Raw genomic sequence first — 72,089 nt, forward strand, 5'->3', positions numbered from 1 at the left:
ACAAGTGTTATGGTTTATTGGCAGACTAGAAAGGCATTAATGCTTGTACTTGAAATATCTGTATGTATGTATGTGTGTATGTGTGCATGTGTATGTGTATGTATGTATGTATGACATCCTGCTCTGACAAAATGCAAGACACACACAGAGTGAGATTGTGCTGGATTGTGGTGAATTGCTGTATCTCTGGACACTATGGCTACTTCTTTACAGAGGGTTTTATCTGGAACCCCATCCCCACTCCTGTTTATGTACGACATCACTTGTGATGTCATCGGTAATCACTTGCAGTGGTCCTGGGAACCGCAAATCATTGAGAGAGTTGAGTGCATTTAGAACTGCCAATATTTTATTAATGTTTGTGTGTTTTGGCCTGCTTTTTTTATTCCTAAGACCATGAGCTTTTACCCACAAAGTTACAGACCCCTAGCACAGTCCGCGTCATCTGTTGTTACAGACTGTACTGGAGCTGCAAGAGAGAAAAGGAGACCAGTATTCAGATAAAAATGGCCTTGCACCAAAGCAGTTCCCTTCTAACAAATCCCAAAGCTGACATTTGAAATTCGGTGGGTGTTGATATTGGCACTATACAGATTTTAGGCACCACTAAATCTTTTGTACGTGTTGTCGGAAAAGAAGAATCATAGACTCCATGAAGTCCTGGAATAAGTGACAAATCTAGAAAATAGCTCAATAAAGATCTATATTTTTCCTATTGAAGAAAAGCTCTTTGAACAGAAGTATCTATAAGACACCCAGGAATACAATCCTGTTGGAAGATTTCAGGCAAGACTTTTGACTGTTTTCCTGGAAACACAGTCTGTAAAGGAGATCTGTTATCCAAGTGAGATTTTCCTGACACAAAAAAAAAAACTCTGCAAAGATTAGCAAGTCATTGAAATAAGTAAACTTTTGAATACCTTGCAATCTGTAACAAGCTGTCATTGGAGCTAGGTGTGAACACTCTTACAACAGTTACCAAAAACTGAAAGGAGGAATAAGCTGTCACATACTGTTATTGGACTTCGGGACTTTCCCAAAGTGAATAAGAAGGGAATGATCTTAGATGGACCTCCGTGAAGATTTTTTTCTTTTTTATGAGAAACATTCTTGAATAAAAGTGTTTCCCTATCAAAGAAACAGGATCGGGTTCTATTAATCTTGGAATCAACACATGCTGAATTACAGGAAGGAGAAAAAAGTAGTTTGATCAGGTGGATGAGGAGAAATCCTCTGAAAAGGTGATAGGGACTTGCAAAGTCATCTGTATCTCTGATGGATCACTATCAGAACCCATTTAGGTTCGTAGGTAGGTACTAGGCTATCTGCCTAAAGGCATTTATAAGCCTAGTCAGAATGTGTTGGCTTTCGCCACCCCCCTTAGATTAGTTCCCTGTGCCTCTGTCCAGCAGAGCCACTGAAGTGATCCCCAGGGCAAACTTTATGTTTCCCATCCACTCGTCAAGGTTTCTCTTGAAGAGTGTTAGCGAGGAGCTCTGCCTAATGTAGACTGGAATCTTGTTCCAAAGCATGGGAAGTCTCTGGGGCAGGAATCTATCCCTCCAGCACGTCCTATTTATTGTTGTGGTGATGTTTAGATCCATAGAGCATGTGGCTCGAGGGGATAAGGTTTTCTTTAGGTGGAGCATGTCCACTAATTCCTGGGTTGGGCATGGCCTTGTATGTCAGGCAAAGATCACCTCTGAGTAGGCGGTATGCAGCTGAGTGCAGCTGGAGTTTCTTCAGTTGAGCTGCATAGGGCATCTGTTTGAGGCCAGTAATCCTCTTGATGAGGTACTTCTGTGGTCCTTCCAGCTGTTGCAGATGTCTTGTAAGGTACATTCCAAATGGAGGGTTGTACTCTATGATGGGTCTGATGAGTGGTGAGTAGAGGGGCACAATGACCTCTTTTGATCTGGATGCGAACCTTTTTGTGATTAGGTGGGCCATGTAGAAGGATTTTCTAACCACTTTGGCAATGTGATTATCAAAGGAGAGATTACTATCTACTTGGGTCCTCAGATCCCTTATTACATCTTCCATATTTAGGGGACTACCACCTATGTGGTAGTTTGTGGATACTTTGTTTTTTCCAAAGGGGATGACTATGCACTTTTTGGCATTTAGCTTGAGGCCATGATTTTGACACCAGGTATCCGTCCCAGTGAGACCCTTTTGGAGGATGTTTGTGTCAGCTGGAGAGTCAATTATAGCCCCTAGTTTGCAGTTGTCTGTGAACTTGGTCAGCCATAGTCCTCCTGTGCTTGCCTGTACCTCTGAGAAGTATATGCCGAACAGGAGGGGTCCTAGGACTGAGCCCTGGAGAACACCACTTGTAACCGGTTTAGAGTCAGACCTAGCTCCTGCAACTCTCACCATGTGGGTTCTGTCCATGAGCCAGTTGGCAACCCATCTTGTGATGTAGGGGTTTATGTTCAGGCTGGTGAGCTTGTCTATAATACCAGAATGGGGAATGGTGTTGAAGGCCTTTGTGAGGTCTAGGTAGGCTGTGTGTATCACCTTTCCCTCATCTATAGCCTTGGTAACTGTCTCGAAGAAGTCCACCAGGTTTAGGAGGCATGATCTGCCATTAACAAAGCCATACTGGGTAGGGTCCAGTGTTTGGAGGTTCCCAATGTCTCTGTTAATGAGTTCCATGATGATGTGCTCCATAGCCTTGCAGACCAAGCTAGTCAGGCTTATATGGTGATAGTTCATGGGGTATGTTGTGGCTCCACCTTTGTGGAGTGGAATAACTGTTGCTGTGCATCACTCTATGGTTACGTAGCCTGTGGAGAGGCTGAGTTTGAACAGTGTGTTTAGGTGAGGGGTTAGTTCATCTTTGAGCTCGTGTAGGACGTAGCCTGGGACACCTTCTGATCCCATTGATGCTGTGTTTTTGGCTTTGGAGAGGGCTGTTTTAACCAGATTGTGATTTCAGGGGCTCTGCATTCTTCTGGTATGGTTATGGGCCTTTTTGGGGGTGAGAGGGGGGTGATGTTTGTGCTGAATCTGTCTGCCAGGATGTTGGTGATATCGTTCAGTTCAGTATATTTTGTGCCATTCTGCACTAACTCTGAGCAGATCTGAGCATTGCCACTTAGATTCTTGACATAGCTAAAGAATGCCTTGTGGTTATCTTTGGAGTCCTTGGCAATTTTTCTTTCGAAGCTCACCTTGGATGATTTTATGAGGGATCGTAGTTTCTTGCTGATACTGATCAGGGATTATTCTTTGTACTGCACCTGCAATGTTCATTGTATACATTCATTTCTGTATATGTGATTTTGTTTGTTTCCTCGGAGCTGATCTCCCAGGGCCTCTACTGAAAATGGACATATATCTAGTTAGACTAGCCCAGTCAACAAATGTAAAATAAATAAATAAAAAAATAAATGGATTCCTCCTTCTATTGTATAGCTTGTTTATGGCAGGAAGAGTCCACCAGACTGGTTTCCTTTTCCTGGAGGAGTGAGTCTTGGTTTTGCTTGGGATAGCATGATCCATGCTTTCTTGTAGGTGCCCGTAGAATGCATTAGTAAAGGATTTTGCAGCTTGGACAGCATTATCCTTTAGCATGGGGGCTTTGAAACTTTCCACTTCAATCTTAAGTAACGTGGTTTGCTTTTGAAAAGTTTTTCATGGTGGTTTCCTTGTCCAGGGGTGGGGGCAGAATGTGGATATCCAAAGTGATGTGTTTATGGTCAGATCTAATTAACGAGGGGTTGACCTCAGGTGTGGAACACTGGTCACCCATGTTGGTGATGACCAGGTCCAATATGTTGTCACCTCTGGTGGGAGTGTTGACCAGTTGATCCAGGGTGTTTGAGTTTATAAATTCTAGGAAATGTTGGGCAAGGGAGTTAGTACTTGAGTAGTTCTCCCAGTTAATGTTTGGGTAATTGAAATCACCCAATATTAGGGTGTTTGGTAGGACCTTTATGTTTCCCAGTGTTTTCAGAAATGTGGAATGGGGGTCCTGGGACATGATGGGTGATCTGCAGCAAGCTACAATTTGAATTGCAGTTTTGCCCGTTGTTAGTTGTATGTGGATGATCTCTGAAGCATCGTGCTGTGCCACTAACCTGGAGGTGTGGGTATCCTTGATGTATTCCACCTTTTGTATTTCGGTCCGAGTTTTGTGGCCAAAATGTATGGTATGAGTTGTAGCCTGGTAGTGCTGGGGTGCTCTCTGGAGCCTTAAACCAGGTTTCTGTTACTGCACATATATCGATTTTCTCCATACTGAGGAGTGCCTCAAGTGCGTGCATTTTGAGGTTTAGACTTCTGGCATTGAGTAGCATTACCCTCAGTTTTTTGTTACTTGCGCTATTTACAGCAGTGGGTTTGTCTTTTGAGCCTTGCCTAAAAAAGGCACTATGGGGGTGGCAAGAGCCTTGGCCAGTATTTGAAAGCCTAAGGATGACAGGTGCAAGCCGTCTCTAGTGAAGCAGTGTGGCTTGTCGAGCATGTCATCCCAGGTGGACAGACACTGGATCCCCTTTGAATGACACCAGAAACTTAGCCAATTGTTGAAATTGATATTTTTTTCTTTATACTGTGGTATCATTCTTGGTGAGGGCAGGATGCTACTCAGGGTCAGGGTCATACCGGCCTGGGCTACGTGATCAGAGAACTCTTCCATGTCTCTTTTCATGTAGTCCAGGGAAGTACAGCTCAGGTCATTCACACCAACATGGACAATGACAGTCGTATTTGAACTTGTTCTGGTGTGACCCGAGTGCTTGTGTTTATGTGGTGGATCCTGGCACCCAACAGGCAGCTAACAGTAACCTCCTCCTTATTCAGCCTAGTGCGTGGGATCTGACTATAGAGTCACCTATTACTAGTATGTTGGGTATGTTATTAAGCCTTAAGGGCTGTGATTGCATGGCACACTGGTTTTCTGAAGTATGTGTTTCATGGTTTGTGTTGGGGGGGTGAAGGTTGCTTGGATGTCTTCTTTGGATGTCTCTGTTGCTTTTGCAGAATTTTATTTAGAGCCTCCAAGTATGTTTTCGTGTATGTGTGTTTTTTGCAGGTGCTGGTTTAATGGGTCTATCTGAGACTGGTGGTGTGATGCAAGTATTTCCCTTCTCCTCTTGACTGTCTGATCCAGTCTTGGGTTGTGAGAGCTTAGCCTCCAGTTTGGCTGTATAATTGCATCTCTCACATGTATTAGTGCTTGGTGGTAGGAGGAGAGGGTTGTCTGTGTACATGAGGTAGTTGTAACATTGCCTCAAAATGCCCAGATTCACCAGTTGGCCTGGAGAGTGCACCTGAAACTGCCCTTTGGACATGCCTGGATAGGTACAGTAAACTGTTTTACTGAATGGCTGGTAAAGTCGAATAGAGAACCTTGTCCTTCTGTACAGTATAGAAGGGTCTAGTGACAGGGTTTATAAGTGCTTGCTATGAGTTTTGAGCAAGTGCCGGGCTGAGAAATGAATGGCTTGCATGCTTAAGTCGAAAGTTTGTCTAGTTCCAAGGGAAAAATTGAAGAGGAGACTTTGTGGAGCCGGGAATACTTTTACCCTAGCTAACCACTGCTGCCCGGCACGCAAAACCAGGCAAGTGTGGTTTTTATAGCAGGGAAATGAAAGAGATAGAAATTAGCCCAAAATGGCCAATAAACCACTAATTTGTCTGAGATTGTCTGTTGCCAAAGAGAAAAAAAGAAAGCCATATTTGGAGAAAGAGTTAAAGGATTGACAAGGTGGGAAGAGAGGCTTTCTTCTTCTTGTATCCTCCATGCAATTGTTTTTTAACCATCTGTTTGTAAGAAGTTTGCTGAGACTGTTTATTTTGCTTTTTATAAAAGGATTCTGAGTTATGGATGAAATGTTTAACAAACTTGGAGAAAGAAGGCTAAAAGATCTAAATCATTCCTTCACACTTTACAGACAAGTTATGCCTCCAGATGTTTCTGCAGTTAAATCCTACTGATGCCTCTTGGCATCACATGTTACTTGCTCATATTTGCATTAATAATTTATTTAACATTTGTTTACCAGGAAAGTCTGACTGGGACAGAACCCATTTTTAGCAGGGGCCCTGGGAGAAATGTTCCAGGTGCATGTCTTTGGAATGTGAGGAAACTGCAGCACACAGAGGAAACCCATGCAAACTCAGGGAGCACATGCATTCTCTGCACAGAAGGCACACCGGCCGAGTACTGAACCGAAGAACCTCTTGCTGTGAGATGACAATGCTAACCACTACACCATTGCACATTCCAAAACCATCCTACATACATAGTATTAAAAGATTTTATATTAAAGCCTACATAATGACAAAAATAACTATTGATATTTAAACTCTGAGTAGTGCTGGTAAATATATATTAATTATTGTTTATATAACATTTATTTCTATTGTAATAAACTTCAGGTTTTTCTAAATATCTCAATGACCTAGTAGGACAGACCAAACTGCTTAGCTTCACATGAATGGATGAACAAAATGCTGCTGACAGTATGTGTGCAACCTGGAATGGTTGAGATATTGTAAGTTGTTTACAAAATACTGCAAAATTAAATAGTTTAATAAATAGTTTAATACCTAGATCCTAAATAATACTACCACTGTTACAATTGTTTATGCTGAAGAATTTGCCATTTACACATCTTTAGTAACCCCCTATGGATCGAGATATGAATATTTATTTGAAATGTGAGAACATAATTTGAGTCTATCCAAAAGCTTAGGCTCCACCGATTGAAAATGACAGTGCAAACTTCCGGAGATCCATTGGAGGGAGAGAGTTAAATCAGTTTTTTTTCAGGACCTCAGAAGCAGGGGGTTCAAGTAATATCTCCATATCAAGGAAAGAGTTCAGAGTTTCAGCTCTTACATCTTCAGGCAAATTTTTAGAACATAACCATGCAAATATTCATAACAGACCAAGTAGATGCTGCTGCTGCTGCAGAAGATGAATCAGCTGAGTTGGTTGCACACTTTAAGAATATTCCATTAGTAGAAAAACAGAAACAAGAGTACTTAGAGAAGAATTGCCCTCAGAAGAAGGAAAAGTAGCAGTAATGCTCCTCAAAATTTCAAAAGAAGCAAAAACAAAGAATCCCAATATGAGTGACAGAGGAAAATACTCTTCCCAGATTGATCAAAGACTTTCCCACCCTTGTCTGAGCAGGAGGCATTAACATTTGCCACATGTTTAGCTGCAGAAAGATTAGACAAATGCATCACTGTGGGATCAGATCTTGGATTAGAAAACTAATATTTGTAAGACTAAGGATCTGTATATGATCTATCTGCATTCCTAGGGGCTTGCAGGCTGTAGTCAAAACAGTTTCCAAGGCTGGAAGAACAGCAGAAACAACAGCAGACTGAGCAAATTCCACTTGTAATAACTCATAATATTTTTTCAAAAGAAACTGAAATCTCATTTTGTTCCCAATTCTTCCACAGAAAAATTAGAAGAAATATTTTCCTCAGAGTCAGAATCAATTGCCTGATTAGAAATAACAGAAATTATCCCGTTAAAATCTAGACAACCACTGAGCCTCAAAACCTATTAAGAGGTGTCCTCTTCAATGTCTGGAAAGCCCTGAAGGACTTGCAAACCAGACTACTGATTTTCTCCAGCTCTGCTTGAACTACTAAAGGTCTGGCCACCTGAAAGATGCTCCTCAGCTTTGAAAACTGACCAACTGTTATATCACAGGCAGAAAGTAAGGCTACTGCAGCAGAGATCTAATAATGAACATCACATGGAGTCTGTCACATGACAGATGTTTACACAGAAAGGCTGCACTTTTGAGAATAGTCACTCCTCTGTGGTCCCCATCACTACTGTTTTCACATTAAGACACAAGGAGATACCCCTCAGCAGAAAAAGGATTATAGTTAATCCAGATAAGACAGCCACATTCTGCCTACCACTCAGTGGATTTACATTCATCTGGGAGGAATAAATCATGGGCATCCAGAAGGAATCTTAGTCCTACTTACCCAGCGCCTATAAAGAGGCATTGACTTCTGCATATTGTTTATCCCAGTGCTAAACTAAAGAACAAGGAAAGAGCCTTCTTAACTGTTTCTAACCTAAAACATTTGAATATGTTAGTAATGCAATAAATTCTAATCTCATACAAAAGTAACATTATTCATGGTAGTGACTTTTAATTTAAGCTTTTTAAAGCATTTCCAGCAATAGGTTTGGGAAGAGATCACATATATGTTTGTTTATAGGTGGTTACTAGGCTTCTGACCAGAAGGTCTTTATAAGCCTAACTGTGTGTACCCAATATAATATTAGATAAACTCAATTTAAAGGATCTTGTCTAACCTGGAAATCTTAGTTAGCAATGACTGCCCACATCTAGGAGGGTCATAGGTGAAATCCATGGCATGTATTTACTGTTTTCCATCCGCTCATCCAGACTACACTTAAACAGGTTCATAGAGGGGCTTTATTTGATGTAAATAGGTAGCCTATTCCAGAGTTGTGGGAACCTCTGAGAGAAATATCTCTCTCTCCAGCAGATCTTATTTATGCCGCAGGCCTGATTAAGGTCCCTGGAGCAGGTGACCCTTGTATCAGGTGACCTTGACCCATGTGACCTGCAGATGTGCAGCATTTCCATTAGGTTTGGATCTGAGATGGCCCTGTAGGCCAGGCACAAGTCTCCTCTGAGTAGCCTGTACACTACTGGGTACAGTGACAATGATGTCTGTCTATCATTGTATGACACTCTGGAGACCCTGCATTTTCTTGGTTAGAAGTATCTGAGGTCTCTCAAGTTGCTGCAGATGGCTGGTAAGGTACATAGCAAAGGTAGCATTGTACTCAAATTATTGGCTTGATGAAGGTCAAGTACATGGGTGTTATGACCTTTTTCGCTCTTGAGGCAATGCCTTTGCTAATGAGGTATGCAATGCAGAATGCCTTCCTTACCACCCTAGACACATGGTGGTCAAAGTTTAGGCTACAGTCAACTTGTGATCCCAAGTCTCTCAGTACTGAGTTACTTGGGGTATTACTATTTATATGATAGTCTGTAGGGATATTGTTTTTACTGAAGGGGATGATAATGAATGTTTTCAACACTGAGTTAGAGTCCATGGCTTTGGCACCAATCACTGGTTTGTGCAAGTCCCTTGAAGTATATTGACATCATTTGGGGATTCAACTGCACGTAATTTGCAGTTGGCAGCAAATTTAATCAGCCACAGCCTCTCTGTTTTGGCCTGTACTTCTCAGAAGTATATTCCAAACAATAGGGGGCCCAGCAATGACCCATGTGGAACCCCACTTGTGACAGGTCTGCTGGCTGAGGTAAAGTCCCCAACTTTGATTGAGTGTGATCTGTCGGTGAGACAGTTGGCAACCCAACTGATGACATAAGGGCTGATATTCAACTGGGAGAGTTTATCATTGATGTGCAAATGTGGGATTGTCTCAAAGGCCTTGGCTAAGTCAAGCTAGGCTGTATGCACAGATTTGCCTTCTTATATGGCTCTTGTGATGTTTTCAAAAAAGTCTATCAGGTTTAATAAGCATGACCCGCCTTTGACCAAACCAAGCTGTGCGGGATCAAGGGTTTGGAGATCACCTATATTCTTATTTATATGGTCCGTGATGATTTGTTCCATGGCCTCACAGGTAAAGTTGGTTAAGCTTATGGGTCTGTAGTTCCCAGGGTCTGTTTCTGTACCCCCTTTATGAAGGGTGGTGGCGGTTGCTGTTTTCCATTCAGCAGGGACAAAACTAGTACTCAGGCTGTGGCTGAAGAGAGTACTTACTGGAGTTGCTAACTCATATTTTAGAACATGTAAAACACAACCTAGGATGTCATCTGGTCCCACAGAAGCTGTGATTTTAGCCTTGGAGACAGCATTAATGACTTTCTCTTTAGAATGGAGTTGTTCTTGGGTGGCAGGATGGGGAGATGTACAGGAAAAGCTTTGTGGAATGTTTGGAGGGAATAGGGGTATGAAAATTTCCCTACACCTGTCAGCTAATAGGTTAACTATTTTCACAGGATCAGTGTGTGATGTCATCCACAGCTAGTTCAGCACACCTCTGGGTCCTACCTTTTAGGTTTCAGATACAGCGGAAGAATGCTTTATGATTATCCGTAGCTATGGTTGCTATTTTTTTTTAAGTTGCCCTTAGTGGACTTTACAAGTCTTCTTATTTGTTTATTCAAGCAGAGGAGGGGTTTTCCAATGCTTACTTTTTTTAGTCCTAAACATCTTCTTCCTCTTCTTGTAGAACTTATTAATGCTAGATGTCCACCAGGGAGGCTTGTTTTTTTCTTGAGGATCTTGTTTTGATCCGATCAGGTACAGCTTTCTCAATACATTTCTATAAATCATTGTTGTAAGAGTGGTACAGGATATGTACGAGGGTAGTGTGACAGTGGTGAGGACTGCAGTGGGAGTGACAGATCCGTTTAAGGCGCAGGTGGGATTACATCAAGGATCAGCTCTGAGTCCTTTCTTATTTGCAGTGGTGATGGACAGGTTGACAGATGAGATCAGACAGGAGGCCCCGTGGACTATGATGTTTGCAGATGACATTGTGTTCGGTAGTGAGAGTAGGAATCAGGTTGAGGAGACTCTGGAGAGGTGGAGATATGCTCTAGAGAGCAGAGGAATGAAGGTCAGCAGGGCTAAGACAGAATATATGTGTGTAAATGAGAGGGAGGGTAGAGGAATGGTGAGGATGCAGGGAGTAGAGTTGGTAAAGGTGGACGAGTTTAAGTACTTGGGATCAACAGTTCAGAGTAATGGTGAATGTGGAAGAGAGGTGAAGAAGAGAGTACAGGCAGGGTGGAATGGGTGGAGAAGAGTGTCGGGAGTGATTTGTGACAGACGGGTACCAGTAAGAGTGAAAGGGAAGGTCTACAAGAGGGTAGTGAGACCAGCTATGTTATATGGATTGGAGACAGTGGCACTGACAAAAAGGCAGGAGTCAGAGCTGGATGTGGCAGAGTTAAAGATGTTAAGATTTTCACTCGGTGTGACTAGGATGGATAGGATTAGGAATCAGTATATTAGAGGGTCAGCTCATGTTGGACAGTTTGGAGACAAAGCAAGAGAGACGAGATTGCATTGGTTTGGACATGTGCTGAGCAGTGATGATGGGTATATTGGGAAAAAGATGCTAAGGATGGAGCTGCCAGGTAAGAGGAATAGAGGAAGGCCTAAGATAAGGTTTATGGACGTGGTGAGAGAGGACATGCAGGCAGTTGGTGTGACAGAGCAAGATGCAGAAGATAGGAAGAAATGGAAAGAGATGATCCGCTGTGGCGACCCCTAATGGGAAAAGCCGAAAGAGAATGATGATTGTACAGGGCATTTGTGTATACCTTAGTATAGTTGTCAATGCCATCTGTTGGTACAGGAGCTTGGAAATTATTTATGCCATCCCTTAAAAAGGTACAACTGCTTTGGTGAAATGTTTTAACCTGATTTCACCTAAGAGGGGTTCAGATGTTATAGCTACTTCAAATGTGACTGATTTATGATCAGATTTAACCAGTGAGGGTCCTATACTTGTGCTGGTGTAATGGTCACCCATGTTGGTGACGACCAGGTCAAGAATATTTGAGCCCCTTGTGGGGTTGCAAACTATTTGCTCTAGGGCATTGGTGTTAAAGTCCTGAAACCTTTGTGTAAACACGTTGATACTTGTACAGGTTTCCCAGGCAATGGAACTGGAATACATACTGAGGCAAAGTTAACATCAATAGGCATCAGAGGTAATTAGTTAAGAAGCTTCATTGTTTTGAACAAACTTATAAATCTCACCATTGTCTCTCGCTAAGATACTTAAACTGGCTTGAGCTATCCCACTCACTCCTTCACTCCCAACTTCAGATAATCCATACAGTTCTATACTAGCAATAGCAATCATTCTAGCCTATCCACTTTAATGTCTCAATACTCCCCTACCAGGTCCCTATGTAGCTCTGACCAAAACCTATTACAAATATACAAAGCTAAAACTAAATTTGGAAGCAATCTCTACAGCTCCAGTCATTCTATAGCATGGAATAAACTGCCATACACAAACTAATCAATTCAAAAGTGGAACCAAAGAATACGTAAAAGCACCCTGGTCCCGCCCTTGTTATCATCCTCCATAAACTACATTTAGTCCACTTGCTAAACTCTACCTTACTATTCACTATCAGTATGTCCTCTTTTACCTCTGATGATGAACTATAACCTCTGCGTACTATTTACCTTTACATCTGCAGGTCTCATTTCCTCTTCTGATCTCAATTATTTATTAGAAACATCTACTGTTACTTATAATTATTGCTGCTTTTTATGAATTATTGTCTTATATTGTTTAATGCTTACATTTCAAAACGGCGAAGCTTCTTAACTAATTACCTCTATATTAATTAATATACTTTCTATATAACTACTATGAAATTCTAATGCTTTTAATGACCTGTATACTATTCAGCTCATTCGGACCATCCCGGTCAACAAATGTAAAATGAATAAATAATAATAAATAAAAATGCATTCAGTTATGGGATATAAGGGGTGAATCCTTGCTGCCTGCTGATGATGATGCCTGTGAAGTGTGAGAAGTACAGAAAAAGGAAAAACTGTTAGTGTGTGCGTTTCATTTCTAATATGCTTTCATAACAGAATGAAATTTAGGCGTGTCCTTCAGCATGTATCTGTTAGTTTGCTTCCTGTCTATTGTTATTAGCAAGTGCTGAGTGGGTTAGATAATTATTAGACAAATGTAAGATGTGTTCTGAACTGAAAGTTTTATCATGGAATATCAAACAGTCAGGAGATCTTGGCAAAATTAAAGCTGCGCTGTTAATTTCTAATTGGTCAGTAGCTGTTCTATGACTGTTCTAGCAATGTTGCTCGTAATGAAAAGGTATAAATATGTTGATTCTTGTAGCTCAGGGAGATATAGGGTCTTCATTTCCTTGTCACCCAAGTATGTGTCATTCTGTGCAATAATCACGGTTTGCTCTCAAAACAGAGCATGTTGCTCTTGGCAGCTGGGGAGAAGACACACGTTAGGTGGGGGAATGTAAGTATACTGGAGTATTTTTAATGAAAATAATTAAAAAGTATGTTGATTCTTACAGTTTGGGGAGATGGGATGTTGATTTCCTACTCTCCTAGGTATATGTCTCTCTGTGTGGTAAAGGAGATTGTTATTCTCTGCTGAACTGCTTCGCGTGACAATTTATTTGGTACCTTAACATGCTCTCATAGTCTCATGTGGCTTCAATGTCCTGTGTACACTGGAGCAATTTATCTCTGAGTGAAGCAGCTGCTATGAAACTCAATACCTTCAAAACAGTGTAAGAAACTTCTCTGTGTGGAAGAATTTCAGACCATATATTTCTAGTTAATCACTGTATAATAATCAGATCAGACAACAGTAGTAGAAGTAGCGAACGTAAACTCATCTTAAGTCAAAACAAAACAAAAAATAATAGAAAATATTTAATTGTACAGCACTACTAAGTATTTGAAAGTAATCCAAGCAAGGCAGGCAGTTTGTTTCCAGTCAAAAATCCTTTATTAAGTACACAGACAAGCGATCCAAGTAAAACAAAAATAGAGTAATAATTTCATCACAAGCTTTCTAAACATATATATACTTATTATCAGGCATGGGAGTGGTTTATTGTGCTGTAAAACAAAGTGGTATTGGTACACATGTTAAATTCACATCCCTTCCCTCATCAGTGTGACATTCAAGCTGGTCCTGCCCTACTTAGTAGCTGTCATAATAATATATAACCCTGATGTACTTTAAATAAAATTTAAAATTATGTGGTACCTCTTAATCAGATTATGAAGTAGATTATTAAGTCTGTGATTTTATCCAAGACAATATACTACATGGCTGAAAATATATCAACCTTAGTTCATTTGGCAATCAAAAAAAATATATATAAATATATACCTATACATTTTGCATGTAAAAATCAATTTCTATTTTCATAACCTATTGTTAACAAAGATCGCTTTCATCCTTCCAGACTTCTTCAGGTCTGTGTACAAGAACCCTAAAAACAATCTATAAAAATATATATAATTGTATAATTAGTTAGTATTGTTATTACACATCATTTTGAATAAATTGGAAAAAAAATAACCAGAAAAAAAATAAGAAAAAATGTATGTATGATGGCGGAAACAAAATATACACTTAAATTTCAACTCATTTAAAATGGTGTTTAAAACCAATTTGTAGAATAAAATAAAATAAAATACAATTAGTCATGTAAACAATGTGGCAATTTTCTAAGTCCAAGTGCACTTTTAATTGAACAGTAGTAGTTTAGTCCAGGCTTTCTAAAAGAGTTCTCCTATAATTGCCACATCAGCTCATGTTTCTCCAGAATATTCAGGATGTCTCCTTCAAGATCACCCATGTCTATGCGATCCAGGATCTGGAACTTAAAACCTGTGTGTCTTTTATGAAGAGAAAGTTGTTTGGCTAGTGCATTATTTTTACATCCAGAGCGGATTTCTGACAGATGACATGAAATCCTTCGCTTGAGTTTATTTACAGTCTTGCCCACATAGAATGCATCACGTTCATTGCACTGTGCCCTGTAAATTACTTTTGTAGTTTTACAGTCACCCCCTGCACTGGTTTTAATGATCTTCTTTAAATAAGGGCAATAAAAACTATCACCTTGCTGTATAAATATACAAAATGTACAATTAGTTTCACATCTTTTAGTGCTTTTCTCACATGGTCTAGGTTTAAATTCAACAAAACTTCTAATGTTCCTGGCCTTCCTATAAACAAATGATGGGGCTTCACCTAAGATGTTAATCAGAAAAGGGTTTCCTGTGACAATGTCCCAGTTTTCTTCAATAATACTTTTGATACTGTGATAATCCAAAGTGTATGTCAGGATGCAGCTATTTTTGCATTTGTTATTCTCTGTGGGATTACTTAACATTTTTCTACTGGGGAGGTTGAGTGAAGGTGCTTCAGTCCTTTTCAGTTCTATAATGGGTTCCAGGATGTTTTTTAACACCTGACTTTCATAGCCTCTCACTAGAAAGCCATTCTCTAAGTTGTTCAGGTTTGTCAAAAATGGTTCCATCTCTGTGGTAATTCGAGCTAATCTATAGCTTTGGGACTTCACTACATTATACTTGTTTTTTGTAGGATGTAGACTTTTACTGTGGAGTAATAAGTTAACCCTCGTTGGTTTTCTGAATAGATTAGTGGTGATTCTGTTATTGTTGGTGTCATTGGAAATCTGCATATCTAAGAAAGTGGTTGAAGTACAGCTATGGGAAGAGGTAAACTTCAGGAAGGGGGTTGTTTGATTGAGGTAAGTGATAAAATCTCCAATGTGCAAGGTGTCATCTTCCCACACAGCAAAGATGTCATCAGTAAAACATAAATAGCATGTGATATGCTGCATGTAATCTGTGTTGTTTAACACAAAGTCCTCCTCCCATTTGATCTCTCATCTGACAACCACGTGGCCAAAAGTGGTTAGAAAAACATTTTATATAGCCCACCTAATCATGAAGGGATTCACATCTAGAGCAGGGGAGGTCATTGTGCCTCTTTACTCATCCCTCATCAGGCCCATAATTGAGTACAATGCCCCTTTTGGGATGTACCTTACCAGACACCTGCAGCAACTGGAATGACCCCAAAAGTACCTCACCAAGAGGATCAAAAGGCTCAAACAGATGCCATATGCTGCCCGGTTAAAGAAACTCCAGTTCTACTCAGTGGCATGCTGCCTGCTCAGAGGTGATCTGTGCCTGACGTATAAAGCCATGTCCAACCCGGAATTAATGGACATGCTGCACCTCAGAAAATCCAAATCCTGTCGAGCTACGCGCTCAAGAGACTTGAACCTCGGCACTGAAATAAATAGGACATGCTGGAGGGACAGATTCATAACCCAGAGGCTCCCTTCACTCTGGAATAAAATCCCAGTCCAGGTTAGGCAGAGTCCCTCACTGACTCTCTTCAAGAGGAATCTTGATGAGTGGATGGGAGATCGTAGGTTTATCCCGGGTATCACTTCTGTGTCACTGTTAGACAGAGGCACAGTATACTAACCTTGAACAAGGGCATAGCAAAATTAATTTAAAATGGGTGGCGAAAGCCAAACACACTCTGGCTAGGCTTATAAATGCCCTAGGGCAGATAGCCTGCAAACAGATGACCAAAAAAACGAAACTTGCGAAAATCCAGAAAAGGTTACAGGAGCCTTTGAGCCAGAAGAATCCACAAAAGAATGACTTGAACGCAATTTTATTGACAATACCCAAAGCGTTTTCGTTACTGAGAAAACAGTAACTTCCTCAGAAGAGTATAAGACGTTTTGCACCAAAAGTTTAAATAAACAAGGAGAAGTGTGTCAAATGACATCACTTCCTAAACAGCGCTATGTTTAAAATTAAGTCAAACAGTCAGCCATGTTCACCCTATAATTATGACATATTTAAACAGTAGTTGTTAAAAATAAACTATGTACTAAAACCATCAATTAAATTCTTAAAATCATTAAAAATATAAGAATGAGAATAGCAATAAAAATAAATATTGACCACCGTCATCATTCAAGGTATTAAATTTGCCCAAAGTGTAAATTATGGGCAAAATTATACCTAAAAGTAGAAACCTAAATCGGACAGCGATTATATTAATAAGAACTAATACTAATATAATTGAATAACTTCTTATCTCATGTAACTTTTAAGTTTTAACACTGCAGCAATATTACAGTTCTCGTTGAGACCTGGAACATTAAAAGCATCAAGTTTAATCTGCCACTCGAGCTCACGTGTTTCTAACAAGAGGAATAAGGGACCACCTCTCAAATTGGGAGGAATATGGTCAATCCCCATAAACTGGAAATTGTGGCCAGGGTTATAGGCAATGTGTTTGGCAAGGGCATTCTCCATTTTCCCATTCCTAATGGCATAAACATGTTGGTAAATCTGTTCACGAAACTTACGATCGGTTTTGCCAATATAAAATGCCATACAATAGTTGCAGAACGCCACGTAAACAACAGATCTAGTGTCACAATTGATTCTATGTTGAATAGAATACCTCATATTCCCAATATTAAAAGTTTCACCCGTTTTAATAGTTCGACACCAATTGCAAGACCCACATGTGAATGAACCTTTCTGTCTGGAGAATGAATTTGCTCCTTTATTGCTTTGTAACAGTTCCTTCAAGTTGTTGCTTCTTCTATAGACAACATTGGGCCGAGGACCCAATTTTCCTAGAAGGAAAGAGTCACTGCTAATAAAGTGCCAATTCTTGCAAATAGTGGTCCAGATGTGTTTATGTAGTAATAAAACTAGTTGGAAACTTTGCTGGCTTAATAAGAGAAGAGCCAGTACCTGACATATCCAAGATCCCTACTGTGTTAGGTGGACTCACAGTGGTTACAACCAATGGGGTCGTAGTTTGATCGAGAAGTGGTTTAAAAAAACCACTAGAACTTTTAAATTCAATCTCCTCGACAATAGCATCAATTAAAGTAGGAGGGTAGCCCCTATTCATGAACAGTCCTTTCAAAAAATTACATTCTTGTTGGAACAATTTATATGTACTAGACATGCGCACTGCCCTGACAAGTTGCCCCTTCACTATTGCTCGTTTCTGCTTATATGGATGGAAACTAGAAAAATGAAGTAAGGAATTACAAAAGGTGGATTTCCTAAAAACGGAAGATAGTAACTTCCCACCTTCTGAATCCTTTACAAGTTTGACATCCAGATAATCTATTTCATTTACAGAAAATTTGTAAGTGAACCTAAGAAAAGTTGTAGTTTTATTCATATAATTTACTAAAGCTTCAGCTTCAAGGGCATCACAATGAAATAAGATGAAAATATCGTCGAGAAATCGTGTGTACAATTTAAAATTATGTTTAAATTTAGCACAGTCAAGAATGAAATGCTTCTCCCAATAAGCCATAAAGAAATTGGCAATGCTTGCCCCACATGGTGATCCCATGGCCACCCCCTGTTTTTGGAGATAGTATTTTTTGTCGAAGATGAAAAAGTTAGAACTTAAGATATCCAACAATTCTGTTACTACCTCGATGTCTTTCTGTGTGGCATTAACATCCCTTAGTAACATCCAAAAAGAGAAAAGAATGGCAGGACACTGCTGGAGTAACTCCTTCTTTATTAAAACAACCAAAACAGCCAAGGATTAGCGCTTTCGGGTGTGGTACCCTTCATCAGATAAAAGGGAACAAACATTACCATTATTTTAAATTAAAAGCCAACCAATCAGCAATCAATAAACTACCCGCCTTTTTTGTAGGGCGGGTTTCAAAGGAACCATGTCATTTAACCCTGGGCTCCTATGAGCCCTCAGCTCCAAGATCCATTTAGATTCAAGGGATTCTGTCAACAACCTTATATCCCCTCCCCTATTATTTAACCTTACGTTAACCACAGCCCTGAAGCTGAAAGTGTGTGTGGAGTGCTGTTCAATGTGCCTGTAAAGAGCATTATGCACATTTTTATTTCTAATATTGGAAACATGCTGTAGAATTCTGATTTTAAACATATTGTCGGTCTTCCCAACATAATATGCTGTGCAATGTTCACATGTAGCCAAATAAACCATGTGACTAGTCCTACAAGTAGCCCTTGCCTTAAGGTGGTACAATTTTCCAGTAACAGGATGTTTAAAAGTTGCATTCTTATTAATGGACGGACAGGCTTTACATAAGCCACAGGGAACACTGCCTGGGCTATCCTTAAATGAATTGGATGTAGTAAAAGCCCTTTCAGTGCAAAGGATGTCCTTTAAATTCTCATTTCTCTTAAATCCAAAGCTGGGTCTAGTTCCTATTAGGTCCTTTAACTTATTGTCACTTCTTAAGATGTTCCAGTTGTTAAAGACTATATTTTTATATCTTTGGTATTACTACTATAGGTGACAAACAACTTAGGTCCCCTTTTTGTATATCTCTGTGGAACTTTGGCCTTAGCTTCAGCATGCTCCTGTCTGATCCATGGTTTATATTTACTATCCCTTTTCTGCCTACTATCATTAATGACCTCACAGATCATCCCCTCATTGTATCCTCTGTCCAAAAAACATTGCTTCAAGGACTCTATATCTTTCTCATATTCTATATCATTCATTGATATCCTAGATATTCTGCCTGCCTGGCCCTGAACTATGTTGGGAAACATATGACGGAGATGCATGCTATCAAAGCACTGCAGACTGTTCTTCCAACAATCCTTTCTGAATAACTTCGATGAAAAACCATCACTAGTTTGTGTGATACTGACATCCAAAAAATCTATGCTGGTGTCAGAGAAATTCAACTTAAATCTAAGGAAAGATGTGGTGGAGTGTAGGTAGCTGACAAAATCTATTAGCATGTCTGCATCTCCCCTCCAGAAGAAAAAAACATCATCTACAAAACGTGTATACATATACACATGTTGTTTCCATAGTGGATGTTCTAAAATTACATCTTTCTCCCAAAACCAAAGGACCAGGTTAGCGTATGTATTAGCACAGGGGGTGCCCATAGCTACCCCCTGTGCTTGTCTATATATTTGCTTGTCCCCTATAAAGACATTATTCTCTAGGACCAGGGCCAGCATCTCCTTGACCAAGGATATTTTATTGTCCTCTTCACACAACTCACTCAGGACCTCACCTATGGCTTGGATACCAAAGTCATTACTGATCACAGTAAAAAGGTTATGACCATCCAACGTCACCATTAAAAGATTTCCTTGTGGCTTGTTGTAGTTAAACCTACCTACCCTTCTAAGAAAATCACCTGTATCTTTCAACACAGAAGTTGCTCTATCTAGAAGTGGTCGAAGTGTATATTCTATCCAGATGGAAATGTGCTCCGTGACCCAGCCTCTACCTGAGACAATGGGTCTGAACGGGGGATCTTCTACTGATTTGTGGATTTTTGGCAGGGCTTTAAAAATAGGTATAACAGCTTTTTCTATCCAAAGAAATTGTAGCATCTCATCACTTATTAACATATTAAAATTTAACCGCCTCAAGCTGTTGTGTACTTCATCCACTAGCATCTTGACACCTATAGGGTTGAGTGGAACATAGACTTTCCTATCTAATAATAACCCCTGAATCTTCTGTTGGTAAAAAGTGGTGTCCATCACCACTACGGCACCCCCTTTGTCAGCCGTCTTTATAACCAAATTGTTATTAGAGCCCAAATTATGTAAGGCTTGTTGCTGAGGTCGAGTTAAGTTATGGTATTTATGTAATCCTCCCCTTTGAAAATACTCTTGTAAATCATTCTCACAGCTATTGATGAACAAGTTTAAAGCTGGAGAAAAGGGTGGCACATAACTACTAGGTAGTTTTAAAGTGGTCCCTAACTCATTACCATCGCCAAAAATACATTTTAAAGCTAATGTTCTACAAAACAACATAATATCTAACATTACATCACTAAAACCACTTGCCCTGCCAGGCACAAAGGTGAGACCTTTGTTTAACACATACAACTCATCTTGTGTTAAAGAATGTGATGAAAGATTAAAAACAATACCACTATTGTGATCAAAAGTCATTCGTAAGTCCTCCTCCTCTTGCCTGGATACCTGCCCTCGCTCGAGGAGTGTATCCATGCTCCTCGCTTCTTGACTGGAGCAGGTAGCTGGTCCAAAAAACGTTGCTGTCCCTGTGAGGTCTTAGGGCGCGCTCCCATGGCTAACCCCTCTGTAGATGCTACTGCAGCATAGGTGATGGATTCAGTCCCATCCGTGTGACTGGGGTTGGAGGTGGAAATCGAACCTGCTATTAAATCCTCAGTCTCTCTCAGCTGCTATTTGTCTACTATTCTTGTTAGAGACCCTCCTGGGCCTCCTGGAGGTGATGGTGTATTAATTCCTATGTTCCCTCCTATATCGACTGTCGAACTGTGGACGCTGTTGAGTGTAGGTGTAGCCAAACGCCTCTGGGAATCATTCACTTCCGGTTGGCATTTAGGTTGCTTCCTGTTGATGGCGTCACTCACTGTGTTACGCTGTGTAGCACTCCTTGGCCACACAAAGATGTTCCTCAAAATGAAGTCGTCGTAGTCACGTTTTAGTTTCTGTACCTTCTGTACACGTAGCTTTTCATTGTTGTCAGATATGGTGGTATAGAGCTGTTGTAAACGTGCTGCGTGATATGGTTCACAATAGTCTCTCTCTAGTTTATTGCGCAAAGTCTCTACTTCAGTTTTTAACTGAGCCACTTCTGGTGCAAAAAAAGCTGTTAAGATCTCCATGTATTTAAAACTAGTCTGTATGTTTAACGACTGCCATTGGGCCAGACGGTCTGGGTAGCATTCGCCCTGCGTGGGCATACAGAGGATTCTCATTCCTCTGGGGACTATACCATAGGATTGACAGGCTTCCAAGTGGTGAGCCTGCCACTGTAAACGTTGCAGCCTTCCAGCTTTATGGTTTAAATAATGTAGTAAACTGTCAAATGATTTATCCATAGCTACAGGTATAAAATCTTTAACTGGAACAGTTTTATCTACTGAAAAACCCAAATTGAGTAAAGGGTTTTCTGTAAAAAGTACTTTATCAAGGCTATTCAGCTCACCTCTAGTATTCCCATCTCCATTAGCAATTTGACCAGAGTTCATCTTATTCTGTTGTTCCACAGCAGACATAGCGCTATTAGAACCAAATACAAATCAAAGTCCAAAATCCAAATGTTCTGTGCTATGACTAAAGTCCCACCAAACAGCAAACAGCAAAATCCAAAAAGAGAAAAGAGAAAAAGAGAAAAGAGAAAAGAGAAAAAGAGAAAAGAGAAAAGAATGGCAGGACACTGCTGGAGTAACTCCTTCTTTATTAAAACAACCAAAACAGCCAAGGATTAGCGCTTTCGGGTGTGGTACCCTTCATCAGATAAAAGGGAACAAACATTACCATTATTTTAAATTAAAAGCCAACCAATCAGCAATCAATAAACTACCCGCCTGTTTTGTAGGGTGGGTTTCAAAGGAACCATGTCATTTAACCCTGGGCTCCTATGAGCCCTCAGCTCCAAGATCCATTTAGATTCAAGGGATTCTGTCAACAACCTTATATCCCCTCCCCCTATTATTTAACCTTACGTTAACCACAGCCCTGAAGCTGAAAGTGTGTGGGGAGTGCTGTTCAATGTGCCTATAGAGAGCATTATGCACATTTTTATTTCTAATATTGGAAAGATGCTGTAGAATTCTGATTTTAAACATATTGTCGGTCTTCCCAACATAATATGCTGTGCAATGTTCACATGTAGCCAAATAAACTATGTGACTAGTCCTACAAGTAGCCCTTGCCTTAAGGTGGTACAATTTTCCAGTAACAGGATGTTTAAAAGTTGCATTCTTATTAATGGAAGGACAGGCTTTACATAAGCCACAGGGAACACTGCCTGGGCTATCCTTAAATGAATTGGATGTAGTAAAAGCCCTTTCAGTGCAAAGGATGTCCTTTAAATTCTCATTTCTCTTATATCCAAAGCTGGGTCTAGTTCCTATTAGGCCCTTTAGCTTATTGTCACTTCTTAAGATGTTCCAGTTGTTAAAGACTATATTTTTATATCTTTGGTATTACTACTATAGGTGACAAACAACTTAGGTTCCCTTTTTGTATATCTCTGTGGAACTTTGGCCTTAGCTTCAGCATGCTCTTGTCTGATCCATGGTTTATATTTACTATCCCTTTTCTGCCTACTATCATTAATGACCTCACAGATCATCCCCTGATTGTATCCTCTGTCCAAAAAACATTGCTTCAAGGACTCTATATATTTCTCATATTCTATATCATTCATTGATATCCTAGATATTCTGCCTGCCTGGCCCTGAACTATGTTGGGAAACGTATGACGGGGATGCATGCTATCAAAGCACAGCAGACTGTTCTTCCAACAATCCTTTCTGAATAACTTCGATGAAAAACTATCACTAGTTTGTGTGATACTGACATCCAAAAAATCTATGCTGGTCTCAGAGAAATTCAACTTAAATCTAAGGAAAGATGTGGTGGAGTGTAGGTAGCTGACAAAATCTATTAGCATGTCTGCATCTCCCCTCCAGAAGAAAAAAACATCATCTACAAAACGTGTATACATATACACATGTTGTTTCCATAGTGGATGTTCTAAAATGACATCTTTCTCCCAAAACCAAAGGACCAGGTGGGTGCCCATAGCTACCCCCTGTGCTTGTCTATATATTTGCTTGTCCCCTATAAAGACATTATTCTCTAGGACCAGGGCCAGCATCTCCTTGACCAAGGATATTTTATTGTCCTCTTCACACAACTCACTCAGGATCCCACCTATGGCTTGGATACCAAAGTCATTACTGATCACAGTAAAAAGGTTATGAACATCCAACGTCACCATTAAAAGATTTCCTTGTGGCTTGTTGTAGTTAAACCTACCTACCCTTCTAAGAAAATCACCTGTATCTTTCAACACAGAAGTTGCTCTATCTAGAAGTGGTCAAAGTGTATATTCTATCCAGATGGAAATGTGCTCCGTGACCCAGCCTCTACCCGAGACAATGGGTCTGAACGGGGGATCTTCTACTGATTTGTGGATTTTTGGCAGGGCTTTAAAAATAGGTATAACAGCTTTTTCTATCCAAAGAAATTGTAGCATCTCATCACTTATTAACATATTAAAATTTAACCGCCTCAAGCTGTTGTGTACTTCATCCACTAGCATCTTGACACCTATAGGGTTGAGTGGAACATAGACTTTCCTATCTAATAATAACCCCTGAATCTTCTGTTGGTAAAAAGTGGTGTCCATCACCACTACGGCACCTTGTCAGCCGTCTTTATAACCAAATTGTTATTAGAGCCCAAATTATGTAAGGCTTGTTGCTGAGGTCGCGTTAAGTTATGGTATTTATGTAATCCTCCCCTTTGAAAATACTCTTGTAAATCATTCTCACAGCTATTGATGAACAAGTTTAAAGCTGGAGAAAAGGGTGGCACATAACTACTAGGTAGTTTTAAAGTGGTCCCTAACTCATTACCATTGCCAAAAATACATTTTAAAGCTAACGTTCTGCAAAACTCAACTCCCCATCAACATCCTACCTAACCAATCTATTCCATTTCCACTCCCAAACCACACCTCCTCCACATCTAATATAACACCCCACACTCTTTATACTACATTGTAGTAACTACTATTTCCTTTATTCATACTTTATCTCCTTCATATTTCATACCCTACTATATACTCTCTTCCTAATAACTCTTCACAACATGCTCTCAAAGCAATCCTTCATCTCCCTTTTACTACTCCATCTCCTAATCTTATCCTGTCTGCACTATCTCTCCCAGCCCACTATTTCCTTCCACTCTCAATCCTTCCATGTAACCAACCATCACAACTCACCTCTCTCATACTCATACTCCCCTATCTCCCCCCATTTATACTCCACAGAAAATCTCCTTCTTTTCCAATACAAACTTATCACCTCCCCAGCAATCTCCATTCCTATAACTACTAGCAAATTTCTCCACCTTACTTTAGAACCTGATCTTATTACATTACTGTCGTCTCATCTAAACAACTTCTTCCTTCATCCAATAATTGCTCTCATATCTGGTGATATACATCCCAACCCAGGCCCTACCACCTTAACCACCATAAACAAATCCTTGTTATTAACTTCCTTAAACTCCCAAAGTATAGTAAATAAAGTCCCAAACCTTCATGCTTGGCTCACACACAATAAACCTGACATCCTATCTATTTGTGAAACCTGGTTAAAACCACATATAAAGGACTGTGAAATAATTCCTGCAAACTACTCCATCATAAGAAAAGATAGGCCCCTCAAAAAAGGTGGAGGAGTAGCTCTCCTATACTCATCCTCCCTAATAGTCACCCCCTATAATAAACCTATTCCACACTTTAACAACGCTGAACTTCTCCTTAATCTTCTACAAATCAATAATCACAAACACATATGTCTTGATTCCCTCTATATCCCCCCTGGGGATAATATTTCTACACTTGAACACATCCTTTCCTGGCTCTCCAGTAACATTAATAACGAAACCATAATCCTAGGAGACGTGAACATTAACTGGGCCAGCATTCAGTCTCCAACAAACTCCGTTAACATCAACCTCTACAATTTCTCTCAACTAATCAGTTCCATAACTCGCCCTGCTAAAAATCTCTCCAATGGAAGTATACTGGATTGGATCCTTGTCTCCCATCCTCACTATTTCTCCAACAGTGGCACTCTTCCCGATCCCCTTAGTGACCACATACCCATCTTCATCCACCGACTTCCCTCAATCTTACAACGAACCCATAACTATATTACTATTCGTGACCAAAAAAACTTCAACCCAACAACCTTAACGAACTCTTTACAGGCAATTAATTGGAATTGTTTAAAAACACTACCACTAGACATTGCAGTCTCCCACTTTAACTCAATATTTTTAAAATTATTAGACTCCCAGGCTCCCTTAAGGACAAAGAGAATAAAAATGAAATCAGCACCCTGGCTTTCCAAAAATACTCTTGCTATGATGAGACATAGAGATAAAGTCTGGGCACGCTACCAGAAAAACAAGACACCACTGCTCCTCAATGACTATAAAATGCTTCAAAATAAAGTAAAAAAACTCATCACTTCTGATCGACAAAACTACTTCTCTACACTCCAAAACCATAATAAAAACAACCCTCAGAAATTCTGGAAAGGCATCTCTAGTCTCCTACACCCTAGTAAACCAGATACTCCCTCCCCAGACTCAAATGCTCCTGAATTAGTTTTGGCCACGCAATTTAACTCCTTTTTTATTGACTCTATTTCCAAATTGACTTCTTCATTCTCCAACACCACCACACTCACCAATACTCCCTCTCCCACCCTCACTCACACTCTATCTCTGACTACTACTACTCCCCATTCCCCATCTACTAAATCCTCTACCTCCTCTGCTACACAAACTTCTTCCTCATCTCTACCACCCCCTAATTCCCCCTCTCCTGACTCCCCCCTATTCTCATTAAAACCCATACCTACATCTACTATAAAGAAACTCCTTCAGAAATTGAAGCCATGTACCAATGCTCCTGATAATATCCCTTCTTACTTTCTTAGTATAGCTGCAGAATCTCTTGCCTACCCCATTAGCATCTTAATAAACCATTCCATACAAGAATCTACAGTACCTCAAATCTGGAAACAGGCCTTTATCATACCTCTACACAAAGGTGGTAACAATAACAATATAACAAATTTCCGCCCCATAGCTCTCATGTCCCCTATCTCTAAGATCCTAGAAAAATGTGTCCAACTTCAACTCCTTCCATATCTCCTAGATAATCACCTTATAACTCCCACACAACATGGATTCAGACCAAACCATAGCACCATGACAGCCCTCCTCTCCTTCCTTGAAATTGTAAATAAAGCTCGAGATTCTGGCCAATTTGTTTCTACCCTACTTCTTGACCTCTCTAAAGCCTTTGATACTATATCACATAGCCTGCTTTTAGCTAAGCTCTCTGAACTTAATCTATCTCCCTCCTCCTTGAACTGGTTCTCTAGCTACCTATCTAACAGAAACCAAGCAGTAAAATGGAAGAAAGCCACCTCTTCATTTCTTAGGACTCCTACAGGAGTTCCACAAGGCTCCATACTGGGTCCCCTTCTCTTTAATATATTTATAAACAATTTCCACAAATCTATCCCACTCTCAAACTTCATCCAATACGCAGATGATTCAACAATCATCTGTTCTGCCACTTCTATTGCTAAACTTCAAAAACTAACTCAAGATGCCTTCTCTACCACTGAGCAATGGATGCTAAGTAACCATCTAGCTCTTAATACTTCCAAGACCAAACTAATGATATTTACTCCTTCTAAAGTTACTCCTTTTGATATGAATACATTCTCAATCACTAGTCAAAACAACTCACCTCTAGAAATAGTGTCACAGACTAAGCTACTTGGGGTCCAAATTGACAACCAACTTAAATTTAACTCCCACCTACAACTAAATATCAAAAAAACCCATCAAAAACTAGGCATGCTTTACAGACAGAATCCCTACCTCACTCCTGCCACTAAAATCACTCTCTCTACTTCCTTCCTTATCCCCTCCCTTCTCTATGGTGCACCACTCCTAACTAATCTTCAGTCCTCTTTAAAAAAACAGCTTTCCTGCTGCTATAACAAAATCACAAAATTTGCCACTAGCCATAAGTCCTCCACCCATCATTGTTCCTCCCTCCAGAAACTTCAATGGCTAGAACTTCCAAATCAACTAACCTACACCCAACTAACTCTAGCCCATAAGCTTATTCTCAACCCCTCCCTCTGTCCATCCCTTTCATCAGCCTTTAAAATGCACCAACCCAATAGAGTATTAAGGTCAAACAATCAAAACCTACTAGAAGTGCATAAACCTACACATCCCCCAGGCAAAAACCTTCTATCCTTCAGCCTAGCTCGACACTGGAACTCCCTACCACCATCCATTCGCACCACGATTAACCACTCTACCTGCAAAAGATCTCTTCACCCACATCTAACATCACAGTGGGAATGCTCTTGCTCCCACCCTACATAACTAACTCTGTCTTCTCACCTGCTTCTTCCTGCTTCTACTCTACTCTTCCTATATAATTGTATAGAATGGACTAGACAAGCTTTTAGTTTACTTCCCCCACTATGCAACATCCTTTAGTATGACGTTGTGCCTTTCCACAGTGTGAATGATTCCTCTCGAATTGTGTAATTGCTTTATTTGCTGTAGTATTGTTGTATATCCTTATCAATCTGTATTAATTGTTGTATTTGGACTATTTTATTTTAAATATTTTCCTTTCTCATTTGTATAACTATCATTACTACCTGCTGTACCTATATTGCTACTGTTTCATGTATATTTTTGCCTGTTTTGGAGCTTTTCTCCCCAGGACTCCATTGAAAATGGGTTCTTTATGGCCCAATGGACTATCCTGGTAAACCAACTGCAATAAATAAATAAATAAATAAATAAATAAATAAATAAAATAAATAAAAACAACATAATATCTAACATTACATCACTAAAACCACTTACCCTGCCGGGCACAATGGTGAGACCTTTGTTTAACACATACAACTCATCTTGTGTTAAAGAATGTGATGAAAGATTAAAAACAATACCACTATTGTGATCAAAAGTCATTCGTAAGTCCTCCTCCTCTTGCCTGGATACCTGCCCTCGCTCGAGGAGCGTCTCCATGCTCCTTGCTTCTTGACTGGAGCAGGTAGCTGGTCCAAAAAACGCTGCTGTCCCTGCGAGGTCTTAGGGCGCGCTCCCATGGCTAACCCCTCTGTAGATGCTATGGCAGCATAGGTGATGGATTCAGTCCCATCCGTGTGACTGGGGTTGGAGGTGGAAATCGAACCTGCTATTAAATCCTCAGTCTCTGTCAGCTGCTCTTTGTCTACTATTCTTGTTAGAGACCCTCCTGGGACTCCTGGAGGTGATGGTGTATTAATTCCTATGTTCCCTCCTATATCGACTGTTGAACTGTGGACGCTGTTGAGTGTAGGTGTAGCCAAACGCCTCTGGGCACCTCACGTGTTTCTAACAAGAGGGATAACGGACCACCTCTCAAACTGGGAGGAATATGGTCAATCCCCATAAACTGGAAATTGTGGCCAGGGTTATAGGCAATGTGTTTGGCAAGGGCATTCTCCATTTTCCCATTCCTAATGGCATAAACATGTTGGTAAATCTGTTCACGAAACTTACGATCGGTTTTGCCAATATAAAATGCCATACAACAGTTGCAGAACACCACGTAAACAACAGATCTAGTGTCACAATTGATTCTATGTTGAATAGAATACCTTTTATTCCCAATATTAAAAGTTTCTCCCGTTTCAAACCAACAGTAAAGGAGACTTTAAAATTTACAACTTTTCCCATGTTTCTTTAGAACCTGAATTGATCGAATTGTTATCTTTTGGTAATACTTTCATACCTAGTAACCATTGTAACCTAACCAAAACCATTATAGATTTGAAATGGTTTGTTCGTAAATTGAATTTAGATTCATTGTACAGTAATAACTTTATTGATTTAGGTCTAGGTTTGAAGTTGCCCAGTACATTCAACCCCCCTTTGCATACTGGATTACAAATTTTTGAAAGAGTGTGTGAGGTTGATATCAGGCATACAGTGAAACCTATTGGTTTCAATTCTTACTTGGTGAAGTTCAACATGAGCAGGGAACAAAAAATAGCTTTGAGTTCTCTTTGGCAGTTACCTGTGAGAGTGATCAAGCCTGATAAAGGGGGAGGATTGGTCATTTTTGACAACTTGGCGTATATTGAAAAAATGGTGCTTGTCCTGAATTCTGCAGCTTATAGCCCTTCCTCTTTAAATGAGATGAATGTCACTTATAAGAGGTCCTACTCACCAGATACCATTACAGCTATAGTCCTGTTAACTAGATACCATTACCATTATAGCTATAGTCCTGGTAACTAGATACCATCACAATTACAGATATAGTTCTCGTAACTAGATACCATTACAGCTACAGTCCTAGTCTCTAGATACCTTTACCATTACAGCTATAATCATGGTATCTAGATACAATTACAGCAATATTCCTGGTCACAAGCTACCATTACCATTACAGCTATAATCCTGCTCTCTAGATACCATTACAGCTATAGTTCCAATCGCTAGATACCATTACAGCTATATTCCCGTAGCTAGGTACCATAACAGCTATAGCTCTGGTAACTAGATACCATCACCATTGCAGCTATAGTCCTAAAAACTAGATACCATCACCATTACAGCTATAGTCCTGGTAACTAGATACCATTACCATTACAGCTATATTCCCGCAGCTAGGTACCATAACAGCTATAGTCCTGGTAACTAGATGCCATCACCTTTACAGCTATAGCCCTGGTAACTAAAATCCATTACCGCTATAGTCCTGGTCTCTAGATACCATTAGCATTACAGCTATAATCCTGGTCTCTAGATACCATCATTATTACAGCTATAGTCCTGGTAACTAGATACCATTACAATTACAGCTATAGTCCTGGTCACTAAATACTATTACAGCTATAGTCCTGGTAACTAGATACCATTACCATTACAGCTATATCCCTGGTCACCAGATGCCATTACTATTACAGCTATAGTTTTGCTAACTAGATACCATTACCCTTACAGCTCTAGTCCTGGTAACTATATGCCATTACCATTAGAGCTATAGTCCGGGTAACTAGATACTATTACAGCTATAGTTCTGGAAACTAGATACCATTACAGCTATAGTCCTGGTAACTAGATACCATTACAGCTATAGTCATTGTCACTAGATACTATTACAGCTACAGTCCTGGTAGGTAGGTACCATTACAGCTATAGTCCTGGTAACTAGATACCATTACCATTACAGCTATAGTTCTGTTCACTAGATGTCATTACCATTAGAGCTTTTGTCCTAGTAACAAGATATATTACCATTACAGCTGTAGTCCTGTTCACTAGACACCATTACAGCTATAGTTCTGGTCACTAGACACCATTACAGCTATTGTCCCAGTAACTTCATACCATTACCTTTACAGCTATAGTCCTGGTCACTAGATACAATTATGGCTATAGTCCTGGTCACTAGATACCATTACAACTATAGTCCCAGTAACTAGATACCATTAGCATTACCATTACAGCTATAGTCCTTGTAATTAGATACCATTACCATTACAGCTATAGTCCTGGTAACAAGATATCATTACAACTATAGTCCTGTTAACTAGATACCATCACCATTACAGCTATAGTCCTGGTAACTAGATACCATTACAGCTGTAGTCCCAGTAACTAGATACCATTACAGCTATAGTCCTGGTCACTAGATACCATTACAATTATAGTCCTGGTCTCTAGATACCATTACCATTACAGCTATAGTCCTGGTAACTAGATACCATTACAGCTTTAGTCCTGGTCACTAGAAACAATTACCATTACAGCTATTGTCCTGGTAAATAGATACAATTACAGCTATATTCCAGTAACTAGATACCATTACAATTACAGCTATAGTCCCGGTCAATAAATACCATATCAGCTATAGTTTTGTTAACTAGATACCATTACAGCTATGGTCTTTTTTGCTAGATACCATAACCATTACAGTTATAGTCTTGGTAACTAGGTACCTTTACCATTACAGCTCTAGTCCTGGTATCAAGATACCATAACTGTTACAGCTATAGTCCTGGTAACAAGATATCATTACAGCTATAGTCCTGGTAACTAGATACCATCACCATATCAGCTAGTCTTGGTAACTAGATACCATTACAGCTATAGTCCTGGTTATTAGATACCATTACCATTACAGCTATAGACCTGATATCTAGGTACCATTACAATTACAGCTTTAGTCCCAGTAACTAGATACCATGACCATTACAGCTATTGTCTCAGTAACTAGATATCATTACTATTACAGCTATAGTCCTGGTCACTAGATACCAATACAGCTATAGTCCTTGTAACTAGATACCATCACCATTACAGCTATGGTTCTGCTCACTAGATACCATTACAGCTATAGTCCTGGTAACTAGATACCATTACCATTACAGCTATGGTCCTGGTAACTAGATACCATTACAGCTATAGTCCTGGTAACTACACACCATTACCATTACAGTTGTTGCCCTGGTAACTAGATACTATTACCATTAGATCTATAGTCCTGGTAACTAGATACAATTATAATTGCAGCTCTAGTCCTGTAAATAGATACAATTACCATTACAGCTGTTATCCTGGTAACTAGATACCATTACAGCTATAGTACCGGTAATTAGATACCATTACAGCTTTAGTCCTGGTAACTAGATACCATGACCATTACAGCTATAGTCTTGGTCACTAGATACCATTACAATTACAGCTATAGTCCTGGTACCTACACACCATTACAGCTAAAGTCCTGGCATCTAGATACCATAACCATTACAGCTATAGTCCTGGTAACAAGATACCATTACCATTACAGCTATAGTCCTTTTAACTGGATACCATTATAATTACAGGTATAGTCCTGGTCACTATATATCATTACAGCTATAGTCCTGGTAACTAGATACCATCACCATATCAGCTATAGTCTTGGTAACTAGATACCATTACAGCTATAGTCCTGGTTACTAGATACAATTACCATTACAGCTATAGACCTGATATCTAGGTACCATTACAATTACAGCTTTAGTCCCAGTAATTAGATACCATGACCATTACAGCTATTGTCTCAGTAACTAGATATCATTACCATTACAGCTAAGGTCCTGCTCACCAGATACCATTACAGCTATAGTCCTGGTAACTACATACCATTACCATTACAGCTGTTGTCCTGGTAACTAGATACCATTACCATTAGAGCCATAGTCCTGGTAACTAGATACAATTATCATTGCAGCTATAGTCCTGTAAATAGATACCATTACCATTACAGCTGTTGTCCTGGTAACTAGATACCATTACAGCTATAGTACCGGTAGTTAGATACCATTACCATTACAGCTATTTTCCTGGTCACTAGATTCCATTACAACTATAGTCCTGGCAACTAGATACACTTACCATTACAACAATAGTCCTGGTTGCTAGATACCATTACCATTACAGCTATAGTCCTGGTAACTAGATAACCTTACCCTTACAGCTATAGTCCTGGCAACTAGATACCATCACCATTACAGCTATAGTCCTGGTAACTAGATACCATCACCATTACAGCTATAGTTTTGGTCACTAGATACCACAAAAGCTATAGTCCCAGTAGCTAGATAACATTACAGCTATAGTTTGGCTAACTAGATACCATTACCATTACAGCTATAGTCCTGGTAACTAGATACCATCACCATTCCAGCTATAGTCCAGGTAACTATACATTTTCACCATTACAGCTATGGTCCTGGTCACCAGATACCATTACAGCTATAGTTCGGTTAACTAGATACCATTACCATTACAGCTATAGTCATGTTCTCTAGATACCATTACAGCTATCGTCCTGGTCTCTAGATACCATGACCATCACAGCTATAGTCTTGGTCACTAGCTACCATTATCATTGCAGCTATAGTCCTGGTAACTACATACCATTACAGCTATAGTCCCAGTAACTAGATACCATTACAGCTATTGTCCTGGTCACTAGATGCCATTACAACTATAGTCCTGGCAACTAGATACACTTACCATTACAGCAATAGTCCTAGTTGCTAGCTACCACTACCACTATAGTCCTGGTAAATAGATACCATCACCATTACAGCTATGGTCCTTGTCACCGGATACCATTACAGCTATAGTCCTGGTAACTAGATACCATTATCAATACAGCTATAGTCCTGGTATTTAGATACCATTACCATTACAGCTGCAGTCCTGGTAACTAGATACCACTGCCATTACAGGTATCGTCCTGGTAACTAGATACCATCACCATTACAGCTATAGTCCTGGTAACTAGATACCATTACCATTACAGCTATAGTCCTGTTCTCTAGATACAATTACAGCTATAGTCTCAGTCGCTAGATATTATTACAGCTTAAGTCCTGGTAACTAGATACAATCACCATTACAGCTATAATCCCAGTGTCTAGATACCATTACCATTAGAGCTATACTCCTGGCAACTAGATACAATTATCATTGCAGCTATAGTCCTGGTAAATATACACCATTATCACTACAGCTGTTGTCCTGGTCACTAGATTCCATTACAACTATAATCCTGGCAACTAGATACACTTACCAGTACAACAATAGTCCTGGTTGCTAGATACCATTACCATTACAGCTATAGTCCTGGTCTCTAGATAACATGACCATTACAGCTATACCCCTGGTTAATTACACACCATTACAGCTATAGTCCCAGTAACTTGATACCATTACAGCTATTGTCCTGGTCACTAGATGCCATTACAACTATAGTCCTGGTAACTAGATACACTTACCGTTACAGCAATAGTCCTGGTTGCTAGATACCATTACCATTGCAGCTAACTAGATAACCTTACCATTACAGCTATAGTCCTGGTAACTAGATACCATCACCATTACAGCTATAGTCTTGATCACTAGATACCATGAAAGCTATAGTCCCGGTTGCTAGATACCATTACAGCTATAGTTCGGCTAACTAGATACCATTACCATTACAGCTACAGTCCTGGTAACTAGATCCCATCACCATTTCAGCTATAGTCCAGGTAACTATACACCTTCACCATTACAGCTATGGTCCTGGTCACCAAATACCATTACAGCTATAGTTCGGCTAACTAGGTACCATTACCATTACAGCTATAGTCATGTTCTCTAGATATAATTACAGCTATAGTCCTGGTCTCTAGATACCATGACCATTACTGCTATAGTCTTGGTCACTAACTACCATTATCATTGCAGCTATAGTCCTGGTAACTACATACCATTACAGCTATAGTCCCAGTAACTAGATACCATTACAGCTATTGTCCTGGTCACTAGATGCCATTACAACTATAGTCCTGGCAACTAGATACACTTACCACTACAGCAATAGTCCTAGTTGCTAGATACCACTACCACTATAGTCCTGGTAACTAGATACCATCACCATTACAGCTATGGTCCTTGTCACCGGATACCATTACAGCTATAGTCCTGGTAACTAGATACCATTACCAATACAGCTATAGTCCTGGTATCTAGATACCATTACTATTACAGCTGTAGTCCTGGTAACTAGATACCACTACCATTACAGGTATCATCCTGGTAACTAGATACCATCACCATTACAGCTATAGTCCTGGCAACTAGATACCATTACCATTACAGCTATAGTCCTGTTCTCTAGATACCATTACAGCTATAGACTCAGTCGCTAGATATTATTACAGCTTAAGTCCTGGTAACTAGATACAATCACCATTACAGCTATAATCCCGGTGTCTAGATACCATTACCATTAGAGCTATACTCCTGGCAACTAGATACAATTATCATTGCAGCTATAGTCCTGGTAAATATACACCATTATCACTACAGCTGTTGTCCTGGTAACTAGATACCATTACCATTACAGATATAGGTCTGGTCTCTAGATACCATTACCATTAGAGCAATAGTCCTGGTAACTAGATACCATTACAGCGATAGTCCTGCTAACTAGATACCTTTATCATTACCATTACAACAATAGTCATAGTAACTAGAAACATGTACCATTATAGCTCTAGTCCTGGAAACTACATACCATTACCATTACAGCTATATTCCTGGTCTCTAGACCCCATGACCATTACAGCTATAGTCTGGTTCACTAGATATCATTATTATTATTACAACTATAGTCCTGGTAACTACACACCATTACAGCTATAGTCCCTGTAACTAGATACCATTACCATTACAATTATAGCTTTTGTCCTGGTCAGTACATGCCATTACAGCTATAGTCCTGGCAACTAAATACCATTACTATTACAGAAATAGTCCTGGATGCTAGATACCATTACAGCTATAGTCCTGCTAACTAGATAACCTTACCATTACAGCTATAGTCCTGGTAACTACATACTATTACCATTAAAGCTATGGTCCTGCTCACCAGATACCATTACAGCTATAGTCCTGGTAACTAGATAACATTACCATTACAGCTATAGTCCTGGTAACTAGATACCATTACCATTACAGCTGAGGTCCTGGTAACTAGATACCATTACCATTATAGCTGTTGTCCTGGTAACTAGATACCATTACAATTAGAGCTATAGTCCTGGCAACTAGATACAATTATCATTGCACCTATAGTCCTGGTAACTAGATATCATTACCATTACAGCAATAATCCTGGTAACTAGATACCATTACAACTATAGTCCTGGTAACTAGATAACATTACAATTACAGCTATAGTCCTGGTAACTGGATACCATTACCATTACATCTATAGTCCTGGTCACTAGATACCATTAAAGCTATAGTCCCGGTAGCTAGATACCATTACAGCTATAGTTGTGGTAACTAGATACCATTACAGCTATAGGCCTGGTCACTAGATACCATTACAGCTATAGTCCTGGTCACCAAATACCATGACCATTACAGCTATAGCCCTGGCAACTAGATACCATTAGCATTACAGCTATAATCCTGGTCACTATATACCATTACAGCTATTGCCCTGGTCTCTAGATACCATTACAGCTGTAGTCCCTGTAACTGGATATTATTACCCTTACAGCTATAGTCCTGGTCACAAGATACCTTTACTATTACAGCTAGAGTCCTGTTCTCTAGATACCATTACCATTAGAGCTATAGTCCTGGTAACTAGAAACCATTACAATTAGAGCTATAGTCCTGGCAACTAGATACAATTATCATTGCACCTATAGTCCTGGTAACTATATATCATAACCATTACAGCTGTTGTCCTGGTAACTAGATACCATTACCATTAGAGCTGTAGTCCTGGTAACTAGATACCATTACCATTACAGAGATAATCCTGGTAACAAGATACCATTACAACTATAGTCATGGTAACTAGAAACCATTACAACTATAGCCTTGGAAAGTAGATACCATTACAGCTATAGTCCTGGTCTCTAGATACCATGACCATTACTGCTATAGTCTTGGTCACTAACTAGCATTATCATTGCAGCTATAGTCCTGGTAACTAGATACCATCACCATTACAGCTATGGTCCTGCTCACCAGATACCATTACAGCTATAGTCCTGGTAACTAGATAACATTACAATTACAGCTATAGTCCTGGTAACTGGATACCATTACCATTACAGCTATAGTCCTGGTCAATAGATACAATTAAAGCTATAGTCTCAGTAGCTAGATACCATTACAGCTATAGTTCTGGTAACTAGATACCATTACAGCTATAGGCCTGGTCACTAGATACCATTACAGCTATAGTCCTGGTCACCAAATACCATGACCATTACAGCTATAGCCCTGGTAACTAGATACCATTAGCATTACAGTTATAATCCTGGTCACTATATACCATTACAGCTATTGTCCTGGTCTCTAAATACCATTACAGCTGTAGTCCCTGTAACTAGATACTATTACCCTTACAGCTATAGTCCTGGTCACAAGATACCTTTACTATTACAGCTACAGTCCTGGTCTCTAGATACCATTACCATTAGAGCTATAGTCCTGGTAACTAGATACCATTACCATTATAGCCATAGTCCTGGTCTCTGGATACTGTTACCATTACAGCTATAGTCCTGGTAGATGGATACCATTACAGCTATAGTCTTGGTCTGTAGATACCATTACCGCTATTGTCTTGGTCAGTAGATGCCATTACCATTACATCTAAAGTCCTGTTAACTAGATTCCATTACAGCTATATTCCCAGTAACTAGATACCATTACTATTACAGCTATAGTCTTGGTCACTAAATAACATTACAGCTATAGTCCTGCTAACTAGATACCATTACCATTACAGCTTTAGTCCTGGTCACTAGATACAACTATCATTACAGCTGTAGTTCTGGTAACTAGATACCATTAACATTACAGCTATAGTCCTGTTCTCTAGATACTATTACAGCTATAGTCTCAGTTGCTAGATACCATTACAGCTTATGTCCTGGTAACTAGATACAATCCTGTTTACAGCTATAGTCCCGCTGTCTAGATACTGTTACGATTACATCTATAGTCTTGGTCTCTGGATACCATTACCATTAGAGCTATACTCCTGGCAACTAGATACAATTATCATTGCAGCTATAGTCCTGGTAAATAGATACCATCACCATTACAGCTGTTGTCCTGGTAACTAGATACCATTACCATTACAGCTAAAGTACTGGTAACTAGACACTATTACAGCTATAGTCCCAGCAACTAGATACCAGTACAGGTTTTGTCCTGGTCAGTAGATGCCATTACAACTATAGTCCTGGCAACTAGATACACTTACCATTACAGCATTAGTCCTGGTTGCTAGATACCATTACCATTACAGCTATAGTTCTGCTAACTAGATAACCTTACCATTAGAGCTATAGTCCTGCTAACTAGATACCATTACCATTACAGCTATAGTCCTGGTAACTAGTTACCATTACAACTATAGTCATGGTAACTAGAAACCTGTACCATTACAACTATAGTCCTGAAAACTAGATACTATTACAGCTATAGTCCTGGTAACTCAATACTATTACCATTACAGCTATAGTCCTGGTAACTAGATACCATTACCAATACAGCTATAGTCTTGGTTACTAGATACCATGAAAGCTATAGTCCTGGTAGCTAGATACCATTACAGCTATAGTTTGGCTAACTAGATACCATTACAGCTATAGTCCTGCTCTCTAGATACCATTACAGCTATAGTCCTGCTCTCTAGATACCATGACCATTACAGCTATAGTCTTGGTCACTATAGCTAGTTATATAGCAATTACCATTCCAGCTATAGTCCTGGTAACTATACACCTTCACCATTACAGCTATGGTTCGGCTAACTTGATACCATTACCATTACAGCTATAGTCCTGTTCTCTAGATACCATTACAGCTATAGTCCTGGTCTCCAGATACCATGACCATTACAGCTATAGTCTTGGTCACTAGATACCATTATCATTGCAGCTATAGTCCTGGTAACTACACACCATTACAGCTATTGTCCCAGTAACTAGATACCATTACAGCTATAGTCCTGGTAACTAGATGCCATTACAGCTTTAGTCCTGGTAACTGGATACCATTATAATTACAGCTATAGTCCTGGTCACTAGATATCATTACAGCTATAGTCTTGGTAACAAGATACCATCACCATTTCGGCTATAGTCCTGGTAACTAGATACAATTATCATTGCAGCTATAGTACTGGTAAATATACACCATTATCACTACAGCTGTTGTCCTGGTCACTAGATTCCATTACAACTATAATCCTGGCAACTAGATACACTTACCAGTACAACAATAGTCCTGGTTGCTAGATACCATTACCATTACAGCTATAGTCATGGTCTCTAGATAACATGACCATTACAGCTATAGTCCTGGTTAATTACACACCATTACAGCTATAGTCCCAGTAACTTGATACCATTACAGCTATTGTCCTGGTCACTAGATGCCATTACAACTATAGTCCTGGCAACTAGATACACTTACCGTTACAGCAATAGTCCTGGTTGCTAGATACCATTACCATTGCAGCTATAGTCCTGCTAACTGGATAACCTTACCATGACAGCTATAGTCCTGGTAACTAGATACCATCACCATTACAGCTATAGTCTTGATCACTAGATACCATGAAAGCTATAGTCCCGGTTGCTAGATACCATTACAGCTATAGTTCGGCTAACTAGATACCATTACCATTACAGCTATAGTCCTGGTAACTAGATCCCATCACCATTTCAGCTATAGTCCAGGTAACTATACACCTTCACCATTACAGCTATGGTCCTGGTCACCAGATACCATTACAGCTATAGTTCGGTTAACTAGATACCATTACCATTACAGCTATAGTCATGTTCTCTAGATACCATTACAGCTATAGTCCTGGTCTCTAGATACCATGACCATTACTGCTATAGTCTTGGTCACTAACTACCATTATCATTGCAGCTATAGTCCTGGTAACTACATACCATTACAGCTATAGTCCCAGTAACTAGATACCATTACAGCTATTGTCCTGGTCACTAGATGCCATTACAACTATAGTCCTGCCAACTAGATACACTTACCATTACAGCAATAGTCCTAGTTGCTAGATACCACTACCACTATAGTCCTGGTAACTAGATACCATCACCATTACAGCTATGGTCCTTGTCACCGGATACCATTACAGCTATAGTCCTGGTAACTAGATACCATCACCATTACAGCTATAGTCCTGGCAACTAGATACCATTACCATTACAGCTATAGTCCTGTTCTCTAGATACCATTACAGCTATAGTCTCAGTCGCTAGATATTATTACAGCTTAAGTCCTGGTAACTAGATACAATCACCATTACAGCTATAATCCCGGTGTCTAGATACCATTACCATTAGAGCTATACTCCTGGCAACTAGATACAATTATCATTGCAGCTATAGTCCTGGTAAATATACACCATTATCACTACAGCTGTTGTCCTGGTAACTAGATACCATTACCATTACAGATATAGGTCTGGTTTCTAGATACCATTACCATTAGAGCAATAGTCCTGGTAACTAGATACCATTACAGCGATAGTCCTGCTAACTAGATACCTTTATCATTACCATTACAACAATAGTCATAGTAACTAGAAACATGTACCATTATAGCTCTAGTCCTGGAAACTACATACCATTACCATTACAGCTATATTCCTGGTCTCTAGACCCCATGACCATTACAGCTATAGTCTGGTTCACTAGATATCATTATTATTATTACAACTATAGTCCTGGTAACTACACACCATTACAGCTATAGTCCCTGTAACTAGATACCTTTACCATTACAATTATAGCTTTTGTCCTGGTCAGTAGATGTCATTACAGCTATAGTCCTGTCAACTAAATCCCATTACTATTACAGAAATAGTCCTGGATGCTAGATACCATTACAGCTATAGTCCTGCTAACTAGATAACCTTACCATTACAGCTATAGTCCTGGTAACTACATACTATTACCATTAAAGCTATGGTCCTGCTCACCAGATACCATTACAGCTATAGTCCTGGTAACTAGATAACATTACCATTACAACTATAGTCCTGGTAACTAGATACCATTACCATTACAGCTGAGGTCCTGGTAACTAGATACCATTACCATTATAGCTGTTGTCCTGGTAACTAGATACCATTACAATTAGAGCTATAGTCCTGGCAACTAGATACAATTATCATTGCACCTATAGTCCTGGTAACTAGATATCATTACCATTACAGCGATAATCCTGGTAACTAGATACCATTACAACTATAGTCCTGGTAACTACATAACATTACAATTACAGCTATAGTCCTGGTCACTAGATACCATTAAAGCTATAGTCCCGGTAGCTAGATACCATTACAGCTATAGTTGTGGTAACTAGATACTATTACAGCTATAGGCCTGGTCACTAGATACCATTACAGCTATAGTCCTGGTCACCAAATACCATGACCATTACAGCTATAGCCCTGGCAACTAGATACCATTAGCATTACAGCTATAATCCTGGTCACTATATACCATTACAGCTATTGTCCTGGTCTCTAAATACCATTACAGCTGTAGTCCCTGTAACTAGATACTATTACCCTTACAGCTATAGTCCTGGTCACAAGATACCTTTACTATTACAGCTAGAGTCCTGTTCTCTAGATACCATTACCATTAGAGCTATAGTCCTGCTAACTAGATACCATTACAATTAGAGCTATAGTCCTGGCAACTAGATATAATTATCATTGCAACTATAGTCCTGGTAACTAGATATCATTACCATTACAGCTGTTGTCCTGGTAACTAGATACCATTACCATTAGAGCTGTAGTCCTGGTAACTAGATACCATTACCATTACAGAGATAATCCTGGTAACTAGATACCATTACAACTATAGTCATGGTAACTAGAAACCTGTACCATTACAACTATAGCCTTGGAAAGTAGATACCATTACAGCTATAGTCCTGGTCTCTAGATACCATGACCATTACTGCTATAGTCTTGGTCACTAACTACCATTATCATTGCAGCTATAGTCCTGGTAACTAGATACCATCACCATTACAGCTATGGTCCTGCTCACCAGATACCATTACAGCTATAGTCCTGGTAACTAGATAACATTACAATTACAGCTATAGTCCTGGTAACTGGATACCATTACCATTACAGCTTTAGTCCTGGTCAATAGATACCATTAAAGCTATAGTCTCAGTAGCTAGATACCATTACAGCTATAGTCCTGGTAACTAGATAACATTACAATTGCAGCTATAGTCCTGGTAACTGGATACCATTACCATTACAGCTTTATTCCTGGTCAATAGATACCATTAAAGCTATAGTCTCAGTAGCTAGATACCATTACAGCTATAGTTCTGGTAACTAGATACCATTACAGCTATAGGCCTGGTCACTAGATACCATTACAGCTATAGTCCTGGTCACCAAATACCATGACCATTACAGCTATAGCCCTGGTAACTAGATACCATTAGCATTACAGCTATAATCCTGGTCACTATATACCATTACAGCTATTGTCCTGGTCTCTAAATACCATTACAGCTGTAGTCCCTGTAACTAGATACTATTACCCTTACAGCTATAGTCCTGATCACAAGATACCTTTACTATTACAGCTACAGTCCTGGTCTCTAGATACCATTACCATTAGAGCTATAGTCCTGGTAACTAGATACCATTACCATTAGAGCTATAGTCTTGGTAACTAGATACCATTACCATTATAGCCATAGTCCTGGTCTCTGGATACTGTTACTATTACAGCTATAGTCCTGGTAGATGGATACCATTACAGCTATAGTCTTGGTCTGTAGATACCATTACCGCTATTGTCTTGGTCAGTAGATGCCATTACCATTACATCTAAAGTCCTGTTAACTAGATTCCATTACAGCTATATTCCCAGTAACTAGATACCATTACTATTACAGCTTTAGTCCTGGTCACTAGATACAACTATCATTACAGCTATAGTTCTGGTAACTAGATACCATTAACATTACAGCTATAGTCCTGTTCTCTAGATACCATTACAGCTATAGTCTCAGTTGCTAGATACCATTACAGCTTATGTCCTGGTAACTAGATACAATCCTGTTTACAGCTATAGTCCCGCTGTCTAGATACTGTTACGATTACATCTATAGTCTTGGTCTCTGGATACCATTACCATTAGAGCTATACTCCTGGCAACTAGATACAATTATCATTGCAGCTATAGTCCTGGAAAATAGATACCATCACCATTACAGCTGTTGTCCTGGTAACTAGATACCATTACCATTACAGCTAAAGTACTGGTAACTAGACACTATTACAGCTATAGTCCCAGCAACTAGATACCAGTACAGGTTTTGTCCTGGTCAGTAGATGCCATTACAACTATAGTCCTGGCAACTAGATACACTTACCATTACAGCATTAGTCCTGGTTGCTAGATACCATTACCATTACAGCTATAGTTCTGCTAACTAGATAACCTTACCATTACAGCTATAGTCCTGCTAACTAGATACCATCACCAGTACAGCTACGGTCCTGCTCACCAGATACAATTACAGCTATAGTCCTGGTAACTAGATACCATTACCATTACAGCTATAATCCTGGTAACTAGTTACCATTGCAACTATAGTCATGGTAACTAGAAACCTGTACCATTACAACTATAGTCCTGAAAACTAGATACTATTACAGCTATAGTCCTGGTAACTCAATATCATTACCATTACAGCTTTAGTCCTGGTAACTACACACCATTACAGCTATAGTCCCAGTAACTTGATACCAATACCATTACAGCTATTGTCCTGGTAACTAGATGTCATTACAACTATAGTCCTGGCAACTAGATACACTTACCATTACAGCAATAATCCTGGTTGCTAGATACCATTACCATTACAGCTATAGTCCTGCTAACTAGATAACCTTACCATTACAGCTATAGTCCTGGTAACTAGATACCATCACCATTACAGCTATGGTCCTGCTCACCAGATACCATTACCATTACAGCTATAGTCCTGGTAACTAGATACCATTACCAATACAGCTATAGTCTTGGTTACTAGATACCATGAAAGCTATAGTCCCGGTAGCTAGATACCATTACAGCTATAGTTTGGCTAACTAGATACCATTACAGCTATAGTCCTGCTCTCTAGATACCATTACAGCTATAGTCCTGGTCTCTAGATACCATGACCATTACAGCTATAGTCTTGGTCACTATAGCTAGTTATATAGCCATTACCATTCCAACTATAGTCCTGGTAACTATACACCTTCACCATTACAGCTATGGTCCAGCTAACTAGATACCATTACCATTACAGCTATAGTCCTGTTCTCTAGATACCATTACAGCTATAGTCCTGGTCTCCAGATACCATGACCATTACAGCTATAGTCTTGGTCACTAGATACCATTATCATTGCAGCTATAGTCCTGGTAACTACACGCCATTACAGCTATTGTCCCAGTAACTAGATACCATTACAGCTATAGTCCTGGTAACTAGATGCCATTACAGCTTTAGTCCTGGTAACTGGATACCATTATAATTACAGCTATAGTCCTGGTCACTAGATATCATTACAGCTATAGTCTTGGTAACTAGATACCATCACCATTTTGGCTATAGTCCTGGTAACTAGATACCATTACAGCTGTAGTCCTGGTTACTAGATACCATTACCATTACAGCTATAGACCTGATATCTAGGTACCATTACAATTACAGCTTTAGTCCCAGTAACTAGATACCATGACCATTACAGCTATTGTCTCAGTAACTAGATATCATTACAGCTATAGTCCTGGTAACTAGATACCATCACCATATCAGCTATAGTCTTGGTAACTAGATACCATTACAGCTATAGTCCTGGTTACTAGATACCATTACCATTACAGCTACAGACCTGACATCTAGGTACCATTACAATTACAGCTTTAGTCCCAGTAACTAGATACCATGACCATTACAGCTATTGTCTCAGTAACTAGATATCATTACTATTACAGCTATAGTCCTGGTCACTAGATACCAATACAGCTATAGTCCTTGTAACTAGATACCATCACCATTACAGCTATGGTTCTGCTCACCAGATACCATTACAGCTATAGTCCTGGTAACTAGATGCCATTACCATTACAGCTATAGTCCTGGTAACTAGATACCATTACAGCTATAGTCCTGGTAACTAGACACCATTACCATTACAGTTGTTGCCCTGGTAACTAGATACTATTACCATTAGAGCTATAGTCATGGTAACTAGATACAATTATCATTGCATCTCTAGTCCTGTAAATAGATACAATTACCATTACAGCTGTTGTCCTGGTAACTAGATACCATTACAGCTATAGTACCGGTAATTAGATACCATTACAGCTTTAGTCCTGGTAACTAGATACTGTGACCATTACAGCTATAGTCTTGGTCACTAGATACCATCACAATTACAGCTATAGTCCTGGTACCTACACACCATTACAGCTAAAGTCCTGGCATCTAGATACCATAACCATTACAGCTATAGTCCTGGTAACAAGATACCATTACCATTACAGCTATAGTCCTTTTAACTGGATACCATTATAATTACAGCTATAGTCCTGGTCACTAGATATCATTACAGCTATAGTCCTGGTAACTAGATACCATCACCATATCAGTTATAGTCTTGGTAACTAGATACCATTACAGCTATAGTCCTGGTTACTAGATACCATTACCATTACAGCTATAGACCTGATATCTAGGTACCATTACAATTACAGCTTTAGTCCCAGTAATTAGATACCATGACCATTACAGCTATTGTCTCAGTAACTAGATATCATTACCATTACAGCTAAGGTCCTGCTCACCAGATACCATTACAGCTATAGTCCTGGTAACTACATACCATTACCATTACAGCTGTTGTCCTGGTAACTAGATACCATTACTATTAGAGCTATAGTCCTGGTAACTAGATACAATTATCATTGCAGCTATAGTCCTGTAAATAGATACCATTACCATTACAGCTGTTGTCCTGGTAACTAGATACCATTACAGCTATAGTACCGGTAGTTATATACCATTACCATTACAGCTATTTTCCTGGTCACTAGATTCCATTACAACTATAGTCCTGGCAACTAGATACCATTACCATTACAGCTATAGTCCTGGTAACTAGATAACCTTACCCTTACAGCTATAATCCTGGTAACTAGATACTATCACCATTACAGCTATAGTCCTGGTCTCTAGATAACATGACCATTACAGCTATAGTCCTGGTTAATTACACACCATTACAGCTATAGTCCCAGTAACTTGATATCATTACAGCTATAGTCCTGGTCACTAGATGCCATTACAACTATAGTCCTGGCAACTAGATACACTTACCATTACAGCAATAGTCCTAGTTGCTAGCTACCATTACCATTGCAGCTATAGTCCTGTTAACAAGATAACCTTACCATTACAGCTATAGTCATGGTAACTAGATACCATCACCATTACAGCTATAGTTTTGGTCACTAGATACCACGAAAGCTATAGTCCCGGTAGCTAGATAACATTACAGCTATAGTTTGGCTAACTAGATACCATTACCATTACAGCTATAGTCCTGGTAACTAGATACCATCACCATTCCAGCTGTAGTCCAGGTAACTATACACCTTCACCATTACAGCTATGGTCCTGGTCACCAGATACCATTACAGCTATACTTCGGCTAACTAGATACCATTACCATTACAGCTATAGTCATGTTCTCTAGATACCATTACAGCTATCGTCCTGGTCTCTAGATACCATGACCATTACAGCTATAGTCTTGGTCACTAGCTACCATTATCATTGCAGCTATAGTCCTGGTAACTACATACCATTACAGCTATAGTCCCAGTAACTTGATATCATTACAGCTATTGTCCTGGTCACTAGATGCCATTACAACTATAGTCCTGGCAACTAGATACACTTACCATTACAGCAATAGTCCTAGTTGCTAGCTACCACTACCACTATAGTCCTGGTAAATAGATACCATCACCATTACAGCTATGGTCCTTGTCACCGGATACCATTACAGCTATAGTCCTGGTAACTAGATACCATTACCAATACAGCTATAGTCCTGGTATCTAGATACCATTACCATTACAGCTGTAGTCCTGGTAACTAGATACCACTACCATTACAGGTATCGTCCTGGTATGTAGATACCATCACCATTACAGCTATAGTCCTGGTAACTAGATACCATTACCATTACAGCTATAGTCCTGTTCTCTAGATACAATTACAGCTATAGTCTCAGTCGCTAGATCTTATTACAGCTTAAGTCCTGGTAACTAGATACAATCACCATTACAGCTATAATCCCAGTGTCTAGATACCATTACCATTAGAGCTATACTCCTGGCAACTAGATACAATTATCATTGCAGCTATAGTCCTGGTAAATATACACCATTATCACTACAGCTGTTGCCCTGGTCACTAGATTCCATTACAACTATAATCCTGGCAACTAGATACACTTACCATTACAACAATAGTCCTGGTTGCTAGATACCATCACCATTACAGCTATAGTCCTGATCGCCAGATACCATTACAGCTATAGTCCTGGCCCCCAGATACCATTACCATTACAGCTATAGTCTCAGTAATTAGATACCATCACCATTACAGCTATAGTCTTAGTAACTAGATACCATCACCATTACAGCTATAGTCTTGGTAACTAGATACCATCACCATTACAGCTATAGTCTCAGTAACTAGATACCATCACCATTACAGCTATAGTCTTAGTAACTAGATATCATTACCATTACAGATATAGTCCTGGTAACTAGATACCATTACAGCTATAGTCCTGGCAACTTTATACACTACCATTACTCCTACAGTCCTTGTCACTAGATACCATTACAGCTATAGTCCTGGTAACTAGATACCTTTACAGCTTTAGTGTTGATCACTAGATACCATTACCATTACAGCTATAGTCCTGGTAACTAGATAGCATTACAGCTATAGTCCAGGTAACTAAGTAGTAATGGTGTTTTCACTAACTCTGTAAAGCCGCTAATATTTTAAAGACATACGGCTGTGCATTCTTTCTCCTTTAGACATTGACCTACAACCTGATTCCTAAATGGACCAAATAAGATGCAAAATATCACACCTATATGAAGCTTGAGGCATCTGAAATGCAAAACGACCTTTAAACACTTTGAGGCCCAGCTGGGTGAACAACAAACATGGCCACCTCCAGGATTTCTGTACCTTATCCTCATCTGCCTCATTATTTTCTAATGGCTCTTATTCACATGTTTTTGGATTTAATATGGAATTCAGATACGGCATTTGGGAAAATATGCATATTAAAGGGTGACGCATTGTACAACGGTTAATGTTGCTCCTCTCAGTGGTTGTCTCACAGATTCAGTTTCTCGCAGGGTAACCTTCTTCATGGAGACTGCACATCCTTTTAGAATCCATTACAAAGACATGCATGTGGAGGATTTCTCCCCAGGCCACTGCTGATAATTGGCTTTGTTGCAAGTCGGACTTTCCCGGTTAACAAATGTTAAATAAATAAATAAATCTGTATGATGTTTTGCCAGGTTTCTCTCTTCCCACATCCAAAAAACATGCTGACAGGTGAAATAGTAATCTATATTATCCATAATCTATAGGGGAGTGTGTATGTTTTATTTCTTCACTCACCTGGAGTTTCTGCTCTATTTCTCAATGAGCACTAGGATAGGATTGAGCTCCCTAGCAACCTTGAACGGGATAAACTGCTGATCAGGAAATGGAGGAATGAACACACATTAAAAAGGACTGACTACCCTAGGGATACACACACATCACACCCACACAGTAGTTTAATTCTACATTTCTGCATTTGCGGTAATCCTTTTATTATATAGGTATAAAGTAACCTTTTGCATTTATGTAATTTGCCTATATTTTTTCTTCGCCTTTGGCCCAGGCAGAGGCTGAACTGGGTATAATCGTACTTATTTCACTATACCATCTATACAGTCGTATTCATTTCACTATACCATCTGTACAGTTGTACTCATTTCACTATACCATCTATACAGTCATACTCATTTCACTATACCATCTATAAAGTCATATTCATTTCACTATACCATCTAGGACTATACGATAATTAAAACAGTCAAGTACTTTGTGAAGACAGTGCATGTGAATCTATTTCTGAACAGTCCACTGACACTATAACTCTGTGACATGGGTCATTAGTGAGGGGGATTCCTCCTCACATTTACACTACAGTGATGCTAGCATTAATTATGTATGCTCATCGAGCTGCCTCTAGATAAACTTACGTATCTGCAGATGGCATTGTAGTGATGACTTTGTCAGGGAAGGGTGGAGTCTTACAATCTCATACAATAGCAATTTACCTCATTTTTCATAATAATGCACTTTCAAGTATAATCATCATATATGAATGTAGAGTTACTGTTGACTTTAATGCCATTTACAACTCATAGCTCTGACTTTCCTAAAGGTCCACTGCAACTTGTAACATCCCAGTTTTATCCCTCATTCAGTGTGGGGGCTCAGGATCCAGTTGGAACAGGGGGGATTCTACATTGCCCAGTTCAGGGACAACACTCAGCTCTAACTCTCACAGGGTTGGGTACCATTTCAGGAAAGTGCAGGAAAGTACAGTTGTGTACGTTTCATAAATGTAGATGTTTGAGTATATTCACTGTTGCAGTCATTACTCTTGGGTTATCCTGCTGGCAGGCTACCCGCAGTCGGCCTGAATTCCAAAGTCTAGGTCCGGTGTCGGTTGCTGTCACCTCCTCCCTGACGTCAGGTCATCAGGGGTATAAAAGATGCAGCCGATGCCATTTTCTTCAGTTTTTCTTGCCCCAGATGTCAGGTGTCCCCCGAAGGGTAGGCTAAGAAATTATGCCAATAAAAGAGCATGCACTAGAATAAAACATAATTTTCATCTACAAGCAAATACACCACATAGGTTGTATAGGATAGAGAAGTACAGATAAGTCCCAGCAAAAGAAAGGGGGGTGGTGGGAGGGTAACCTGGACTGCAACAGTGAATACACTCGAACATCTACATTTATGGTAGGTACACAACTGTACTATGTTCATCGTGTTTCACTGTTGCAGTCATTACTCTTGGGTTGAATCCCAAAGCTGAGGTTGGGTGGCTGGGCCTAAATAGAATTAGGAGAGGCTATGAGGCCCTGCAGAACTGCAGTGGCAAAGCCTGCCCTGGATTTAGAGTACAGAGGTAAGTGATAGTGCTTTGTAAAAGTGTGCACTGAAGTCCAAGTTGCAGCCTCCAAAATGTCCTTGGTTGGTACTCCTCTGAGGAAGGCTGCTGAAGTAGTTGCTGCTCTGGTTGAGTGTGGCCTGATGCCCTTAGGCACTGATTTGCCATGTTGAGAATAGCAGAAATTAATGCAGTGGGCTATCCATTTGGAAATAGTCTGCTTTGAGATAGCTTTTCCTTGAGATCCTGCAGCAAATGCCACTAAGAGTTGCTCAGACTTTCTGAAAGTTTTAGTTTTGTCCAAGTAGAAGCGTAGCTGTCTGTGTATGTCCAAAGAATGTAGTAGTCTCTCCCCTTATTCTGTGGGTTTGGATAAAAGGTAGGCAAGTGAATTGTTTGATTAAGAGCCACACTGGACACTACCTTAAGCATAAATGTTGGGTTTGTCCTCAGAGAAACCCTGTCCAGATGGAAAATTATGTAAGGTTCAACCACCATTAGAGCCTGTAACTCTGAGACTCTTCTTGCTGAAGTAATTGCTAAGAGCAGAGCTGTTTTCCATGATAAGAATTTTATCTCAGCTGTATTGTCCGGCTCAAAAGGAGGCAGCGTGAGTTTTTCCAAGACAAAGTTGAGGTCACATGCAGGTATTGGTGCTCTTCTTGGGTGTCTTATGCTTTTGGCCCCTCTGAGGTACTGCCTTAGTAGTGGATGTGAAAAAATAGGTGGGTCCATATTGTAATGAACTGAAATGGCAGAGGCATGGATCTTAATTGATGAAAAGGATAGGCCTTTGTCCAGCATCTCACTTAGGTATTGTAAAATCTGAGGAATATTTGGTACACGCATGTCAATTCCTTGTGCTTGGTTCCAAGCACAGAATCTCTTCCACTTTTCTGCATATGATTTTCTGGTGTTGGGCCTCCTGGCCTCCAGAATAACATCCATAATTGATTTGGAGAGAGGTGTGTTCTGAATGGTTACATTATCCGCCATGCAGCCAGATTTAGGGTTCTGAGTTGGCTGTGCAGTATTTGAATGCTTTGTTGGGTCAGTAAATGAGGAATTTGAGGTAATGTCCAGGCTGGGCCTTGAGACAAGCTCTTTAGGATTGGGTACCAGTGCTTGCATGGCCAGTCTGGTGCAATCAGGATCATTTTTGGCTTCTCTTGTCTGACCTTTAGTAGTACCTTGGGGAGGAGAGGTAGTGGTGGAAAGGCATATACTGTGAGGTTTTTTCCAGCTGAATGATAGAGCATCCACTTTCCATGCTAGCTTGTGATAACTCCTTGTACAAAATCTCTGTAGTTGGCAGTTTTGAGGGGAGGCAAATAGATCTATGTCTGGGCATCCCCATTTCCTTGTTATCATGCTGAAGATTTGTGGATCTAGTTTCCACTCGTGAGGATCCATGAGGTTTCTGATTAGTTCATCTGCCAGAGTATTTGTCTTTCCTGGCAGGAATTGTGCTTGTAGGTGTACTTGAAAAGTCAATGCTGTGTTCCACAAAATCATGGCTTGTCTGCAGAGGGGGAAGGAATGTGTGCCTCCCTGCTTGTTTATGTACCACATGACTGTAGTATTGTCCATCTTTATTAGCAGTTGTCCCAGATGAAACAGATCCTTGAAAGCTGTCAGGGCATTCTGGACAGCCAGCATTTCTTTTAGATTGATATGAAGATGCATTTGGCTTGTGAGCCATGTGCCCTGAATACATTTTCCTGCCATGTGGGCCCCCCAGGCATAATCTGATGCATCTATTGTTATTGTCTGCCTGGCAGTGGGTAAAGTGAAAGGCTGTCCCTTGTTGTGGTGACAGGCCTGTGCCCACCATCGAAACTCCTGCTGCAGGCAGGAAATGAGGGTAATTAGTTTTTCCAGGCTGTGGCAATGTTGAGTCCAAACACTTTTTAGATACCATTGTAGTTTCCTCATATGCAGTCTTGCATATGGAATTAACAGAATGCAGGATGCCATTAAGCCCAAAGCCTGCAGAATTTTTCTTGCAGATAACTGGGTTTTTGTTGCCAACATGTCGAAATAAGAAGTCAGTTGCCTTTGTTTGTCTGGCATGAGATAAGCCATCTGGGCAGTTGTATTTAAGCTTGCACCCAGGAATATTATCTCTTGAGAGGGTATTAGCTTTGATTTCTTTTTGTTTACTGTGTACCCTAGGAAAATTAGCAATCTTTTTACAAACACCAGATGCTTTAGTAGGATGTCCTTGTTCTCTGCTTGAATAAGGCAGTCGTCCAAGTAGGGATATGTTTGAATTCCTCTTTGTCTGCAAAAAGCAATTACTGGTGCTAGGCATTTTTTGAAGACCCTGGGCGCAGTAGATAAGCCAAAGGGCAGTGCAGAGAATTGGTAGTGCATTGAGCCAGCTATGAATCTGAGGTATCTTCTGCAAGATTGTCTGATTGGGACATGCAGATATGCCTCTTTTAGGTCCAAGGTTACAAGCCAAGCCTTCTTGCCCAGCATGGGCAGAAGCTGCTGCAGAGTCAACGTCCAGAAAAGTGTTTAGAACAGACAGGTCTAGTATTGGTCTCCAGGCTTTGTCCTTTCTGGGTACCAAAAAAAGTCGTGAGTAAAATCCTTGTCCCTGCTCGTGTAGTGGTACTCGCTGAATGGCCCTCATGTCCATGAAGGATGAAACTTGCTTTTGTGCCTCTGCCCATTGATTGTGTGGCAGGTCTGGCATGCCTTTTGCCTTTGGCAGGGTGTAAAAGTGGAACCTGTAACCCTGAGACACTATATTCAAGACCTATTTGTCCTGGGTGATCATGTGCCAGTTTTGTGGAAAAAGTGCTAGTTTTCCCCCTAAGGGAGCGTCCAGAAGATGAGTGCTTGGTACTGGTAGAGGAAAGTCATTGGGACTGTTTCCTGTAAGGTTGAGATTTGTCTTCTCCGCTTTTGGAGATAGAAGCACCCCATTGTTTAGGCCTGTATGAGCCTTGGGGCTGGAATCTGCCTCTAGGGAGCCTTTATCTGCCTCTTTGTGGCCTATCTGACACTGGAAAGGACCAATTTTTTGAAGGCCAGTTCCTGCTAAATCTGGGTGGCTGTACCTGTAAGAAATCCTTAACTGTCTGCTAGATTTTGCTTTATCCTCCATTTTCTTCAACACCTCTTCTGCCTTAACACCAAAGTATCATGCTGTAATGGAGCATCTAATAATTTTGCTTTAACATGATCAAGCAGATTTTGTTCCTTTAACCAAGCATGCCTCCTAATCACAGAACCCGTTACAGCGGCCCTACAAGAGGCCTCCAAAGAATCAAAACCACATTGCAAAGTATGTTTTCCCACCTGTTCAGCTGCATGCAATAAATCCTGCTTTTCCTTGTTTTCAGCACATTCAGAATTTGTCAACATTTTCTGTTTTAACAGTGACATTAAGTATTTTCTTCAGTGGAAAGCTGGAAGAACAAGTACAAGCTGCCAAAGTTGTAAAAAACAGGTTTATTCCAAATGCTCAGAACAGAGAACACTCCAAAGTAACAGCACCAGTTCACCAATAACCTAGGTTTCGTCCCAAGGAAATGACTTCATCAGATTGGTGAAATAGTACTGCCTATTTATATCAATGCAAATTAAACAATTACACTCAATTGATTCTGTTAAAAGGACAAAGCACAAATAACATCCCCTAACTATAAGAAATTTTAAACCTAAAAATTAAATAAATAAAAACATCCTATAAATTCATGTGTGTTTACTGAATTGAATTTATACTGGTGATAACTGAACAGTGAATAATAATTGTGTGCCCACGTAGTTCCACACTAAATCTATTATACCCTATATGAATTGATGCCCTATGTATACTGTAGATTTCCTATACATGTATATATGTGATATGTATAATGTCTACTAAGTTGTCAAAATCTATGATGAATCCATATCAATGAAGTAATATTATAATGTATATATGTATGGTGTGTAACTAATGGTGACTAAATACACCTATCCAAGATAAATTTGATATAAAAAAATGGACCAACCTCCCCCCCTACATTAAGTATTGCTGATATTTAAGCATATGAAACTGACAATTTAAAGCCCTTACAGCCAAGGTAGCAGAAGTGTAAACTTTTTTCCCCCATCTGTCCAGTGCCCTAGAATCCTTATCAGAGGGGATAGGGTTTTTTGCAGTGGAAGCCTTGACCCCTTTGGGACCCTGAGATATAGTTTCTGGGTCAGCAGCAGGGTTTTTATATATAAATTTATGTGAATCTGGAACCCTGTAGTACCTGTCTGGCTTAACAGGTGCAGGGGGTATAGAGTCTGGAGACAGGCCGGACTCTGAAAAAGCATCATCTACAATGTCCAGAACAGGGGGAATAGCAAGGGGCCTGTGCTGAGGTAGTAAAAGAAAATCTCTAAGCCTTTTCTTGGATTCTGAATAATCCTGGCTCTCCCAATGAAAGTGCTCCATCATAGCATGCAGGGTTCCCCAAAAGAGTAATCCTCAGGAGGAGAAGCTGAGGGAATAGATTCTTCAGCATCAGAATCCTCATAGGGAGGAAGAGAGTATTCCTGATCAGAGGAGGAATCAGGGGAGATGGAAACCTGATCTGAAGATTCATATTCTATCTCTTGCCTAGGCCTCTTATCAGGAAGGGGATGGGAACCCCTGATCAAAGTAATAAGGTCTTCGGCCATTTTGAGCATCAGTTTTTTAGGCATGGAAGTCTGTCCTGGAGAATGCTATACTTGTTTCTTTGTCTTTAGAGCTGCTTTAGTCTTTGGCTTTGAAGCTGAAGATGGCTTTACATATAACTGTGTAGGTCTGAAAACACCCTCAGAAGCCGATGCCTGCACAGCAGCTCCAGACCCATCTGAGGGAATAGTTTCCGAGGATCCAATACCTTGAGTTTCCAGAGGCCCAGTCGGCTCCACGTGGGAGTCGGAAGCGGCTTGTGGCTCTGAGGTAGCGGAAGTCAGGGACTGCGAAAGCACCTCACTGAGAACCGGCGAACCGACGACTAGCTTAGAGGAAGCCTCATCGTCGGTTTTGGACCTCGGATGCCTGTCCTTGTCTTTATCCTTGCGTTTTTTATAAACTCCAGTCGTCGGCTGTTCTGCCGGCATTGTATAATTGAATCTGCGGCCAAAGTAATGAAAGGCAAAATCGTACCAACGCTTAATAATGAGTTGGTTAAATCTAGCACAAAACCGACAACAAGCAACATTGTGGTCAGGGCCTAGGCAAGGAATACAGTAAGAGTGAAAATACTTATGAGGTATTTGCTTCACACAAGAAATACAATTGTTAACTTTTTCTGACATCGGTCTGGAGCAAGAAAAAAAGTTTCCCCAATGGGGTACTTAGCTTTAATGAAGACTTCGGATCTGAAATTTGAATTCGAAAATCTCAGGAGTTGGCCGACCGGCACTTGCGAACTGCTTTTGCTTCGGGCACCGCGCGGCAAGAAAGACTGAGGAAAATGGCGTCAGCTGCATCTTTTATACCCCTGGCCCACTGACATCAGGGAAGAGGCGACAGCAACTGACATCGGACCAAGTCTCTGGAATTCAAGCCGACTGCGGGTAGCCTGCCAGCAGGATAACCCAAGTGTAATGACTGCAAAGTGAAACACAATGAACATCTGGTCTGAACTTTATAAACCAGTAACTATGAAGTAGAGAGACTTGGGAGTGGTCATCACAGATCTGGATAACAGGCATGTGAAGCGAGACCCTAAACCATAACTCATATTGCGCAAGCTATCTACCATCCAAGAGTATAGGATGTGATGGCCCCTTGTAATACATGCCTCCACAGGTGTGATAGGGTCAAAAATGATCTTTTCCTTGTATAAGTCATCTTGATGCAATGCCCAGTCTTCACTCTGAATGCAGCCATGAAGCGTGTGCTCTGCCCATGGTGTCTACCTCTCCGCACAAAAACAGACAGACATACTAAGCTTCGTCACTCCCTTTCCCCCACCCCCAGTTACAATAGGTGCCCAAATCATTAACAGAATGTTGGTCACCTGAGTCACTGTCAGTGCTTTATTCTTCTACATAAATAGAATGAAAATACAGCTCATGGTAAAGGATTAGGTAAAGTGATGACATGGCCTGTGTGGAACAACCAGGCTATGTCTTCCTAACTGAGAACTGACTAGTGAAGTGACGACATGACCTGTGTGGAACAATCAGACTATGTCTTCCTAACTGAGAACTGACTAGTGAAGTGACGACATGGCCTGTGTGAAACAACCAGGCTATGTCTTCCTAACTGAGAACTGACTAGTGAAGTGATGACATGACCTGTGTGGAACAATCAGACTATGTCTTCCTAACTGAGAACTGACTCATTGAGCATCTGACTGACTGAATTTGACACTTTAAAGGATTACTGCTAAACAATCATTGTTCTAGTCCTGATTTGGCACTGTTGGACCAGCAGTAAAATTAGGACAGGTGGAAGGATGTGTGGACCAACTAGAACACTCAATGGATGGCTGAGTTTTCCTATAAGATCATTTGCCCAAGAGATCAGCTCATATGTCAGTTAAGAATCAAACTATGTCAATAATATTGTCATAGTGCCATGTTTGATTATTTGTAGCCAGTTAAATGGCCACCACTTTGTGAACAACTCAGTACTGTCTCAGGTGGAACTCATGTATGATATTACCAAAACTAGCCAGTTGTGTTGCAGAAAGTATTACTTCGGTCAAGCTAAAACTGAAGATAGTAATTAAAGCGGTTCTTAACATGCAAGTCAAACACAGAAAACTTTTTCTCAAAAGATGCATACTTTTGTTTTAGGTGATTGGCATGACATCTGATATATGAGTGATTCTGGATTGCTTTGAAACACACAACTATCTTCAACATAAACTGAACAGCAGCTATACAAATCACTTCACTTCAAAACTGAAGCTTAAACACATAACTAGTCCTTTTTTCTATTTTAATTCCTAGCCGGGGTCACCACCGAGTTTCCCCTACTGTCCCACCCATAGGCTATTCTTTCCCTAAGCAAACAAGAGAAATATGGCCCTTTCAGTCCTCATTTGTCCATTTCAAGCAATGGTGAGAATGTCATTATCCATTTTCATCAACAGGTACTCAAACCCTACCTCATCACTTGTGGCTAGTAGCATGTGACAAGATGTAGCACGCAATGAGCCTTAATGACCCCAAAGGTCAGATGCTTGATAAAACAAATGAACACAGTAAATAGAACTGTCAATAGAGATCCATGCGCTATAACAGAAGTAAACAGAATATATTACTGTGCTGCTAAATTAATAACTAATAAAATTCTACCACAGGAACATAGGATAGCAAGGGAAAAGGGGGAGGGGTGAAAGCGAATACCATTATGGAAATATCGAATAGAGAAAACTATAAAGCAGCTAAGATAAGAAGTGTCATTGTTAGAAGATTATAGAAGAGAGAACAGATCAACAAAAATATTAAGAAAGATAGATGTGATAAAAGCAATGCTCAGCATTAGAACAGACCAGGTTCTATTATGCACTACTGGAGATAAACTAAAAATTTCAAAACAGGCAGAAAGACTTAAAAGATACAAAGATAAATATAAGGGAAAAGCACAAAATATGCAATTTACTGATGACCCAAAAACATTTTATAGAGAATTGGGAAATAAGGTAAAAGGAATTGATAGACCGCCAAAAAAAGAGGAAGTAGATACATTTTGGAGAAGTATCTATGAAGATCCTGTGGAACATAACAAAGATGCTAAATGGATAGAAGAAGTAAAAGAAAGAATAAGAAGTTTAAAGGTACAGGATATGAAATGGGATGAAATAACAGCCAGAGAGATTGAAACAAAGTTGAGAAAAGCCTCTAATTGGAAAACCACAGGCCCAGATGCAGTACCTAACTTTTGGCTTAAAGTATTAACTTCTTTACACGAGGATCTAGCCATGAATAAGAACTATTTATATGCACACCCCAAACAGACACCGCACTGGTTAACAACAGGAAAACAATGCTCCTACTTAAGAGTGAGCCTGCAAGCTACCCTAAAAATTATAGACCAATAACTTGTGTTCAGGCGACATATAAACTATACACGGGGATTGATGCCGACAGAGTTTATAGTCATTTAGAAGAAAACTCAATTATGGCAGCAGAGCAAAAGGGCAATAAAAGAAAGTCATATGGAACAAAGGATCATTTGTTGTTAAATAAAGTTATAGTGGAGAACTGTAAGAAAGGGAATAATTTAAGTATGGCATGGACTGACTATAAAAAAGCATTTGATAGTATCCCACATTCATGGATAAAAGAGTGCTTAAAATGTATAAGGTATATCCTACACTGATTGATTACATTACAGCAGCCATGAAACAGTGGCAGACCACTTTGCAATTAAGCCATGATAAAGGACAGATTATTATCCCAGGGATAAAAATCCAAATGGGGATATTCCAGGGTGACTCTCTGTCACCCTTGCTATTCTGCCTTGCTATTAATCCATTAAGATGTTTACTTAACATCTTAGGTCGTGGCTGTAATTTGGCTTCTAGAAAACAACAAAGTCTAATGACTTCTCATCTTCTCTTTGTTAATGATTTAATATGGTATAGCTCATCAGATGAGGAACTGAAGAAACAGCTGCAGGTTGTCAAAACTTTTTCAGATGATATTGGAATGTCATTTAGACTTGATAAATGTGCAAAAGCAACCTTTAAAGCAGGAAAACTGCAGCACCAGGAAAACATCAGTTTGGGACAAGAATGTGACATAAAAGAACGTGAGCAAGAGGGGTTGTATAAATACTTGGGAATTGATGGATCAGCAATAAATCATGAACAAATGTGAATAAAGCTTAGTAAGGAGTATTTATTTTATTTATTTATTTTTATTTATTTTACATTTGTTAACCGGGATAATCTAACTGGATATATTTCCATTTTCAGTAGAGGCCCGGGGAGAAAAGCTCCGGCAGTTATACAACTTAGAAAATCATCCACAGGGATTAAAATAAAAATAAAAATAAAAATACAACAAGTAATAATGTTTAAAATTAAAAAGTATGCCTTGTAGGAAGTAGTAATAATATAGAGTAGGAATTACTCTTTAGGCATATCAAATTAGGAACAGCAGTTAGTAAATCTAACAAGGAGTGAGCATGTAACAATCCATTTAGAGTATAAGTAGTTGAAGTAAGAGTAGTAGAAATAAGAAGTAGCAGGAGGTGTAATTAGAAAAAGAAGGAGAGAGGAAGATTAGTCAGGATCACTGCAGGGCATAGCCAGTGAGAATTTAGGTGTGTTTTGAGGTTGTGTTTAAATAGAGGCAAGGAAGACAGTAATGTTAGTTCATTAGGCAGGAGGTTCCAGATTTTTCCAACTGTGTTAGAAAAAACAGAGTCTCCAGCCAGGTTGTTAGACTTGCATATACAGGCAAGGAGTTTGTTGGAAGAGTGCAGGGAGTTAAGATTTTTGTACTGGAGGATGAGATTGGAGAGTATAGGAGTGTTGTTGGGTTGGTAGATCTTGTGGGCAGTGGTGAGTTGGGATACTATCAGTTGGTTTTGAAGTTCCAGCCAGCCTAGTTGCCTTAGATTCAAACAGTGGTGGGTTCTAAAGGGATTGCCAGTTGCAAATCTGGCGATGTTATTATAAGAATTTGTTAGTTTGGTAAGATTATTTTTTTTTAGGTTGGTATATATGGGCGAAGCGTACAGAAGAGTTGATATTAAGGGAGAGTGAGCAATTTTAGTTCTGGCTATAGGGGTGAGGAAAGGTTTGATCCTGTATAAGAAACCAATTTTTCTATTGACAGTTTTGATAGTGTTATTTATGTGGGTATCAAAAGTAAGGTGATTGTCAATAGTTATTCCGAGCAGTTTGGTGGTTGTATCAGGAAGTATGATAGTGCTGTTATTGGAGGACACAGAGAAATCAATGGGTGAGGATTTATTGGTGGGTGTAAAGAGGAGGAGCTTAATTTTTTTAGCATTGAGAAGGAGGCATCTCTTTGTAAACCATGTTTCTACTATGTTAAATACATCTTGGGTTAGAGAGTGTAGTTCTGAAGGGGAGTTTGCTGAGTAGAATCGTCTGCATATTGAATGCAGGGGACTTGCAGGAGTGCTAGATGGGGGTCATTGATAAATAATGAAAAGAGCAGTGGTCCTAGAATAGAGCCTTGAGGGACTCCGAGGGTCACGGGCTGCAGGGATGATATATAATGAAAAGAGCAGTGGTCCTAGAATCGAGCCTTGAGGGACTCCAAGGGTCACTGGCTGCAGGGATGATGTTTTGTTTTGCCAGAGAACTGCTTGTTGCCTATTGCTAAGGTAGCATCTGAACCATTTAATAGTCAGGTGATCGAAGGCAAGGGATTCTAGAGTGCTGATGAGGAGGGCATGCTTGACCATGTCAAAAGCCTTTGAGAGGTCAATAAATAGAACAGATGAGAGGATATTGTTATTGTGGTTTCTGTTGATGGTATCTATAAAAGATAGTAGGGCAGTTGTGGTACTATGTGATGGCCTAAAGCCATGTTGACAGTTTGCTATTATGTTATGTTGAGATAAATGTAGTACTTGTTGGTAAATGCATTTTTCCATTATTTTAGATAGAGGAGATAATAGAGCTATTGGTCTGTAATTAGAGTAATCATTTGAATTGCCGCCTTTATGAAGGGGAATAATATGGGAGATTTTCCAAATGTCTGGAATGGTTCCTTCTTTAATGGTTCTGTTAATGAGGATGGATACAGGGTATGCAATCACCTTAGCTGCTTTGTGGAAGATTTTCAGACCATATATTTCTAGTTAATCACTGTATATTAATCAGATCAGACAACAGTAGTAGAAGTAGCAAACGTAAACTCATCTTAAGTCAAAACAAAACAAAAAGTAATAATAGAAAATATATAATTGTACAGCACTACTAAGTATTCGAAAGTAATCCAAGCAAGGGTAGGAAGTCTGTTTCCAGTCGAAAATCCTTTATTAAGTACACAGACTTAAAGGATTTTTGACTGGAAACAGACTGCCTGCCTTACTCGGATTACTTTTGAATACTTAGTAATGCTGTACAATTATATATTTTCTATTATTACTTTTTGCTTTGTTTCGACTTAAGACGAGTTTACATTCGCTACTTCTACTACTATTGTCTGATCTGATTAATATACAGTGATTAACTAGAAATATATGGACTGAAATCTTCCACACTAAGAAGTTTCTTACATTGTTTTATAAAAAAGAATTTACAATCGTATTTAGATATATTACCAATTCATGTAACACCGTACGAATTGCAGGAGGAGTCATTACTGGGCACATTGTGGGTGCTGCGAAGAGCACTTTTGGCTAACATCAAAGAGTGAAACAATACTAATTTCATGAACTTTAATTGTACTTTGACTTAGGAATGGGGTCCATTCCTGTCATGGTATTAGAAACCCAAAAGACTTGGAGAAATTAAAAAGGGCTTCTTACTCACTTTTGCATGAAATACAGTACCTCAGAAGTCACCGCCCCTTTATAGTGAGTGTTCTTGTGGTTTCTGCATGAGATACAGTACCTCAGAAGTCCCCGCCCCTTTGTAGTGAGTGTTCCTATGGTTTCTGCATGAGATACAGTACCTCAGAAGTCCCCGCCCCTTTGTAGTAAGTGTTCCTGTGGTTTCTGCATGAGATACAGTACCTCAGAAGTCCCCGCCCCTTTGTAGTGAATGTTCCTGTGGTTTCTACATGAGATACAGTACCTCAGAAGTCCCCGCCCCTTTGTAGTAAGTGTTACTGTGGTTTCTGCATAAGATACAGTACCTCAGAAGTCCCCGCCCCTTTGTAGTGAATGTTCCTATGGTTTCTGCATGAGATACAGTACCTCAGACATCCCGCCCCTTTGTAGTGAGTGTTACTGTGGTTTCTGCATGAGGTACAGTACCTCAGAAGTCCCCGCCCCTTTGTAGTGAGTGTTCCTATGGTTTCTGCATGAGATACAGTACCTCAGACGTCCCCGCCCCTTTGTAGTGAGTGTTCCTGTGGTTTCTGCATGAGATACAGTACCTCAGAAGTCCCCGCCCCTTTGTAGTGAGTGTTACTGTGGTTTCTGCATGAGATACAGTACCTCAGACGTCCCCGCCCCTTTGTAGTGAGTGTTCCTGTGGTTTCTGCATGAGATACAGTACCTCAGAAGTCCCCGCCCCTTTGTAGTAAGTGTCCCTGTGGTTTCTGCATGAGATACAGTACCTCAGAAGTCCCCGCCCCTTTGTAGTGAGTGTTCCTATGGTTTCTGCATGAGATACAGTACCTCAGAAGTCCCCGCCCCTTTGTAGTGAGTGTTACTGTGGTTTCTGCGTGAGATACAGTACCTCAGAAGTTCCCGCCCCTTTGTAGTGAGTGTTCCTATGGTTTCTGCATGAGATACAGTACCTCAGAAGTTCCTGCCCCTTTGTAGTAAGTGTTACTGTGGTTTCTCACTGGGGATTCGTCCATGTAATGTCATCATGAACATTCCACTCTCTCTCCTTTGTCCAATGTAACAGCAACTAGGTCAATACCTGAACCCAGCTATCTGGACTGGAATCAGAGCTTTATCCTCCTATGTTGATATTAACATAAGCTTGCAGATGTAGATGTCTGTCAGTAAGTGTGGCCATTTACACTGTTAACTGGAAATGCCCATTTCAGATCATTTAACAGATGATGTGAAGGAAATTCTTTTTTATTAGATTAAACTCAGAATTATGGTTTACAGGACTAGGAAGTTTATTTTGATTTAAATATCTGATGCTGATGGTTTGATGCTCTGTTATTATTTAGTTATAAATGCCAAAAGTTTGCTATTATTTTATGCTCCTTCTTATATGAGGCTTATAAAGTCATGGAAGGTGGGTGAGAAGGCAACAGTCCTAGACTGAGCATGGTCATTTATGATGTGTTTATTTGTGGTGGTTGGGTAGGAAGGAATTCGGATGCAAGATATGCTAACTTAGTTACAGCACAATGGTCATCTGATATAGTTAGTTCATGTGTTGAAGGTCACACTGCCTCTGCTGCAGTGTGTGTTTGGTCGATGGGTCAGCATGATTCTCTGGCCTGTTTTACTGGCGGCAGATCATTCAGATATTGTTGCCTCTACATTACTGCACAGGTCTAGTATCTATGCATACGGTCAAACCCACTTGACCTGCATATTACTTCGGCTGTACTAACAGTAGTAGCCCAAAAGCCTGTCTGGAAAATACTGAAATAAAGTACACAGCTTGTTCTCATATGATACTGGAACTTGATAAAACAATTCCAGCAGAATGCGAGTACAAACAACTCAGCTGGAGATTCCTTGTTCTCCAACTCTACTGGGAAAAAATGGAACTCCCTTCCTCCACATATAACCTCTAACAGCTCCTTGCCTCAATTCAAAATTGCTCTAAAGACACACATGCACAAACCCTGGCTATGTCCATGTCTAAACCCAACTAAACTAAACAAAAATGGCACTGAGTCAGTAAAATTAGTTGTGCTCATATCAAAACCCCAACCAACCCAAGAACATAGTAACTAACTTATTAATCCTATCAAAACCCCAACCAACCCAAGAACATAAGTAACTATTAGTCTTAACTCACAGACGTGTCTTCCAACTCCTGCCTCTACAACCTATTTTTTCAGAGCACACTAAACAAATCCCACCCTAAGTACCCTAAATACCCTTTTCCTTATCTTCCTTGTTTTCTATCTGAATATTAACTATCAGACACACCCCTTCTAAAAGAAAGTCTTCTCTGAATTCATTGCTTCAAAGAAATTGTTTTCTATGTCTCACCTATTAGTAACCTACAGATGGCTTTTATCTTTGACCTATTGTTAACTTCCTAAACACGTTACAAACTGCATTTTTCTCTCCTTAATTTGTTAACTAAAACTTTATAAATAGCTGTATTGCTACATTTTAAACATCTTGTAACCTACATTATTATTTGTTACTAAATATCAACACTGTTATGTTGTTGTTACTAAATGCTTTGATAACATGGAGCTTTTCTCCCCGGGCCTCCGCTGAAAATGGACATGTATCCAGTCGGACTTTCCCGGTTAACAAATGTAAAATAAAATAAAAAAAATAAAAGGAACAGGTACTACAAGTGAAATGTTCAAGCAGACTAATAACGAGCTATGGGTCCCATTTTAAAGAGTTTGATTCAAAGGAAGCATTAACGTCTCTGTGCTTTATGTACACTGTTGTTATTTTATGCATGTTTCCCGTACATGCAGTCAACTAGTTTAGTAACATGTAAACCACTTTCAATAGTTTACTGACAGTATTGTAGGTTTAAATATAGAAAAATGCACCCTTCAGTGCCTCTGGGGTAAACCTGGCTGCAAATCACAACCACAATGTCTTGAACAGCTGCTATTCCTTACTTGAAGGATTTTATACGCTGCACAGGAAAAACAAGTGCTTAAGAGAAAAAAGCTCAAGCACTGGTTAAAGAACGTCTAGTGAAAAACAAAAGTATATTATCGTTACACTGAACAAGTATTTTAAAAGCAGTTAAATACAATCAAGTCACACAGACACATAATGAGAGATTTATTAATCACTGTTGCTAGATTAATCAAATGAGGATTTAATGAAACTTGTGATCCCTAATGGAAATTTACATGTGGGGGATTAACAAAAACATTACGTTTTCTCCCACGCTTCACTGGTGGATTTAAAAATATGCACCTGAAAGTTATAATTATTAACTGTTCATGTGACTGCATAGGCACAACGAATGGTCTACAAGGAATGGAAAACAAAATGCTGTGGTTTGGCATAAACCTCCCGCAGCACTAACACCATTCCTTATGCAAATCGAATTACCTGGTAACACAAAGTTAAGTTGTTGCTTCTCATATACTTATCGAATCTGTTACTTTTCAAACCATACTATAATGTTTTTCAGTACTGTAATATACATGTCTGATTTAACAAATGAACTAACTGTCCCTGCTCCACTAAGACCATATTTGTAATTCAAATAGTTAGAAGATGCATGAAACTCCATAGCATTTTTATATCTGGCAAACATCAATTCATTCCACATCACTGGTCACTTGTTTTCCATAAAAACAGCTGTCAATATTGTGACACAAGTGTTTTAACACATTCTTAAATAATGCACAGTATATTCCAGGTAATTAAATTAGAAAAATAGAAAGATTCAGATGTCAATGAAGGTCACAGCAGGGCTACAGCATTCATGCTAACAGTCTATGACAAAGCTGCATTCAAACATGCTGTTATCCTGAAGTCCATTGTCAGGGGAATCACGCTAACACACTCTAGCAGGAGAAGAAGAAAATACCTGCACTGCGCCATTGTTCTGTGTCATTCCCAAAGAAACATAATCATCATATATTCGGTGCTCTGTAAAGCAAATGCTCCAACCCATTTATTTTTAATTGTCGTGATTGTTTGCAGACTAAACTTATTTGACACAAACTGTATAGAGTCCTTAAGCAGAGACACGAGTATGTATTCTGTCTCTACTTTTTGAAGACTTCTTGTGTACAATTATTAAACAAAGCTTGATCTTTGGTGGAAAAATAAAAAGGAGAAATGGAATGACTTAACTCTACATACATTTGTCATAGTCTGTTTTATGGTGAAGGCCTTAAGGAGGCAACTTTATAGCAGACATGTTCATTCACCCCTCTGCAGTTCCTCTCCAGCACTGAACACCTTTTCTAACACACCACAAAGGATACCAGTGACTGAGCTTTGTCCCAGAAAACTTTGTCCACTCTAATGTTAACTAATTCTTTACAAGGTAGAGTATATGACTGCTGCTTAAATGGCTAATCAGAAGTACTGGAGGAAGAATTAAAAATACTTTTATTAAGGCTGTGTGCCTTCATGTGCTGCTGTGCATAGCTTTACTATATTATGTATAACAGTTTGTTAACATGCATCCACTCGGGTTCAAATTAAAGTTGGTGACAGATGGATTGTGATGACAGCTAATGGTTAAGTACAACTGCAGGTAGGACAGGGTTCCCCTTGTATGATATACATATTATAAGAGCCCAAACAAAGGTGAGTGATGTAACGAGCCATCCACAGGCACACTAGGACTTAAATGTAAGACCAGGAGCAGGCCCCATTGTATATACATATTATAAGAGCCCAAGCAAAGGTGAGAGATTTAACCAGCCACCCGCAGGGCACACTAGGACTAGGACTTAAATGTGAGAGCAGGCGCAGGCCCCATTGTATATTATAAGAGCCCAAACAAAGGTGAGTGATATAACAAGCCATCCACAGGCACATTAGGACTTAAATGTAAAAGCAGGAGCAGGTCCCATTGTATATACATATTATAAGAGCCCAAACAAAGGTGAGTGATGTAACAAGCCTCCCACAGGCACACTAGGACTTAAATGTGAGAGCAGGCGCAGGCCCCATTGTATATTATAAGAGCCCAAACAAAGGTGAGTGATGTAACAAGGCATCCACAGGCACACTAGGACTTAAATGTAAAAGCAGGAGCAGGCCCCATTGTACATACATATTATAAGAGCCCAAACAAAGGTGAGAGATTTAACCAACCACCCACAGGGCACACTAGGACATAAATGTGAGAGCAGGAGCAGACCCCATTGTAGAGGTGACAACATGACTGTATGGCTGTTGTTGATAAGGTAGCACAGGAGACTAAGTGACTATTTATTTTGATTTTACTTATTTATTTACACTTTTGCTGACCAGGTTAGTCCCACAAGACCAATGACCTCCTTTTCAGAGGACACTCAAGGTGGTATTCCTACTTACTATGGCACCAGAAAAGTTATTTTATAAACCGGAGGAGGTAAGACTCACAGATAATGCTTTTTTTAACATGGAGGCAGCTGGAAGGAGTTTGCATAAGTTCAGGGCCCAGTTTGAGTTCTGTTCTAACATTTGGAAAGTTCTACTGCTATGACAGTGAAGTGGGAACTATTTACAGTGTAAGCGCTAACAAGCAGTTTGGAAGCTGCAGTTATAATGCATATGATGGCGCAAGATGAGTTGACATTATCATGCTGGCAGATGCAAATACTGGATAGAAGGAGAAGAAGAATCCATAGATGGAGAAGTTGGTGCTTTTCAGGAGGAATATGGAAAATTAAAAAAAAAATTATGCCAAAGTAGTTGGAAGAAAAAGAAAAAAGATATTTAAAATCTGAAGTGAAATGAAATGATGCAAGGAGAAGTGATACTGCAGTCTTCCATTGCTGGTACAGTAATGCACACTGTTCACGACTAGTTAAATGGTATTAGTTTTCCACAGTTACTAAAATATTTAAGCAACTTAGATTAAAAACAATAAACAATAATAACTGATAATAAAACAGCCAGCTGAGTGCTTCTCTCAGCTGTATGTTACAAGGCAAAAGTGCTAAGCTAGATGTTTTATTCTCAGTCATTATTGTTCTCTGTTTTTAATCTAAGTTTTTTGCAAAACTTTACTCGCCATGGAAAATTAATACCAGTCAGTTTCTCTTGAAAAAAACTGAAAAGTTTATCTGGATGAAAAAATGGTGTGGATTACTTTAGAATGGTATCAGGAATTTTAGAGACATTTTTTTTTACCAGTCACGGCTTCTGTTCTTCATTTTTTGGGTATTAGAAGTGACCGTCTTTTATTCTTTCAGAAACCAGAACTTTATTTATTGCTACCGGTGTATGTCACACTTCACAATTTTAAAATTTAAATTTTAAATTTTAAGCAAGCTAAATCTCATAGGAATGACCCAAACAGATGCTGTATAAGGTTTGTATCTCTTTCCTTTTTTTTTTTTGCAAAACCACAGCTGAGCTTATAAAGGCCCAGTTACATCAATTTATTTTCTCTTTATGAATGGTGTTCGGTTTGAACTACAATCCTAAAACACCGCAAATTGCCTTTAATGCTGCTATATATGTATCTCAGCTACTTCTTTTAGATAACTGATAATCAACCCCCTTTCCCCACACCCCCAGCTTGTGTTTCCCAGGCTTGTGATGCTCCTGTGATTAGCTGCTGACAAGGCCCAGAGGGAAACTACTAGCTGTGGATGTATGGAAGACGGCAGTAACACTGCCCCTTGCATCATTTTATTTCTCAATCTGAAAATGAAAAACATGACACTAGTCCATTATATTGTTTATTAAGTAACTAGAAGAGACAATCACACTTCTTAATCTCTTAGAAACTTCCAAAAGAAGAGAAAATAACTTAAAATTATAATTAAGAAAGACTGCACCTTGTAATAACCCATCTTAAACAATTATACCATCACTTTGAATTGCTCAGCACTCTCACCCCTGCTATTCAATAAAACCAAGAACAGATTAATACATGATTTAATCCATAATGGTAGTGTGGAAAAGGGACTGTGTGCATACTGTAGTTAGGAATTTCTCTAAAACAGCAATCCCTAAGTTTAGTCTAGTTCTGTTGGTAAGAAGCAACACACATAAGATGGTCAGAAGGTTCCTGTCCCTGCTTAGCACACCTTTTCATGTATATAAAGTGGTGCTATTAAGAACTCAGAGTGAAAAAGTTTTGGTCAGAATATCTTGCAACATTATTGACTTCACTTCAGATAAATGTTGGGGGAAAACAATCAAATTAATTCATTTATAATTATTAGCTTAATTCAGGATCTCATGACTGCCAGAGTCAATGTCGTTTTTCTAAGTCTATGGGTACAGAGGCCATGATGAAATATAGTACTTATGTTAGGGCAGCTAAAACAACCTGCTGTGAGCTGTACATTCCTTTGTTCTGCTAGGGAGGTAAGTTAGATCCTACAAACATAAAACATATATTGTAGTGCTGTCATGATGATAAAATTCTGAAACAAACGTTTACAGCAGGCAGCTATTCTTATTGTTTAATGTTCTTACATGGTACTCATATATTTTAAATATCATGATGCATGGTTTATCAGACAGAAGATTTATTATTCTCAGGACCACAGCCTCATTAGTTAAGTGCTATAAGGTTAAAATCTAGTCATTTCTTACCAACACTGGAATTTTTTGTTCATAAATCATTAAAGTGTGTTAAAATGTTCCTAGGTTTTAAGACAGACTTAGATACAAAATGGTGTCTATGGAAGATTATAGCTTCATATTCATGTTTATTGTGACACCCACCACTGCTACCATTATGTGATGGGTACCAATATGTGTCATCCCTATGCTGGGCCAGTAGTCAAGGAGCCTGAATCCTCACCACTGACACTGGAGAGGACATGATACAAATGGACACACTCAGTATTTCCAGATGCAGACCTCCCTGCATCAAGCACAGTTTCCCTTAAGAGCACACAGGGAACACACTCAGCCCAGGGTCTGGCTGTCTCTATATCTGTCTCCCTCCAGATCCCCAAATAAGACTCCTCACTTGTACAGCTGAAGGGTTAGACCCTCAGCCAAGTGTCCAACCCAAGTCCTCCAGCATCCTCTCTGTAAACCCAGTGCTTTATGTCCCTGCCCAAGTAGCTGACACATACACACTGAGAGATTTCATTTTCACACACACACACACACACACACACACACACACACCTGGGAAAGGTGGGCATAGTTTTACCTGATTTGCCCCTTTCTGCTCAGGGTATAAAGTAGTTATTACTGCCAGCAGATACTTCATAATCACCAACTCTAAGGCCCTTAACAGAGGGTTTCCAATTATACTGTGTAATATTAATACTAATACAAATGGTAGTAGTTCACCAAGATGGCTAGGCATTCTGGAGTGGCCCACACAATGTCACTAACTAAATACAAGTACTGTCAAAGGTTAAATACTTTCTACAAGAACCAACCACAATAAAAGTTTTAATTATATTCAATAATAAAAGTACATGAAACATTTTGATATATATTCACAGTAATACACAGAGTTCAAATCACAGAAAATATTAAAAACAACATCAATGGACAGACTCATACAAATAAAGAAAAACAATGTCTAAACTAAGCTTCACTATATTCCTGACTGAATCTAAAATAATTTACTGTTCCCTAATAACATACTTGGTCAAGGCAAGATGAAATATGTGAGCAGTCTTTCTAGTCAGGCCCCAAACAGAATACTGTCTATTCTGAGATTACTCCCTGTAAAATAGAATATCCAAGGTGACTTGCAGAATGACCTACTTGGGCTTCTCTCAGACCTACCGTCTCTGGACCTACTCAGCACTGTGGGATGCCATTTAATGATTTAGCAGCTCATTTACATTTCCCTTACTTTTATTAAAATAAGCCAGCTGGTTAACAATTGCTGTGCCAGTGCCCTCTATTAAAACATATACATTTAATTCAGATATCATAATACATTCACATTTCTCTTAATTTCAGCAGGGCACACTGCTGATGCATTTTAACACAATTAACACAAGCAAAGCTCACAAATATATTTTCAGCACAAGCATCTGTACACATCAGTTTGATATACTAATGACATACAATTATTTACAAAATTCCAGCTAGCTGTGCTGGCACAAGTCATACATCCACTGCCCTACTTCTCCCTGGCATGGCTGGCAGTACCTCCTCTCATTACATTTACCTTACTTTATTATTTATCTGATTTGAAATTGGCACAGCAGGCTGTCCAGGAACTATTTTCAGTCATAATGCAGGCCAGGAAGCAGAAAGGTTATTACAATTTCAGTTACAGGTGACAACAATTTCTAATACTTAGAACTGAGAAAAGACTAGCTCACCTGTGGCAGATGTTTTTGTCTAAGAACACCTGCTAGTGGTTTTCTATAAAAGCTACTGCCAGGTTGCAGTGTGTGTAAGAAGGTGTGGAGGGAGGGTGTAAAATTGGGGTCGGTAATGGGTAGACAGTTAATTAGATGATGGACCAGAATATGAAATAGTTGAGGGTGAGGAGGATTAAACAGGGGAATTCAAGGTTGGTTAATAGCTCAGGAAGTTCTCTTGGGGCATGATTTTGATGGATGAACATCAGGTAGGTTCAGTCGAAGGTATTAGAGTAGTAGGTAGTATTTCAGGTAAACAGGTAGGAGGTAAGATGTGTGATTTGTTTCTGTTTTGCAATGTAGGTGGGCTGGAGGAAAGGAAAACAGTACTCTAGACTGTTAAACTTGGATTTTGGGCTTTCTGGCTGTGCTGTTAATAAAAGGGAATCTTCTTTATCTCTGGTGTAGGGCAGGATTTAGCAACTGTAAATCCTTCTCTCTCTCTCCTCTCCATAGCTCTCAACATTCCATGTCCAAAATGAGGAACACTAGCCCTCATAATGTGGAACAAATGGGCAAAATGTGGAACACATACTAATGGCTTATTAAAAACTTCAACTAGGAAGGTCATAGGATGTTTAAAATAAACTGCTTTTACTTATAAAGAAGATTTTTTAATGAATTAATATGATTCACTTCTATTTACAATGGATTTCACTTAAAAAAATTCCTAACACTGAATGTGTGATAGAGTCTTTCAATGTGCAACTTTGAGGAACTTCGAGGAACATGAACTATTTAAGACCCCAAATGAGGTACGTTCCTCATAATGAGGTACACTTGAGAGGTATGCTCTTCTCCTCTACCCCCTCAGTTATAAAATATTGTATCCATCCCCTTTCAGTAAGTGGCTGGGGTATGTGGCTTCATATCACTGTGCTGAGACAATGGTATCTTTGCGAGATTGTGTTGGCCATGTGTAGCCATCCAGAGACCGAGTGAGTCCAGTCAACCTTTTCTCTTGTTTCTCCTTTTACCGTATTTGTGCCCTGTGTGTGGATGCAGTGTTCTGGTGGCTGCTTGATCATCGGGATTTTATATTCTGTAACTTGGTCATTAGGATGGTGTTGTGGTACAGTGAAGTGCAAGGGAAAATGTTGTAGCTTGTGTACATGGTGTGAGCATCACTGGTACAAAGCATTGCTGTGATTGCATTTCTGGCAAGATTTCTTCA

Source organism: Protopterus annectens, chromosome 9.part0 (assembly GCF_019279795.1).
Source record: "Protopterus annectens isolate FY-2018-M chromosome 9.part0, PAN1.0, whole genome shotgun sequence".
NCBI lineage: Eukaryota > Metazoa > Chordata > Ceratodontiformes > Protopteridae > Protopterus > Protopterus annectens.